Genomic DNA, 72,089 nt, shown 5'->3' on the forward strand with positions numbered 1-72,089 from the left:
TATGAGCACTGTACCCATGTAAACTGCAGTGATTAATGTTGCGTTACCTGTGAACTGTACGCTCTGTTTTTTTGCATGGATGGACAAAGATAGTTTTCGTGTGGCCAATGGATCCAAATCAGTAGGTTATTGGTGAAACAAAACGTGTTCCCGAATCAAGACTGCAAATTTGAGAACTCTGCTTCGATGTCAGTAAGACTTGATCTACGCTGTATCAACTGTATCAGTCGTTGAGCTGAATCTCTTATGTGGGTACGTTGGAGTATGTCATTGTGTAGATGTGTCTACACACCTATCCCAGGCAAATTAGGTGGTCGTTTCATGTGTATTGGAGACAGGCATAAGTTTGATCCTGTCCGACCCTAATTTTCGGGGGTCGAAGCCTTTCCCCAGCTATAGCGTTTTGGAGAGCATCATCAAAGTTTGTATCGTGAGGTGGATTAGTTTTTGAGTAGAGGAGGGATTCGACACTAATTTAACATAGCAATCTTGATGATAATGCTCTTCTCCATCTACTAAACACAGAACACTGTTGGTGCGTTTGGAAACCTTTCTATCGAAATCATCATCCCATATCTGCGCATTCTCAAGCAGTGTGTGTTCCAGAATTTAAGAACGAACTTTAAACATTCCATGACGTTTTCAGCACATACCAAACAGTCTTTTATGAAACTGAATGTATAAGATGAAGCTGATCTTAAGCTTCTGTCATCCACTCTGAAACTTCTTAATATAATGAGTTTTCACTTGGACTGAAATAACTGGGAAGGTGAAACTTCTTAATTTAATGTTGAAACTTCTGAATGAAATTGAATGCAATTGAACCTGCTTAAACTTCTGAGTGAAATTAAACGTACTGTCTCTTTCTTTGCCTTTATCGTTTCGTTTCTGGCCTGCAGAATTATCTCTGACAAATACAGCTCAAAGCTATTCTATTCATTTATCACCCATAATATGCAAGCGCAACACAATCTGACTGCAAATAGTTAACACACAAGAATGGCCCTGAATTAGAAGAAATCCTAACAACAAACCATACATTTCATAAGTCACTCACCTCACAGAAAATCTTCATGACACGAACTACTACAGATACAGCATGTATACAGCCAGCTAAATAAAAGGATTCTAACTACTGTAGGCTCTAACTACTAATAGTCATGTGGTTAGCAAAGGAAAAATTTTGTTGTAGAGCAAACAACGTATTTAGCAAATTTTAAATTAATAATGTTATATCCAGTTCAAAAAATTATATAATCGTCCGTGACATCCAGTTCCAAAAATTATATAATCATCAACAAAATTAAATTTCCATGAAGGACACACGTCTAGACCGTGCACTCGCGCTAACACTTCAGACCTCTAACCTCCATCACTCCCAACTATTAACATCCAACCTCCATCACTGCAGGCTAGTCCCTTCTAACTGACGTCACTGCTGACTGTTCACTTCCAATGCGAGTCCGACCAGCCACAGAATCTCTTACAGAGGGCGCACTGAGCTGTCAGGGTTATTAATGCAGTCTATCGTGCTGCCAACATACACACATGTAAACAGGTTACTTAAACTTGTGCAGCTTTCTGCTTAATTAGTTTCTTTACATTACGTTTCTTAATACATTCACGTTGACGTACGTTACACGCATCAGTCATTCCAACGATTTTCTAGAAGAGTATGAGCCTCATACTTCCGTTCCATGCTGACAAGTACCAATGTTTCCAACCCTTTCAATACTTTTGGTGTCTCTCCTTCCGAATTAGACTTACCGTCAAAAAGCCTGTGGCAGGATCCAGCATTATTCTTCTCTCAATCCAGAGAAAAGTGAAGAGGGCGAGAAGGAACATTACCTAACACAGCAAACTGTATTACCCCGCATCACTTTAATACGTTCACGACATATACTCAGCTAAAATCGAGACGTGTATGAGGGAAACGACAGCGACAGTGATAGGGGAATGGTGAATGAATGCGGAGGAGAACTCGCTATTTTTATTTTTGGCACCTAATCCTGATTTAATAAATACTGAAAACACAAGAAATTTCATCAAATTGAAAATATATGAAATGTTACCACATGCTTCACTACTCTTTTCATTTACATAACTAACTAACTAACGAAAAATGCAAAACTTTTGTATTAACTGACTTCTGTTCGAGCTCCTATCTCCCTAACTCTACTCATCTGATTTAAAATATGTGCAAGACCACTTTTTGTACAGAATTTTACGAGGAACATTTCTCCTCTGAAAATGAAGAATTTTGTGCAAAAATTTAAGAATGGAAGAACTTTACTTTTGGTTTGGGTAAAGGGGGGGATTCACACACCCTATGGGTTACTTCTCTGTTTCCTGTTTCTTACTACCACACTCCATATGAGAATTTTCATGAAATTTTAGAACTTAATAAATTTGTGAATTATAGATTGCAGCGATCAGTCGTCCTTTTTAAATTTTATAGTGCAGCTCTAGATTTCGGCTAGAAGCAAGCCATTCTCAATGCTGAGAATACAAGAAGTACATAGTAAGATGATGGCATAAAAACCTACAAGTAATGGCGTAACTCATATGGTTTGTATATGACATACAACTATTATTTTCGCTCAATCCACGTAATGCCTGTTGGTCGGGCTTAATCCACAGTTCATTGAGCACTACTGTTTGCGGAAAGCAGGTTGTATGGAGAACTCATCGGTTGGTTACATGGCGCCATCTACATGAACTACGTATATAAACTTCAAGGGAAGTAAACCACTTCAGATTTGCATGAGAATTGAATAAAATGATGCATAAGTACAAATCTTACATTGTCGTCCGACTTTATCATATTTGCCAGCAAGTGATTAAATTTCCAGGTACACTCCTAGTGAGTCCGTTATTATTATTAAAATTATTAACTAAACTAATTATTATTAACTAAACTATTTCCCCTACTTAATTTTTTTACTAATTCGCGTGAGATAACTGTAAATATGTCAGTATCGCTTACTTAAAATTATGCACCCTCTCGCTCGAGGGCCCGACACCATGGCGACAGGAGTAACACCATTGTGGCTTTCCAAAACAACGGAAGAGTCTGAGCTATCTTCAAGTCGCCACAACACTCACTCACGAAGATCAGATAGCATAGTGTATAACCACGATACGTCACTGAACACAGTTCGACAATATTCATCAGGAATTCATGCTTGCCGGCCGTTGTGGCGGAGCGGTTCTAGGCGCTAGTCTGGAACCGCGCGACTGGCAGTGCTCGGAGCCATTTGACCCATGAACGTTACACACTTGCAAGATGCCAAATGCCGCAAGCGTTTCTACAAAATGCGGCGGGAATACGAAAGTAAGTTCACATCCAATAATTCTGCTTTGATCTGGTGCCTAAAACGCGCGAAACCAGAATTTAAAAAAAATGCTAATCTACTATTGGTGGGAAAATTGTTTGGTATAGGAAAACAGACAAATTTTATTTCCAGTGCTTATGAGATTACTACAAAGTGGACGCGTGCGTCACTGAAAACTATGCTGCTATCAAGAGAATCGAATCCAAAATTTTGGAACTGAGACGGAAAAAAAGGTCCCATAATCTACGCCAGGACGCATGGTGCTGTTTTCGGTGAAGAAATTTCGATACTTCATGTAATTCACAAAAGGAAGAGACAACAAGGAAAAATAATCACAGTAATTACAAGAATTGACGGCACTGTTCTCGCCGCAAAGAACGCCGCTAAAAAGAAAATCTGAGCCTTATTACCGACTTTATGCCCAGTAGTGCTGTTCATTAAGAAGCACAGGAAGACCAGTTGCAAAATCTGCAGCGCGGGCGCAGCACTGCGGCATCTCGGAGTCTTGCAGCAGAGACTGACGGTGATGACGTGGTGACCGCCACTGCTCAGAGTTCCATAAACAAATCGCAAGTGGCTGAAGACCTTCAAGCAGAGTTTTACCAGGTTTTCCAGGCTCAAATCAAATCTAAACTTCCCCTCCTATGTGACGAATTAATGAACGCTGACAAAGAGGTCTCAGAGGAATTGTAGTGCTAATTCCTAAACACCCACACAGCGTGTCAGTAAAATATCTAAGATGAATGAATTCTCCTGAGTAGTGATTAAAAAATTAAGCCGCGAATTCTTGCTCGATGAATAAAAACAATAATCTGTGAGGTGCTCGGCCAATATCATACCAGTGCATGTAAACAAATATCAATTACCCAAACAGCATGCAAATGTCATAGCGACAGCAGTTGTTCTTAGAATTCAATGCGCTATAATAAAGCTCAATTTCGAGATGGCTTTTGATGGGATTAGCCACCAGAACCTTCCCAAAACAACCTCAGCAACGAACTATCCTCAATATTTGGTCAACGCCATTGGTAGAATTCTGAAAAACGGCATATTGAAAATGAGGATTAATAGTCAGCTAACCAGGCAACTTGCGATCATGAATTTTGTGAGACAAGATTGTCCTTTGCCGGTGGCCTTCTTTGCCATTTCCACTTAGCCTTGAGCTAAGAAACATCTACGAGTGCAGTGCATACACTCCAAAGGCATGATTTACAGGGCACACTTAGATGATGTGGGTCTTTTGATCACAACTGAAAGTGACGTGGAGAGGGCACTGTAGCTTGCAACCTCACAACTTACTTACCGCGTTTAGTGCGGTAATACGACCATGATCGCGTATGCCTAATGAACTTGAATTTGGATGAGGCTATCGTCTCCGAAGGTAATATGACCGTTAATGGATAGAAGCGTACAAGTCGTCCTAAAGAAAAAGCTACTATAGCACTTTCTAATGACATGCATTTTGTATGGTACTCAAAACAGTGACATCACTCACGTAATATATGAAACTAATAGAGTTACCACATGAATCAAAGAGTCCACAACAAAAATACCTGAAATAATTCCGAAAGTAGTTGATGTGGTCGCCAGCCCAATAGGTCACTGTCTGTCCACTATCTGATCAATAATGCGGACAGCAATGAATACACAACCACTTGGCTGTGCATGAGGAGACAGAAGGTTGACAACATAACGCATTACAAAATAGAAATGAAAAAGAAGAAATTGTCTGATAGCGTTAAAACTCATATATGTTAAATTGGAAAAATTTATTTACACTCGTTATTAAAAAAGAAAGTGATTGACTTGAGGCAGCTCTTTTGCTACGAAAATAATCTACGTTTCTTCAGACAGACATTTAATTACGTGCCCTTTATTCCTGGCTATGGCAAGCTATGTTCTTGAAGTAGATTGTACTTACTACGAAAATTTACTGGATCAGAAAAACAACTGCTGGCTTTCAAAAGATTGACAACGCCAAAACACGAACCATGCCAGTACACAATAATATTATTACAATACGCACATACATGAAATATGTGATCTTAATTTATTTTCCTTGATTTTCAGTTGCCAGATTTATTTTGAATTTTAAGTTTACTTTACTTAGTCTTCACTCAATTACCAGGAATGACTTCGCCTCTAAACTTTACTGAACAACACTGATGTCTTATTGAAGATTTCAGCTATAATTTTAGCAAACTAGCAAAAGAGGAAATGATTTTTATGCTTTTATTTTTACTGTTTGAACAACGACACTCAGCTGTTCTGTAAATGGAAAGGAACAAGACCCTACATAAGTGACAATGATCGAGGGTAATGACGAGTTCAGGCACGTACAGTTTTTGCGTACAACATTTATTACTGAAATAAATTCACCGAGAATTTCACTGGGCAATATCTCAAATGTGAACGAAAATAAAACACCCTTACAAGACGTTGGAGATATTGAGCCGTCGTCTTCGTTGTCGTCTACAGTGGGCTACACCTTGATTCGCAATTTCCGATTGCGGGACAGTATCTTCATGGTATTGGAGCCTCTTACATATGCCCACAGTCGTCATGTTCTTGTCCCCTCGATAATAAAAAAAAATGCTTTACATAGGCCATACAATGGACGCCGCTTGCGTGTGTTCATTCTCGCGTTTCACAACTACGTAAATCTCCTGGTCGTTCTGTTCTGACGTCACACGCACGTCCAGAGAGAGCGCTCATACAATAGTCTTTATTCTCTGTCAACAATATTGCTTTTTCTAACTTTCCCTAACAGCATTGACTCAGAAAAGGTACACCATAATCCGAAACAATTTACACAGATCACAGCACATATTACACCTGTAACTAATACATAGTATTTAAAGATATACAGAATAAATTTATTTACAATAAACATAAAAGGCAAAAAAATTTATTTGCACTCTGTATTAGTGTCAGAAGCTCATCAAAAAACATGAACTTGCACCAGATGCGAAGCCAAACAAAACTAAATCCAGCATCACGAATGTCGGGCATGGGATATGTTTGGAAAAGACGGAAGAAATAAATGTGGTCCGGCATGTGCAAATTCTAGCTATCGACCTACAAGGCATTCTACAGCTGCAAATTCTAGGAAAACTCTCGGAGAGTGCGAACCAGAGTCAAAGAACACAGCGTGAGGAATCTTGGCGACATCCAAGAGGCAGCCTTGGCATATACTTACATGGTCTCTAAAGTCAACTATGTGGCATAGGTTTTATACATACCACGTAAAAAAACAGCAAGAATTCTCTTATCTTGGGTCATTTCGTAAGTTTGGTGATATTTTCTAATTCAGGTTTTACACGTTGACGCTCTCAGCCGGAAAAGAGGGACTGAATCTCATTGACACCGTAGTCGACATAATCGTCTTGCGAGTATTCAGCAAATGCATAACATTTAATGACACTTCATGCAGTTCTAGGTCATGTACAAACTTCCACTTCTATAATTTTACGAACTTTGCGCCTTTCACTACCTATAAAACTATTGTTCTAGTCCCACATTATCAATAAAAAGTGGCTCTGAGCACTATGGGACTCAACTGCTGTGGTCATTAGTCCCCGAGATCTTAGAACTAGTTAAACCTAACTAACCTAAGGACATCACAAACATCTACGCCCGAGGCAGGATTCGAACCTGCGACCGTAGCGGTCTTGCGGTTCCACACTTTAACCGCACGGCCACTTCGGCCGGCCATTTTCAATATTTTAGCGACAAAAATATTTAACCAATTTTATGTTTTATAGTTTCAGAGTAAGATATATTATGACTTTATACTTCCAAAGGTTCACAGTTTAAATATCTTCAGATACTAATTCAGTTTTCCCTTCTTTATTTCTACTTTTATAATATCCTATTTTATCCAATTTGCCGCCCGAAGTGGCTCAGCGGTTCTAGGTGCTACAGTCTGGAACCGCGCGACCGCTACGGTCGCAGGTTCGAATCCTGGCTTGGGCATGGATGTGTTTGATCTCCTTAGGTTAGTAAGGTTTAAGTAGTTCTAAGTTCTAGGGGACTGATGACCTCAGAAGTTAAATCCCATAGTGCTCAGAGCCATTTGAACCATTTTTTGTGAACCCATTTAAAGACTTCACTTTCGTTTTTCTATGTTACTGAATCTTTGCAATTCTATTGTAAGATACTGTCGTCGTCCCCCCCCCCCCCCCCCCCCCCCCGCCAACCTTGCCTTCTTTTTGCCCGCTCTGAATCTCCCTTCGATCCATTTTTACAATTTCGCAATTGTACTCCATTTAAATTTTACACGCCCATTACTTTACACTATTAATGTTTCAACGAGAAATGCTATACAACTATGGGTTCTCTAATTTTTACACAACCTCTCTTTTTAAACCTCATGACATCCACACACCCACTGCCTGCTTCCTTTCCTCTCCCCCAATCAGCTTCACTCCATTTCTCCTTCCACCCCTGCTCATCCCTATCTCCAACATATACCTGTTTAAAACACTGACCGCAGTTGCAAAATAATGTACTCATATGTTGCTCCAAGCAGACAAGACGGGTTGCTGATGCAATTATTTACGTAAATTCTGCATTTATGGCTGGCTCTGAGCACTATGGGACTTAACATCTGAGGTCATCAGCCCCATAGAACTTAGAACTATTTAAACCTAACTAGCCTAAGGACATCACACACATCCATGCCCGAGGCAGGATTCGAACCTGCGACCGTAGCAGTCACGCGGTTCCAGACTGAAGCGCCTAGAACCGCGGCCGGCCTACATTTATGTACAATTCTTTTCTTTCCTACTATTGTAATATATTAGATGGTACATACTGAGTTTCACGTTGGTTTAGATGTGAAGATAATCCAGATTGATCGAAACATGTGATCTAATTAAAAATGTGCAACTGATACTGAACAATAAATGAGAATTATCTAAAATACTTAAACCTCACTCATGCTGGAAGAAAGTCAGCAGTTGTATTCGTGTGTACTATACAAGAGTAAGCAGGGCCTTTTTGTCCTTGACAATAATCGCTCTGCATCTGACGCTATTCTTCCTACTAGATCTGCTAACAACCCTGACATTAATAACACTACTGTGCTCTGGTGGCCGTTTAACCTGTTACGAACTACAGAAAATCTAATTATGTACATAAAGAGCAATGGTGTGTGGTTGTACTAATTTTTCATTATCATCCGTCATATGCTCCGGAAGCTTCACTTTCTTTTATCAGTCAGCGTATTTTGGAAAAATCGTAAGATGACATCAGCTGTTATTTACTGAAGACCACGTTACGTCAGAAGATCGGTGCACATCTCTTAGTTCGGGGCAAAAAGCGACTTCTTCACCATGCGCGTGGCGGTGCGTCTTTTGTGGCGACTACCTCACCACGCTGCTCTTCATTTGCGACGCGGCTTTCCCGAAAGGAGACACACACACACACACACTTGGCAGCGGGCCACTTTCGCTCGCCGTCTTCCCTTCCCCAGATACCTCCGTGCAACCGACCGTTTAAACCGAACCTCGCCGTTCTGGCCCCGCTGGCAACGGTGGCGGCTGTGAGGTAAGAGGAGGGTCTGGCGGGGAGAGGGGGGGAATTTTAATATTCCATGTCTCTTCGCGCAGCTGAGTGGAGATCAAAGGCCGTAACAAGTATTACATTTCACGAGTTATGAAGTCAAAGTCCCCTTTCTCCGGCTTTCATCCTCTCGCGGGCGTTTCTTAACGTCTGTGTCTATCCACTTCTCCGTCTGGCGGCCGCCCGCGGCGCCTCGGGGTCGGCGCATTCCGCCGCTCTGGGGGCCGCGTTCCGGCCGCCCGCCTCCTCTTCGCTCGCCGCCGGCGCGCGGACGGTTACTTTAGAAGACAAAGTGCTAGGAATAGGGAGGGATAGGGACCGGGACAGGGATAGGGCCTGCCGGGAGCGGCACGGCCGCCAGCCCGCAGACGTGCAGAGGTGCGCTCGCGGCAGGCAATATCGCGGGGTGCCGTCTGCCACCTGGCGGAACCGCCGTCTGTGTACCCTCAAAGAGCTCTTGCCTCCCGTCTGCCGGAGGAGTCGGTACACACAGTGATCGCTACTGCGTGCGTTCTCCACTCGCAGAGAAAGGAGAGCTTCGTACAAATGTTGGATAAGGTAAAAGACAACAACTGCTCCAGTCTATGAACAGTGAAACTAACGGGACAGGTGTTTTCCTCAATCGTGACAAGGTCTGCCTTACTACTTGAAACTTTTGCAAGTTACATACCACATGCCTATTTACGAACATGTTGGAGTGCCTAGCAGAATATTAAAGTACTATGCTGCACCAGTTTCCCCTGTATTTAGCAATATTTGTAATTTTTCCTTTAGGAACGGTCAGTTTGCTGAAAGTACTCGGAGGTAAAGCCGCTTCATAAAAAGTGAGAAATGGAAAATTAGATAATTTTAGACCTATTTCTGTGCCATTAGTGTTTGCTAAAGTTATTGAGAAGGCTGTATATGAAAGCCTTATTGATCATTTTATATCACACGATTTGCTATCAAATGTACAGTTCGGTTTTGGAACTCGTTTAACAACTGATAATGCTATTCTCCTCTCTCTGTGGGGTACTGGATGGGTTAAACGTGAAACGTTCCCTCAGAAAAATTATAAATTACTGTGCTGGTAACCCTCTTACGTTATGTAATTTACAAACAGCTGAGCAAAACACAACATACTCCGACAGTTTTCCCTTTACTTATTCTGATCATCACTAAACTGACACACAATATTTTAGCGCTACGCAATCTGACTTTTAATAATCCCTACAAACGAATGGCCCTGACTAACAATAAACTTTACCTTTCATGAACCACTTACCTCACAAAAATCTTCGTTACTCGAACTCCTGCAATACAGCGAGCGCCAATACTGCCAGCTAAATAAAAGGTTCTAACTACTGAAGGCACTAAGTACTATAGGCATAGTTAGCAAATAAAAGTTTTTGATAGATAACAATCAATGTATTTATCTTAATAATGCTCAGAAGTAATTATATATATATATATATATATATATATATATATATATATATATATATAAGTTCATGACATCTAGTCTTGCAAATTTCTTTATTCTGACGGACACACGTCCAGGTCGTCTGCTCTCAAAACTCTAGAATCTCTCCCCCCACATCCACCACTGCTGGCGGCTCACCTCCAACTGCACAACGCTACGCGCTGTTCACATCCAGCTGTCCAACTCTACAATAGCAAATACTACAACAATGCAAACCAGCCACAGACTTCACACAGCACAGCCAGCGATTTTGATATAGAGCGCTACTTGGCGTTACCAACATAAAAACCTAAACAGCCTACTTACAAACGAAAGGCTTCGAACGCTAGGCATACTTTTTCATTCAGCTGAAGCATTTAATTGTTTTGATAACAAGGTATTGGTCCTGAAGTTGGACCATTACAGAATACAGGGAGTACATCAAATTGCTTCACCTCTTTCTTTATCAACAGGCAGCAAAAGGTCATTACTCACAGAGTTAAGAATGGCGGTGATGTGGAGTCTGAGTTCGGTACAGTCAAGTGGGGGGGGGGGGGCTGCCCCAGGGATCAGTGTTGGGGCCACTCCTGTTCAGCCACTCCTGTTCCTTATTTATATAAATGATATTACAGTTACTGTAGTGGGACGTGAAATATAAGCGTCACCCCTCCACCAGTGTCAGCCCAGTTTGCAGGTGAATATAGGTTTAATTTAGTTTTTGTTTATGTATTTTTTGTAATATTTGTAATGCTTGTGAATTGTCTAAAGTTTGTATTTATTTTTTATGTTTCATGTACGGAGAGGGCGGCGCAACGAACGGAGACAGCATCTTCGTTGCCGGGACCACAGAGAAAATTGCTGGCCACTATATGTCGCGGGTCGACAGCCAAAGAGCAACAGAAGATCCTGAGACCGAGTTGTTACATCGTGCTTCTAAAAATTGAAAAATTGTGATTTTTTAATGTTTTGTACAACAATGACATCATAGAAAGTTTAATCATGTGTAAATGTTCAGTCCTATCTTGTCAAGGCTCAGGTTCACGTCTATATGTATGACGATAATAAAGTAGTGTATACCACAAAAGTTTAAATACGTGTTCCGAGAATTTATTTATGAAGAATTATGTGAATGAATTAATAATCTATTTGACAAGATCATTAATTTTGACAACGTTCATCACGAGTTTGAGTCTTGAAAGTTTGTTCAATGTGGTTCTAATATTTGTTAAATCAGGTAACCTGCATTAATATAACTTCTGAGAAGAAACAAAACGACATCTAAATTGCAAAATGTTTGCGCAGACCAATAGGACTGAGTGACGTAATTCTGCCCATACGACTCAAATGATGATGGTTTAATTACGGTTTCGTTCAAGTACCATTCAGAGACAATTTAAAAAGAGTTTAAATAATTTTGAAGTGTGTTGTAACTGACATAGGTGACGAAGTCCGCACATGGTCATATGTCCAAAGAAAATCATTTATACAAAACTTACGTCGTTACACTACACTACCTTTAAAATATTTCTGTTTACTGATGATACTAGCTTGGTAGTAAAAGATGTTATGTGCAACACTGGCTCGGTTTCAAATAGTGAAGTTCATGGTGTAAGTTCATGCCTTGTAGATAATAAACTAACGGTAAATCACAGTCAGACTCAATTTTTACAGTTTATAACACACAATTCAACTATTCCCGATGTTTTAATTTCACAGAAGGGGCATATGATTAGTGAAACTGAACAGTTCCAATTTCTAGGTGTTCAGATAGATAGTAAACTGTTGTGGAAAGACCACATTCAGAATCTTGTTTAAAGACTTAATGCTACCATTTCTACTGTTCGAACAGTATCTGAAGTGAGTGATCATTCCACACGAAAATTTGTCTACTTTGCTTATTTTCATTCGCTTATGTCGTATGGTATTATATTTACGGCTAACTCTTCCCATTCTAAAAGGATATTTTTGGCTCAGGAATGGGCGTTTGGGCAATAAGTGGTGTAAGTTCGCGAATCTCTTGTCGACCCCTCTTCATGAGTCTGGGTATTTTTACATTGCCTTCTCAATATATATATATCCCTTACTGTCATTCCTTGTTAACAATATTAGCTTATTCCCAAGAGTGAGCAGCTTTCAGTCAGTTAATACCCATGAACCATGGACCTTGCCATTGGTGGGGAAGCTTGCATGCCTCAGCGATACAGATAACCGTACCATAGGTGCAACCACAACAGAAGGGTATCTGTTGAGAGGCCAGACAAACGTGTTGTTCCTGAAGAGGGGCAGCAGCCTTTTCAGTAGTTGTAGGGGCAACAGTCTGGATGACTGACTGACCTGACCTTGTAACACTAACCAAAACGGCCTTGCTGTGCTGGTACTGCGAACGGCTGAAAACAAGGGGCAACTACAGCCATAATTTTTCCCAAGGGCATGCAACTTTACTGTATGGTTAAAGATGATGGCGTCCTCTTGGGTAAAATATTCCGGAGGTAATTCGGATCTCCGGGTGGACGTCGTTATCAGGAGAAAGAAAACTGGCGTTTTATGGATTCGAGTGTGGAATGTCAGATCCCTTAATTGGGCAGGTAGGTTAGAAAATTTAGAAAGGGAAATGGATAGGATAAAGTTAGATATAGTGGAAATTAGCGAAGTTCGGTGGCAGGAGGAACAAGACTTTTGGTCAGGCGAATACAGGGTTATAAATACAAAATCAAAATGGGGGAATGCAGGAGCAGGTTTAATAATGAATAAAAAAATAGGAGTGCAGGTAAGCTAGTACAAACAGCATAGTGAACGCATTATTGTGGCCAAGATAAATACGAATCCCACACCTACTACAATAGTACAAGTTTATATGCCAATTAGGTCTGCAGATGACGAAGAAATTGAAGAGATGTATGATGAAAAAAAAGAAATTATTCAGATAGTGAAGGGAGACGAAAATTTAATAGTCATGGGTGACTGGAATTCGGTAGTAGGAAAAGGAAGAGAAGGAAACATAGTAGGTGAATATGGATTGGGGGGAAGAAATGAAAGAGGAAGCCGTCTGGTAGAATTTTGCACAGAGCACAACATAATGATAGCTAACACTTGGTTCAAGAATCATAAAAGAAGGTTGTATACATGGAAGAATCCTGGAGATACTAAAAGGTATCAGATAGATTATATAATGGTAAGACAGAGATTCAGGAACCAGGTTTTAAACTGTAAGACATTTCCAGGGGCAGATGTGGACTCTGACCACAATCTATTGGTTAGGAACTGTAGATTAAAACTGAAGAAATTGCAAAAAGGTGGGAATTTAAGGAGTTGGGAACTGGATAAACTGAAAGAACCAGAGGTTGTACAGAGTTTCAAGGAGAGCATAAGGGAACAATTGACAGGAATGGGGGAAAGAAATACAGTAGAAGAAGAATGGGTAGCTTTGAGGGATGAAGTAGTGAAGGCTGCAGAGGATAAAGTAGGTAAAAAGACGAGGGCTAGTAGAAATCGTTGGGTAATAGAAGAAATATTGAACTTAATTGATCAAAGGAGAAAATTTAAAAATGCAGTAAATGAAGCAGGCAAAAAGGAATACAAACGTCTCAAAAATGAGATCGACAGGAAGTGCAAAATGGCTAAGCAGGGATGGCTAGAGGACAAATGTAAGGATGTAGAGGCTTGTCTCACCAGGGGTAAGATAGATACTGGCTACAGGAAAATTAAAGAGACCTTTGGAGAAAAGAGAACCACTTGTATGAATATCAAGAGCTCAGATGGAAACCCAATTCTAAGCAAAGAAGGGAAAGCAGAAAGGTGGAAGGAGTATATAGAGGTTCTATACAAGGGCGATGTACTTGAGGACAATATTATGGAAATGGAAGAGGATGTAGATGAAGATGAAATGGGAGATATCATACTCCATGAAGAGTTTGACAGAGCACTGAGAGACCTGAGTCGAAACAAAGCCCCGGGAGTAGACAACATTCCATTAAAACTACTGACAGCCTTGGGAGAGCCAGTCCTGACAAAACTCTACCATCTGGTGAGCAAGATATCTGAGACAGGCGAAATACCCTCAGACTTCAAGAAGAATATAATAATTCCAATCCCAAAGTAAGCAGGTGTTGACAGATGTGAAAATTACCAAACTATCAGTTTAATGAGTCACGGCTGCGAAATACTAACACGAATTCTTTACAGACGAATGGAAAAACTAGTAGAAGCCAACCTCGGGGAAGATAAGTTTGGATTCCATAGAAATATAGTAACACGTGAGGCAATATTGACCCTACAACTTATCTTAAAAAATAGATTAAGGAAAGGCAAACCTACGGTTCTAGCATTTGTAGACTTAGAGAAAGCTTTTGACAATGTTGACTGGAATACTCTCTTTCAAATTCTCAAGGTGGCAGGGGTAAAATACAGGAAGCGAAAGGCTATTTACAACTTGTACAGAAACCAGATGGTAGTTATAAGAGTCGAGGGACACGAAAGGGAAGCAGTGATTGGGAAGGGAGTGAGACAGCGTTGTAGCCTCTCCCCGATGTTATTCAATCTGTATATTGAGCAAGCAGTGAAGGGAACAAGAGAAAAATTCGGAGTCGGTATTAAAATCCATGGAGATGATATAAAAACTTTGAGGTTTGCCGATGACATTGTAATTCTGTCAGAGACAGCAAAGGACTTGGAAGAGCAGTTGAACGGAATGGACAGTGTCTTGAAAGGAGGGTATAAGACGAACATCAACAAAAGCAAAACGAGCATAATGGAAGTAGTCGGATTAAGTCGGGTGATGCTGCGGGAATTAGATTAGGAAATGAGACACTTAAAGTAGTAAAGGAGTTTTGCTATTTGGGGAGCAAAATAACTGATGATGGTCGGAGTAGTGAGGATATAAAACGTAGACTGGCAATGGGAAGGAAAGCGTTTCTGAAGAAGAGAAATTTGTTAACATCGAGTATACATTTAAATGTCAGGATGTCGTTTCTGAAAGTATTTGTTTGGAGTGTAGCCATCTATAGAAGTGAAACATGGACGATAAATAGTTTGGACAAGAAGAGAATAGAAGCTTTTGAAACGTGGTGCTACAGAAGAATGCTGAAGGTTAGATGGGTAGATCACATAACTAATGAGGAGGTATAGAATAGGATTGGGGAGAAGAAAAATTTGTGGCACAACTTGTCTAGTAGAAGGGATCGGTTGGTAGGACATGTTCTGAGGCATCAAGGGATCACCAATTTAGTATTGGAGGGCAGTGTGGAGGGTAAAAATCGTAGAGGGAGACCAAGAGATGAAGACACTAAGCAGATTCAGAAGGATTTAGGTTGCAGTAGTTACTGGGAGATGAAGGAGCTTGCACAGGATATAGTAGCATGGAGAGCTGCATCAAACCAGTCACAGGACTGAAGACCAGAACAACAACAACAACAATATTCAGCAGAAATCAAACCTTCATTTGGATTGGACTTATTTTACTCTTGTGCAGAAAGGTGTGCAGTATACAACTGCATCCATTTTCAATACGCTAAGATTAAAAAATCTTAGCAGTAATCCAAGGACTTTCAGATCGAAACAGAAACTGAAGAGTTTCTTCATGGGTCACTGCTTCTGTTCTGTCAAGGAGTTCCTCCTTAAAAAATGAAGCTGATCCTTATGTATTGTTGATTGTGTTTATTTCAACTTATGGCTTGAGATATTTTGGGTTCATAACCTTTTTTGTCTTTTATTACTTGCATGTTGTAGTTTCATGTACTGACACGTTTCATGACCCTGGACATTTTCTCCTTTATTTGGTCCTGTGGAGCTTGATGTGTAAACAAAAGAAAATGTTGACACACCCATTTCTTTTTTAACATAAACGTACTGATTTATTTATGCAATAACGTAATCTCTGTCAAATTTCACTGGGTTAATTATCCCTTACACTCTGGTGACAAAAGACATGTAATAGTGATAACACATATGCAGATGGCGGTAGTATCATGTATAAATAATATAAAAGGACACTGCATTGGTAGAGGTGTCATTTGTACTCTCGTGATTGGGGCCATGCAATGTGGAAGGCACAGACTTAGAATGTGGAATTGTAAATAGAGCCAAAAGTGTGGTACATTCCATTCGGAAATCGTTAGGGAAATCAATATTTCGAGATCCACAGTGTCAAGAGTGTGCCAAGATTGCCACATCCCTGGGACTGTCTCTCACCACGGACAGCACAATGATGGATGGCCTTTACATGATGACCAAGAGCAGCAGCGTTTGTGTACAGTTGTCAGTGGGGATAAGCAACACAGCATAAATAAGCACAGATATCAATGTGGGACCTACTACGAATGTATCAGTTGGGACAGTACGACGAAATCTGGCGTTAATGGCCTGTGACAGCAATCGACTGACCCGAGTGCCTAGGTTTTCAGCACATCACCTACAGCGCCTCTCCAGGGTTGTGAGCATATTTTTTTGACCATAGACAATTGGAAAACCGTAGCCTCGTGAGGTTAGCTCCAATTGCTGCTAATGACAGCTGATTGTAGGGCTCTACTGTGGTGCATAACCCAGGAAGTCATCGACTCAAGTTGTTAACAAGGCACAGTGGAAGCTGGTGTTCATTCCATAATGGTATGCACTGCATCCTATGGTCTAACTGAACCGATTGTTGACGGGAAATGGTAATCTTTGGCTACTTCCAGGACATTTTCAGCCATTCACAAACATAGTGTACCCATACAATGATGCGCCATGTCACTGGGCCAGTATTACTATCAAGCAACATAACTTAAAATTTCTCCAGGGGCTGCAAGTGACTTGTTGAGTCCAAGCCACATCCTGTTGCTGCACTAAAATGGAAAAAGAAAATCTGACATGATTTTAGGAGGTTATCCCAATGTACGTCCGGTCACTAACTGTATTGCATCCACATGGTAGTCGATTCCTCCGCAACGAAGTCAGGCTGCACAAGTAGATACTTTTGTAGGTTCTGGCACACTAACACAATGTTAAAATAAATTCTTTATTTTAGAAGTAGACGAACTGATTTTTAAAAATTTAATTAAAAACTCAGTATATTTAATTAAATCAGCTATTTTATGTTGCTAACTAACTGCCTAATTTTTACAATAATAAAACTAATTAAAGTAACTAACTGATTTCTTACTTCAATACTTTATTTACAAAATGATTGTAGCAAACTAACATGTATTACTTACAACATGTATGTTATTTTTAAAAATTCATGTTGCAGATGTAAGCAAACTTAATTAAAATGTATTAGTTAATAAAAGTATATTATTTAAAAAATCACATTGTGGATATAATTAAATAAATTTTATGTATTATTTAACAAAAACATCCTTTTAAAAAATCACATTGTGAACACTATATCATGAAATTCATTGTTTCTATTTTTAAGTTTTTTCATTGCTTTATATTTCAGTTTCATTTGTCAATTTTTAATTATTTCGAAATCAAAATCATCAATTAATATAGAAGAGCTATTTGGTAAAATAACTTTAAAACCATTATTGAGTTCTAGACGAAGTTGTTCTCCAAATCTAGTATTTAAATATTCACAGTTTGTAACATTATATAAAAATTTAACATTAGCTCATATACCATTTTAAATTCCTTAGCAGTACTTCTATTGTTGAGCTTCTTGATTTACGTAGTTTCCATATTTATAGAAAAAATTTTATTACTTCTCAAAAATAAATTTGTAGCTTTTCTTTAACATAATTTTTAAATACTGTTTTGCAACAAATAGTTGTGAACTTTTAACCAAACGATTAACTGAAAATTATTCTTTTTTCATTTTTTATAAGTCTCATTAAATTATTTCTTATAAATGCATAACTCATATGAAATGCAAACTAAACTAAAAGAAACTTATGAACTGCTTGAAGTATCTGAAAAGGATATTGACTGTTTAGATGATAAAAATAATAATAAATTTGAAAACATGTTGCAATCATATTTTTCATAAAGCATGAATTGATAAATGGTGAAAGGAAAACACAATTGTTCACTTTGAAGAACTGTTATTAAGACCAAAGTACCCAACAAATTGAAATAATTGATATTAGTTCTCTATGTAATCCGCTGGCTGAAACAACTTATATTTATGATATATTTGGTGATCAAAATTATGCAGCAACACATTATGGCAGTTATAATAAAGCAGCATTGTGTGTCTATAATAGTGTATGTGAAAACAGTGTTGATAAACAATATTTCAAAGAACATTTACGACGAAATCCAAGTGAAGAACATACAAAAATACTACTAACAATAAAGAAAGAAGAAAAATCACCATCTACAATGAATAATGAAGAAGTTGTAACTGAAGAAACAACTTGTTTTTACATAAATCCTTCACATAAAGATAAATATAATAATGAATGTAACAAATGTACTTTAAAATATTTTAAGAATAAGAAAGCCTGAACTTAATCATTTATTATTTATTAAATTATAATCCTTTATGAATAATTAAATGAATTAAAGAAACTAATTGAATGTTACACTAAATAGAAAACTAGTAGATTGTTAAATTAAATAGTAAACAATTTTTTTTAAAAGTTATTCCATTTATATAATTATAATCAACCAATGTTTAAAAAAAATTGTTATACTGAGTCATAAATTAATTCTCTTTTTGAGTGATTATCTATTAAATAGTAAATCTTATCAGTTTATTAAATAACTACAATTAAACTAAACATTTTTTTACAAATTAATGAATTTTCTTTTGTAATAAATAATAGAGCAAAATGGAAAGTTACATTGTTGATCAACAGCTACAATAATTTACTCTTTCTAAACTAACTGAATTTTGTAAAATAAATAAATTATCAAAATTTTCAAATCATGTAAATCTATAATTACATTTATTATTAGTAATCGTTAAATTATTGTTAGAAATTTCCCAAATATTGTGGGAAATTTTTCAACTGAAGTAAGTCAAAATAATAGAAATATTGTACAAAATTATACACCTGAGCACAGTCCTAAGACTGCTACAGCTCTGACTGAAGTAAGTGAGAATAATGCAAATATTGCTAATAATTATACACCTGAAGTAAGTGAAAATAAAGAAAAATATACAACTAAGGAAAAATATATATAACTATTGTTAAAATTTATATAATGGAAGTAAGTGAAAATAATACTCATATTGTTTAAAATATACAGCAGAGCATGTAAATATCATTCGCAGAATTACAATGTTATAATATTTATGTTGTTTTTCTAACTAAAGAAGATCAACCATTAAAAAGAATATTTCCATGTTCTAGAAATATAATTGTAAATCCGAAACAAAGAGATAGAATGAAACAATGAAGGATTATTTCGTTGAAAAAGCATTTTAAAACTGTATAAAAATATAAATTTTGTATATAGTAAAGATATACTTGATCCTAACCATTTTGTAACTGTAGTAAAAACAAAAAATGTTAAAAGTGTTTAAGACTTATTGAATGTACATCATGGTTCAAAGATAAATTTGAATTTATGTTGTGTATATAACCCACAAAAATGAAATTAATGAAAAATATCAAAATTTTGGACAACAAACTCCAAACTACACTACTTTGACAAAAGAAGATCATTTAAACAAGGTGAAAGAGATATTGTAGAAAAAACATCTAATTTTCAAGCACAAGGATCAGGTTGGTTATTTAATAGAATTATTGGTTTACAACTAGCAATTAACAAATATATTCCAATAAAAAGAGCATATTATATTGATTTACCTAAAGTAATAAAAAACTAAAATGTTGTATTAATGTCAAAAATTATGATGAAAGATGTTTTCTAAGGTCTATAAAAGCAGCTTTGTTTCCTGTAGATAAAAACGCTTAAACAATACCAAAATATAAAAATGTTGGCCCTGAACTCAATAAAAAAATTGAAAATATAATTGCCTCAATTAGGTGAACATATTCCAAAAATAGAAATTGTAATTGATGTATCTATTAATGTTTATTCATTTGATGATGAAATGAAAAATATTAAGTGTATCCATTAAAAATTACAGAAAAGGTAAAATGGAAAAACATGTAAATCTACTTTATTTCGCAAATGATAATAATTCACACTAATGACACATACTATATTTGTCTACTCTTTTATCATGTAAATTTACCTAATGTGAAAGAGTAAAATTTATTTTCGATATATGTGTTCTTCATTTCAATAGTAAAGAAAATTTAGATCATCATACACCAAACTGTTTAACTAAAAAACCATTGAAAGGTGGATTGCCAAATAAACGAGAATGTATATATTTTAAAAATTATCAAACTACACAAAAGGTTCAATTTGTTACTTATGCTGATTTTGAAAGTTTACCTTAAATATGGATAATTGTTAACCAAATCTGAAAAACTATACACAATAAAATATCAAGAACATGAAAGAAGTGGATTTTGTTATTAAATTATATACATATATGGAAATTATAAAGACCCTGTTGTTCATAGTGAACCAAGTTGTCATAAAAACTATATTGAATGTATAAAACAATAAGTTGAAGAAACTGTGAAAATTTATTCTGATATTAAAGAAATGAGATTGTTTACATATGAAGAAAACAAAATACATAATAATTCTGAAGTTTGTACATTGTGTAAATGTAATTATCAAAAAGTAATAAGAAAGTTCATCATCATGATCATCAAACTGCAAAATTTATTGCTCCATTATTAAAAAATTGTAATTTAAAAGTAATACAACCTAATTTTGTACCTACTCACTTTCATAATTTGTCCTTTTTACAAAGGAACTTGGTTATGATAATAAAGAAGTATAATACCAAATAGTGAAAATAAATAATTTCGTTTTGGTAAATATATGAAAAAATTAAAAATGAAATTTATTGAAACATTTAAATTTATCGTTTCTTCACTTCATAAACTTTCAACAAATTTAAGGAAAATCAACCAAAATATATTAAAAAGTATTATTCTATAGAATTATTAAATTTAGTAATTAGAAAAGGTGTTTTTCCATATAAATTATATGGATTCTTGGACAAATTTTGAAAAAACACATTCTTGGTATTTTGCAGCACCAGGTTTATCTTGGGATGCAATGTTAAAAATTACTGATTAAGAACTTGTGTTATTATATGATTATGATGTGCTTTAATGGTTGAGAAAGAAACAAGAAGAGGTATTTCACAATTTATATCGTTATGCTATTAAACATTTTTACCATATAGTGGATTTCAATGGGATGAATCAGATTTTTTGATTGTACAAAAATAAATGAAATTTCAAACAATTGTGGAAGTGGTTATATATTTGAAGTACATTTAGAACGTCTAAATAAAATTACTTCATTTACTCAATGATCTACCATTACCACCTGAATCAAAACTTGTTCCAGATACAAACGATAATACATTAGTAACAACTTTAGATAACAAAATAATTATGCAGTACATTGCAGAAATCTAAAATATATTTGCCTTTGGGAATGCAACTTACAAAAAAATATGAAGTTCTAAAAATGAGAGAAGTATATAGATTTAAACACAAAGTTAAGGACTAGAACTACAAATAATTTTGAAAGATATTTCTATAAATTAATGAATAACTCTTTATTTGCTAAAACAATGGAGAATATAAGAAATAGACAAGATATAAAATTAGATTCAAATAGTAAAGTGTGTGATAAATTTGTAGCTGAACCAAACTGTAAATGCAGAACTATTTATAATCAAAACCTTGCTGCTGTTCATATGTTGAAGACTAAAACTACATTTGTTAAACCTTTCTGTTTTGGACTAAGTATATTTGATTTATCTAAAGATTTAATGTATAATTTTCACTATAGAGTTATGAAACATGAATGGGGAGAAAATATTGAGATATGATACAGATAGTAATATTTACCATATTAAAACTGAAAATTTCTAACAATATATAAAACCACTGACTGATTATTTTTATGCAAGTGATTATCCAACAGATAATGTATATAGTACTTGACAAGGAAACAAAAAAGGTATTGGTAAAATGAAAGACGAATGTAGTGGAAACGTAATTAAAGAACTTTGTGGTTCGAGAGCAGAAATGTATGCTTAAAAAGTTGTTGACAAAAAATGTTCAGAAGTGCGTGATATCTTATGGGACCTCCCAAATTGGTGACAAAAAAAATCTGAAGGAATTAGGACATATGTTGAAAAACAAAATAAGTTTAGAAGATTACAAACAATATAGAACAATACAGAAAAAATAATTTAATTAAATGTGAAAAACATGAATCATATACAATTCAATTAAATAAAGATTTTATTGAAAAAAATAGATACATTTTCATACAGTAGTTATAAGTTATTATAAATGTAATAAAATTATTTCTATTTAAAGTAATAAAATGTTTTTATATATAATATATTACTATATAAATGGAAACATTTCTCAAAGATCAAATAAGACACAAATATCTTTGTATAAAAAAACTTGAAACATTAAATAATTAAACAAAGAAACAATTAAAATAAAAGAAAATAGGATTAAAATGAAAGATGAAAGTATTAGTCTTAAAGATGAAAGAATTAGCTGGAAGATGAAATAATTGTGTACAAGTCATCGAATTAAAAAATTTGATAGAAATATTTGATACTTATTTAAAAACAAACTGATTGTTAAACTTGAAAGTGAAGTAATTCTTTTAAAAACTAATTGTCCAGAACTGATTGTAAAACTAAATTTTAAACTAATTCGTTTCAAAACTAATTGATTGTTAAGTTAACCAGTAAACTAATTCTTTTAATTACTAATTGTTTCAAAACTAATTGATTCTTAAACTAAATAGTAAACTCATTCTTTTAAAAACTGTTTGATTGATAAACTAACTAGTACACTAATTCTTTATAAAAATTATTTTAATTTTATATATCCAACCGTTATGTCACTTATCAAAACCTAACCATTTAAGCTAAATTTGTTACATTTCGTTTTTTAAATCTTTTTCAACTAATTATGCATCTGGGTATTTTGTTTTCAGTAGTTCTTGTTCATAAATGTTTCCTTTTATATCTTTTAATTTATATGTAACTGACTTTGAATATATAATACCTTCAATTTGAAATATTTCTGTTGACAGTTGGTTATATATTCTTTTTGAAACAGACCTTTAAGTATATTAATTCTAACTTTATCACCATTATTACATTCAGTATTAACATTAGATACAACGTTACTTATTTTTAATTTTTTCTTTAACTTCAACTGGTTTCATTTTTATTATATATTGTTTTGTACTATTGTAATCACCAATTGATTATTAAATAAATACTTCTGTATTACGGTTTTGTAACAACATTTCATAGTCCACTATCAAAATAATTAATGTTACTTTATCTTTTGTATGAATTGGATTATTTAATTAACAATCTTTCTATTTTTAAAACCGATACAAAATTTTGTAACTTTAAAAATATCCTTCCTTAAATTGTTTAGATACATTTGGATCTATTGATTGTTGAAGTTGTTAAATAAAATTATCAAACTGATTAATTGCAATAGTTATCTTTGGATCTCTTGATGATTGTAGTTCTTTAATACTATTTTTAATTTTTTTATATATTGAATGTAGATGTAGTAAGTACTTGTTCATTTTGTTTAGTTAAGACGCATCTTATTTCCAAGAATGTCCATTTATTAAGTCTAAAATTCCATTACAATTATAAATGTCACATAGAAATTTTAAAACAAGTAAACATAAATGGCCACATAGTATTTCATCAAATCTTTGTTTTCATATTGCATTGTTGAAAAGTTTCTTTTTTCCTAAATAGGTAACAAATTGTTTTGGTGTATTACCACCAAATGAATCAGATACAAATTTTTTATCATTATCATATAATAACAAAATCAATGAGAACCAGAATTATCAGATGTGTCTAAATTTACTATGTCCCATACAATTTTCAATGGTTTATTTACTAATGTACCACGAAAGTTTTTAATTTCTAATTGTTTAGTAGGTTTTTCTATATCAAAAATCCTTAATGCATTAGAATATTTATCAAATACTTTTTGAAATTTTTGTTTTCTTTATTAATTAACGCACATTCACCTTTTCCTAAGTTAAGTCATTTTGTTCCTCTAATTCTTTATCATTTTTCGTTCTGTTTAGTACAGCATTTGCAATTGCTGCAGATCCTCCAGCTAATGAGCAAAATGTTAGTGAATATGGTAATGCAGTCAATAATAATGGTAAAAGTCGACCTTCATATTGTGTTAATCAGTTGCCATCTTCCTAGTTTGTTAAATATTTAATAATTTTGTTAACAATAGGAGTAGCTAATATAACAATGAAATTTCCTGCAGTTTTATATTTTTCTTACGTTTTTGTTATTCACTTAAATTGGTTTAATTGCATTCAATTGTTCAGTATTTAACTTTAATTTAAATGATTTTCGTTTAGTTTTAGTAATGTGTAATGCACAATCAATTTAAAATTCATCATTTATTTTGATAAAATTTAGTAATTTTTTTATATATTTGAAAATGTATATAGTTTAAAATTTATAAATTTAAAAAGTTATAAAGATTGTTTTATATAGTTTAAAAATTTATAAAAATTTTCATAATCCCACGATTTTCATCAATATTAACATTAATTCCAATACCTAATTTTCCTCTTCCATACATTTTTCCTCTAACAGGTGTTGTTGCATCTTCTTCAGTAATGAAGCATCATTTGTATACATTCTCTCTATTGCAGCTAATTGAAGTTCTGTATCAATTATATGTGTTTTTCTAAATCTTTGTTATCTCTATAAGCAATACCATGTTTTTACAAGCTGCAGCTAATGGATTTATGCATTTATCACCTTTAGCTAGTCATCCTTCTAGTTTTGTACACGGACCACAGTAATTATAACCTGAAAGATGCATTTCAAATGGTAATTTGTTAATTAATCTAATTTCTAGTCCTTTTCCACATATATATAACTTTTGGAAAAATGTATGTGGTAAATTAATTACAAATCTAATCAAATATGAAATTCTTTTTGGATTATCCATAATAAAATCAACAAATTTATTTGTCAACATATGAGCAACACTAACTTATTCATTACGAAAATCTTTATTTCCAGCCAGTTCTTCACCATGATTGTTGCTGATCTATCATTTAATTGTATAAATAATTTCACCAAACATATTGACTGTATATTTTTGTAAACCTCCTCAATTTAATAATATATCTGTATAATTTGATAAATTTCCACCATTAAACATTACATTTAAGTCATCTTTAGTAATTTGTTTTTCAGTTAATAGTGTCATTAATCTATCTGTACCTTCACGTGTTTTCTCAACAGTTTTTAATTTATCAACATTAAATTGTACAGGTAAATTACCAACATATTTAAAAATACTGACAGGTTTTAAACGAAGTACTTTATCTTCGCTGTTACTAATAGACTGTAACATTCTTTCACTAATTTTTTTTGTTTCGTTTATCTTTTTAGTTTCATTTTGATAAATACTTGATTCTTTTTCTACTTCATACTTATTAAATTGATATTTAATTTCTGATTCACTTAATGTATAATCATATTTTCCAGGATATCATCAGACCAATCTGTTCATTTTTAATGGGTTATCAGTCTTCAAATTATTCTATATGATGATATGGTATCATTGTTTTTTCAATTTCTCTGTTACCTTCAATAGCTTTTAAAAATTGTCAACTAAACCCTCAATAGCTTGTTTTACTTTTTCAATAACATCAACAACAGCGTTATCTTCCTCTCTATATTTCTCAAATTCTGTTCTTGGATGGTTTTTCCAAGGTTTAAAATTATCTGTTAGTTCTGCAGCTTTCTTTATATCTTGTTTAGCTTGTTTAACAACATTTTTCATCAGACTTCGCAAACATTTATTAATGACAAAAAACACTCATTATGTTTATTTTATTATTTATGTTAATATTTATGTCAATGTTTTTGTTTATGTTTAAGTTTCTGTTTCTCATTATGTTTATTGTTAATGTTAATGTTAGTGTTAATGCTTTTATTTAATGCTTTAGTTGTTAAGGAATATTGTATTTTATTTCTAAATTTACCTTCATTTGGTTTTCTAGACATATCTATTGTTAGGAAACCGTATTTATCATCCCAACATTTACTATACAATTCTTTAATATCACTAAATTTAAGTGTCTATCAACAAATTACTGATAAATACGATAAAAATTTTTATGGGCTTGTCTAAAAATATTTCAAAAATATAAATTGTCTCTAAGTAAGAGTTTTGGAATTTTTGAAAATGATTGAGCTAAATAAAAGCAATCTATATCAATGTGACTAACCTGTAGTAAAATATTCTCATAAAGTATCTTCATTTTCCAATTTAAAATCGTCAAATACAACAACTGAATTATCATCACACTCATCTAAAGGAATAATTTAATCATTATGCTCAATAAAACTAATAATGTTTTCATTAACTTTATCTTCAATTTTCTTACATTGTTACATAAGTTCTTGATGTTTGGGTATTCTAAACTTTTTGAATAAACATACAAATATTTAATTTTATTCCCATTTAACCATCCTGGAAACTAAATTGTAATTATCAATCATTAGTGTTGTTTTTCCACAAATACTTGATCCAATATTCCACAACTTATAGAATTTCTAAAAGTTTACCATGATTGTTCTTTAAATTATTTTCTGGAGTTCATACTTTAGGTTCCCAATCTGTTTCGTTCATTTATTAATAATTTTTTCATTTATTTATATTTTTATATTTATTTATCATTAATTTATATTTTTTTCATTTACTAATTATTTTTCAGAAGTAAATGAGTAGATTATTTCAACTTAGTGATAAATCTTCTATACTTAGGAAGAGATTAACTGTTCCAGTGCATGATAATTATACTAATGTTTCATTAGTTCATTTTTGAACTTCAAATATTACAACAAGAAATAGTAAACTTTATTGTGATGGAGAGACAACAGAAGTCCTGTACATCAATACAGTTTTAAAAATTTAAAAAAATTATACATTTGAAAAAACCTAAGTTACACCCCAAAGGCAAATTAAATTTTAAACAGAAATGTTATTGAAGGTGATGTAAGATTGTATATGGATACAGCAGTTGGTCTTGGATGTTCACTTGGTTTTAATAATTAAGATGTTCAAACTAATGAAAAAGTTTTGAATTACTAATTATAAATTCTAATTTTGCTGATGGAATGTATGTAAAACATAATGATCATTTTCATAAAGACAGTAATATTATTGCTTCATTTAAACATAATGCAGAGTTTAATAGACCAATAATTTATGAACAAAATTGTCCCATAAATGTTCCTATTTCAAATACAATTCAGGATTTAGGAGTTACTATAACTGATGAAAATGATTATTTAATTGACTTTAATGATGCCACTGTAAAAGTTATTATAAAAATTTCTTAATAATTTATTCCATATTAAACCATGATTAAAACTGAAAGTTATCAATTTTGTTCATTTTCTGTTATTGAAAAACTTTAAAAAATTAAATTTTACTAACGAAGATACAGAAATTGAAATAAGTATTGGTGATGGTTAGTATTTATGATGCACAATCATACATGAAGAGTTAGGTGGAGAGCCTGTGACCATTGTCCATTGGCTGGGGTGAGGCAGCACACACAGGGTTGAGATAGGTAACATGGACTTGGTACATATGTACTGTGTATTTGAAAATTTTTTTATGATGAAACTTCCTGGCAGATTAAAACTGTGTGCCCAACCAAGACTCGAACTTGGGACCTTTGCCTTTCACGGGCAAGTGCTCTACCATCTGAGCTACCAAAGCACGACTCACGCCCGGTACTCACAACTTTACTTCTGCCAGTACCTCGTCTTTCCAATATAGGTGTTGATTTTCACCTTTGACTATGCCTAATTAGGCATGGTGTTTTATATTTTTTCTGGAGAAGGTGTAATTATCCACACTGAAACCTAGGTAAACACCAGGTAGTCAATGCAATCGAGGCGGATATTTCATAATTATTTCGATACTTACGATTGATGATGCACTGCAGTCTGAAAGTATGTAAATACTGCCTAGGTTGCAATTACAATACGATCCTTTAGTTTATCATCTACGGAAAATTCCTTTTCAAGTTTTTTTCAATCCAATATCGAGCCAGTACTTCTTTCTTTTTAAGCTATAAGTCATTAAGGATTTATCTTGTGAAACAGTTGGGACACTGTAGAAGGTATTCCATGCCCTGGAGTTCACCTTAGACAAGTTTGATGATAGCTTTGTACTGGCGACCCTATTTAATTGGATTTATTTTGACTGATATGACATCCATTCTGATGCAATGAAGTGGTTTCCAAGTCTTGCTGCTGGGCAGGTAGACCACCAAGTAGCTCTTCAGGGCAGTGTAGCCTTTCAGCGGTTAATTTAGTCCAATACTAAGAAATCTCTTGTGGGATTCAAGACTGCCAGGTCCATATGAAGCACTATGGGGGCGACAGTAATTGAATACCTGTTAAATTTTTCTGCATGATCTGTAAGACTACACTGGATTTGCGATATTTTTTGGAAGGGGACAGGAAAAACTGTGTTACTTCACTGACAGCTGTCACTTTAACTAGTAAACCTGTTCATTGTTGATAGCCTGCATTAGAGGTTATTGGTTAGCAGACTTTAAATAAATTTTACTACTGAAATGGTATTAACTAAAAGATGGCCCTGTCATTATTTTTGTCCATTGTTGTTGGGTGATTGGTATAACAACATGGGTATGATATTTTATAAAAGTTATGGCACAAGGTTTTGGATTTAAAGTTGGACAAAAATGATATCAGTAGTAAAATATCATCTGATGGCAGCACAAAATGCAACGAACAGTTAATAATGGTTTGTGGTGGCTGGTTGGCAAGGTCTCAGGTTTTTACTTTGGCTCAAAACATGAATATTATCTATCAAAATAAGGAAATTATGTAACAGTGAACTGATCTTGATGGATTTATTCTACACAGAAGCTGTACGACGTTGGTACGGCTGAGAACAAGAATCGAATTGTGATCTTGTTCCCCTTCCAAGCCGAGCAGTAATACAGTAAGCTATTTCTAGATGTGCGATGACATGTCAGGTGACTTCAAGCGTCAGCAGAGTAGTGATGTGTGGCGCCTGGCATTCCCTAGCGTGGGCGGAAAATGCAAAAAGGTCGCGGTTGGCGATCTATTAGATGGAATACAATTACTCTCTAATGGAGGCCTGAAATCTCAGCAGAGTACAGCGTGGGACACTTCCGTTTGCGTGTCATACCATGGACCAGTTTGACTCACTTAATGTCACTTATACGTCGGTGCACACAAGGAGATCAATCGTCAGAGCGGCAGATCTGTCACAAATAAGGCTGCCCTCTGCACAGCGAGATTTCCGAGATGACTGAGGTCTAAACTGTTGATATAGCTAAATCCTCACCAAATGCTCCAAGTCCAGTGCTAGTTCAAAGTCACGCCCAGGGCAAGTGTCCCTAGTGCAACGTACTCATAACAAAAGAACAGAATCCTCTCTCAGAGCGAAATCTGAATCAGAAGAGTCTCTCCAGCTCGGATTCTGAATCGGAAGACAGCGTTTCTCCTCCCATCATTTCCCAACAAAACTCGGTAAACTCCACAAAAGCACTCTCACAACTGCCCTCACCAAGTTTTCGTGTCAATCACAAGACCCCACAAGCGCCATGTCTCCCCTCTAACTTGTTTGTTCTATTCATTGGCTCTGAGCACTATGCGACTTAACTTCTGAGGTCATCAGTCGCCTAGAACTTAGAACTAATTAAACCTAACTAACCTAAGAACATCACACACATCCATGCCCGAGGCAGGATTCGAACCTGCGACCGTAGCAGTCGCTCGGCTCCAAACTGTAGCGCCTAGAACCGCACGGCCACTCCGGCCGGCTGTTCTATTCATTGGCCATTTCTAATCTAACAATATTCGTCTCTTCTAACAGGAGAAGTGACCAATCCCTGACCTGCAAATTGCCACACAGATAGAAGGAGATATTGTGCTCCCGACTTGTTTTTTTTCCCACTGCCACTTCAGACAGCATATTATTTTGAGTTTCCTTGTAGCTCTAAAGTGAACAACACAGATTTATAATGGAGATCATTATCTGGATGGCCTGAATTTTACCACCTGTTCAAATATCGGACCCAGCTAAAATAAGAAGAATGCTTTTGTGTCACAACATATGTACATCTACATCTATGTGATTACTCTGCTGTTCACAATAAAGTGCTTGGCAAAGGGTTCAATGAACCACCTTCAAACTGTTTCTACACCATTCCACTCTCAAAAGGCGCGCGGGAAAAACGAGCACTTAAATCTTTCTGTGCGAGTTATGATTTCTCTAACTTTATCGTGACAACCATTTTTCCCTCTGTAGGTGGGTGCCAACAGAATGTTTTCGCAATCGGAGTAGAAAATTGGTGATTGAAATTTCATTAGAAGATCCCGTCGCAACGAAAAACGCCTTTGTTTTAATGATTCCCACTCCAATTCACGCATCATGTCTGTGGCACTATCTCCCTTATTTCGCGATAGTAAAAAACGAGCTGCCCCTCTTTGAACATTTTCGATGTCATCCGTCAGTCCCGCCTGATGCGGATCCCAGAATAGGGCACACAAGCGTGGTGTAAGCTAACTCTTCAGTAGACCTGTTGCACCTTCTAAATGATCTGCCATTAAATCGCAGTCATTGGTTTGCTCTACCCACAACATTATCATTATGATCGTTCGCATTTAGGTCATTTGTAATTGTAATCCCTAAGTATTTAGTTGAATTTACTGCCTTCAGGTTTATGTGACTTATCGCATAATCTAAATTTAGCGAGCTGATTTCTTTTTGTACTCAGGTGAATAACTTCACACTTTTCCTTACTCAGGGTCAACTGCTGCTTTTCGCACCATACAGATATCTTATCTAAATCATTCTGCAATTAGTTGGTCATCTCATGACTTTACAAGCCGGTAAATGACAGCATCATCTGCAAATAATCTAAGACGGCTACACAGATTGTCTTATATGTCGTTAATACAGATCAGGAACAATAGAGGGTCTATAACACTTTCTTCGGTAACACCGGATAAAACTTCTGTTTTACTCGATGACTTTCCATCTCTTACTACGAACTGTGACGTTTCTGACAGGAAATCACTAATCCAGTCACGAAACTGAGGCGATATTCCATACGCAAGCAGTTTTATTACAGGACTCTTGTGAGATCATTTCTGAGGTCCCGCATATATTGCGCTCCCTCTAAAATTGTTCTGAAGACCGGAGGCTCGCCAGGAAACTCTGATGACCGAGACATGACACCGTGTGATGGCTCCCTCGATAGCGTCTGGCCCACATGTAAGCTCGGGAATTTTTATGCTGCTATATACAATGCGAATTTATGACGTTGTCATAGCCACTGGCTAGGTGATCTAGATTTCTGTCGCATCCCAGCCCCTACCGTGGCAAGGCAGGTGCATATAGGCCGTTTTTCCGCCTGTTCAACTGAATGCATTGTCTGCACACAGTGTGAGAAATACTTTCACCCAGAATTCTCTCCCCAGTAAGCCCTTTGAGATGTGCCTCTCCCCAACAGCTCCATGTGACGTGATCAGCGCTTAAATGATAAAACTGCCTGCTTGTTTCCAACACCAGAAAAGTATTGTTTGAGGGATAGCCACCATAAATATCCCGCATGCATTAACAGTGGACATACTTCCATCAATGGCTCTTCATGCTGATGACTTACTGTTGTCTCACAAACATGACCTCTTGTGTAAAAGTCAACACTAAATCGTACCCTTGAATATAGAGAACAGAGAGTGACTCGTCCACCCCACTGTCCTCCATCATTGTTAATTACTGCATGCGCCTCACTTCATAATATCATAGTGTGACATGGAACGGAGGAAATTATAAAATAGTATTGAGATCTCACAATGGTGCCATAAGTGTTGGAGGGGGGGGGGAGGTCTTCGTCAGCGTGGAGAATACATTAAAAAAAAATTCTAATTTCACCTCATCCACCTCCTCTGCCACCACTAATTCACACAAAGCAGCATGCAAGTAAGATGCATAGACGAACATTTCTCAGTGTAGTATGATTCATGTGGACCCAAGGGTCGTTGCTACACCCCAGCTTTCAGATAGACAATAACTATGCAGTTAAAAGGCATTGCCGCATTCGTTTTTTTTCTGACTCACACATGCCATTTCTAAGGTCAGAGACAAGTAACTCATTAATCATATCACAGTTCGGTGGATGTTGGACCATTCTCCACCTTTGTGATTTACCCTGGCTCAATCATAGACCAGATTTCTGTCACTCTTGATACATAAACGAACAATAATTATAAGTTAAAACACACTTATTCGTGATAGCCAAACAAATAAATAACATGTACTGTCTTTTTTTTTAGAGATGGGGCCCCTCCACGCCCGCACCAACGTGGTGACCAAACCAAAAGTTCTACTGTCACCTCCGTAAAAAAGTTAGTTATCTAGTAAGTGGATCACAGGATGCTGGGTTGTGATGTTATCCGCGCGTCTGGGTAAGACTACGCCTTAACACGGTCCATCAGGTGATAGATAGTGGACAAAATGCGAGTGAGGGTATCGATTTGAAGAGCAGAGGGATAAAAGTGCCATGGCTCGTGCCGTGGGAAGAAAAACCTCTGCGACAGTGGGATGGGTAGTAAGAGCAGTAGTGGCTTACTGGCTGCGGTAGTTCATGCAAGGTTGGATTTGTTAGTATAGGTATCATGCATCATTACCGTGACAAGCGATGGTGATGTATCCCAGTTGCTGCAGCTGCTACATTCCTGGAACAATCAAGATCGTTATACAGTAGTGGGAGATCGGACTTAGATCATCTCTGTGTGGGGGATGTGTGGAGCTTGTCCGCATGCAGTGTACGGTACGGCTTCCCTCTGTGGTGCAGTAATTCGGCAGTGTATTTCAGCTGGATATCCAGTAATGGCGTCTGATTAACAGGGGCTCGCCTGTACGGTTATGTTTGCGTATGCTTGGCCATAGATGTTATGTCCTTACAAGTATGTCTTTTGGTCTTTTATGTTTCCATCTATGGTTGTGGTCGTAGTTCCCCAGATTCAGAATAAACAGGTTTTGCGAATGTCTGGAGTTTCTGTATAATCTTGTGGTGAGTTTTTGGATTACCTCCGTGAGAGTCTCAAGTCGGTATTCCTGGTGAAGGTCCGCGATGCGTGTGTATCGTGGAGCATTGCTTATGATTTTGAGTACTCTGTTTTGTATGAGCTACAGACGGCGCAGGCGTGTAGGCGCAGCCTATCCCCAGACAAGAGCTGCGTACGTCATCAGGGGTCGGGTAAGTGTCATGTACATGGACCTCGACACCCTTCTGTTCAGTGTGTTACGCCTGTTGAGCATAGGATAGAGCTGTTTGAGCCTCGCGCTAGCTCGGTTGGTCATGTGTTGTGTGTGGTCCCCCCAGAGTAATTTCCGGTCCAGCCAGACACCGAGGTATTTGACTTTCCCGCGGAAACGTATTGGGCGTGCGTGTAGAGTTATTGGTCTGCAGTATCGGTGTTTGCGCAGTTGCTTCGGTCTTCTAGTGAACAGAACGGCTTCGCACTTGTCGACGTTTACTCTTACACGACATTTCTCCAACCAAGGCTCACACACTCTGAGTGCAGTCTGTAGGCGTGACGTAATGCTTGATGGTTTCCAATCTTGCGCAAGGATGGCTGTGTCATCCGCATAGATTGCCATCGTTGTGTTGTGTGTGGTTGGGAGATCGTTTATTCAGAGGTTAAACAGTAGGGGCCCTAGGATGCTTCCCTGGGGTACTCCAGCGTGTATACCTTGTCGTGTTGATTGTTTTCCCTGCACGTCGGTGTTGAAACTCCTGTCTGTGAGGTATGAGTGTATTATACGCAGCAGCCCGTCGGGGAATCCCGCGTCGCTGAGTTTACGGATGACGCCGTTGTGCCATAGACGGTCGAAAGCCTTTTCGATGTCCAGGAACACCGCCCCTGTAGCTTTGTTTACGTTGAAGCCATATGTTATATGTTCAACGACCCGTAGGAGTTTTTGTGTTGTGGAGTGGTGATTCCTGAAGCTGAATTGCTCCGATCTCAGGATGTCATTTGTTATGCAGTGCCTAGTGATGCGTTTGAGAATCACCTTCTCAACAATCTTACTGAACGGGCTCAGAAGGCTGATGGGTCGGTAATTTTGTGGGACGCTGTGGTCTTTCCCCGGCTTCCCGAACATCAGGACCTTGGCCGTCTTCCATAAGGCGGGGCAGTGTTGGTGATTTAGTATGGCATTCGTTATGTGTGTTACGTACTCAGTTGCTTTATCCGTGAACTCCTGGAGGACACGGTTTTGAATGCCATCATGACCAGGGGCTTTCCTAGCAGCGGAATGCATTATAGCCCAGGAGACTTCGGCTGTGCTAGCATGTCGAATGTCGTCGCCCGATGGTTGGGCTAGAATCCGTGTAACCTCTTGGTCAGTAGCAAGTGTGAACACTGGATCTGATGGTGCCAGGTTCGGTGTGAATGACGCTGCGAGTGTGCGGTCCAATAGTTCTGCTTTCTCTTCCGCTGAGTATGCAGGTCCGTCAGGCCCTTGAAGCGTTGGGGTGTATATTTTCTCCCTGGTGAAGTGTCCGGCTAGTTGCCACACGCCAGGTCGTGCGGTGTCCAGCCCTTCGAGAATTTGGTTCCACTGTTGTGTTCTATGTGTTTGTATTTTATCGTGTATGATGCCCTGTAGCCTGTTAATGTGCCGTTTGAAGTACGGACGCCTGGTGCGCTGCCATTGTCTCCTGAGACGATTCCTCATTGAGATTAGGCCCAGGATTTCCTGGGGCAGGGCCGCACTGCGTTGTTGTGAGGTGCGATCAGGTATGGTGCCTGCCATTGCGTCCTGGACGGCGTTAGTGAGGGTTTCTACTGCCTCGTCAATTTGTGCTGTTTCATTAATTTCGTGTATAGGTGGGATGTGGCTATCGAGCGTTTGCTTGAACAATGTCCAATTCGCACGCCCGTAGTCCAACATCTTGCGTTGTTCCATGTGCTGCAGTGTTTCCTCAATGTATAGTATTACAGGTTGGTGGTTTGAGGGCAGATCGTTTTCAACGGCAACGTTGAGTGTCGATGTAATGCCCTTGATGAGGGCCATGTCTATCACGTCTGGCCTGTGTCCCCTCTGATAGGGAATGTGCGTCGGTTCAGTCGGCGCTAGTATAATGTAGTTTCTGCCTAGTGAATGTTCGTACAGTTTTTTGCCGTTGGGATTTCGTATGCGTGAATTCCATTCTAGGTGTTTTGAGTTCAGATCTCCAGCGACTATTACTTGCGGTGAAATGTTGACTAATGTGCTGATATCGCGTGTTGAAATGCCTACAGGGCTGTTGTATATCGATATCAGTGTTGAACTTGACTCTGACGGCCGTAGCCTCGATTTTTTCCAGTTCAAGGAGCTCTATGTTTGTGTGCTCAATGTCTTTGTGTATGACGATTGCAGTTCCACCTGCCACGGCGTCGCCCGGTCGGTCGGTACGATAGACACAGTAGCCAGGAAAGTTTAATTGTTTGTGCGGTTTAAGCTTAGTCTCGCTCAGTAGCGCGACAAGGATTCCCTTGCGCTCCATGAACGCGGCAAATTCTGTCCTTTTGTTGTGGATCGAGTCTGCATTCCAGAACAGGATCTGTGATAGTGTGTGCGGGTTTGCGTTATGGGCAGGGTGTGGTATATTATTCATGTAAGAGTGTGAAAGAGTGTTGTGATGGTAGTGTGTATGACAGCCCAGTATTGCCCGCGTTCGGCGCTCATGAGCTGGGTGATGAGTGTAGTGACGGCCGTCAGTACCTTGGTAAGGATTTGAACGGTCGTGTGTCACCATATGCTGTCTGTTGCGCTTACTTCGCAGGGCACTGTAATATTGTTTCCTCTACTTCCAAGACCTTTGAAAATAATTTCACTAAGTTACGTCACAAACCAAGAAAATTTTTCTGGGTTTGTGACCACATTGTCAGAACGAGAAGCTACCGAAGTTTTGATAACTATCGCAAGTGACCTTCTTCCTTGTGTTTTTGAGAATAAAAACGAAACTTCGGTAGTTTTATGGATTTACAATGCGGTCACAGACCTACAAATTTTATTGACTATGACAATGGTCATGGAAGCCTACGTTTATATTTACTTAATCAATGCTTGATAAATTATCCACCGTAAATTAGCAGTAAAAATTAGTTTCAAAAGAATGTCTGAAACTCTGAAAAATGAGTCATCCTGTCACTCCCTCCCCAAGGGTTCCTGGACAGATATTTTACATTTACAAAGACACACAGACAGAACATGCCACTGAACACACACAAACGGTCGCTTGTCTGTCTGAAGCATCGAAGTGCAGCGAGGTCGTGACACAGTGAGCGTCGACTTCGACTCAATGTTTGATGTAGTAACGGCTGTGGATGGCTCTGGTCCCCATCTGGTCCGTGGCAGTATCGATGAGGCAGCTGAACTGTTGGCATCATCTCCACCTGGCAACAACTAGCAGTCTAGTGCGGTGTTGGGCGTGACCGACAGCACATCTGGTGGGAGGGAATGACACGCCTGTGTCGTTGCATGGTACCCGACACCTCCAAATTGGGTAGTGACATTTCAGCACCTGTCTCATCTTTCGGTCCAGTAACTGAAAGAGTGCCGTCTCCCACTAGATTAGATTAGAGATTAGATTAGTACTTGTTCCATAGATCTTGAATACGACACTTCGTAATGATGTGGAACGTGTCAGGTTAATAAAAGGTGTCAATACAAGATATTACGTTACACAAAATATTACATGACACTTAATACTTCTTTTGTGGGGGTTGGGGAAAGTACCCACTTACTATATCCAAAAATTCATCTAATGAGTAGAAGGAGTTACCATTAATAAATTCTTTGAATTTCCTTTTAAATGCTACATGGGTATCTGTCAGACTTTTGATGTTATTAGGTAAGTGACCAAAGACTTTAGTGGCAGCATATTTTACCCCTTCTGAGCCAAAGTTAGATTTAACGTTGAGTAGTGAAGATCATTCTTTCTCCTAGTGTTGTAGCCATGTACACTGCTATTACTTTTGAATTCGTTCGAATTGCTAATAACAAATTTCATAAGTGAATATATATATTGTGAGGCTACAGTGAAGGTCTCTAGCTCTTTAAATGAGTGTCTGCAGGATGATCTTGGATGAGCTCCAGCAATTATTCCCATTACACGCTTTTGTGCAATGAACACTCTTTTACTCAATGATGAGTTGCCCCAGAATATGATGCCATACGAAAGCAGAGAATGAAAATAGGCGTGGTAAGCTAATTTACTGAGATGTATATCGCCAAAATTTGCAATGACCCTAATAGCATAAGTAACTGAACTCATACGTTTCAGCAGATCCTCACTTTGTTTTTTCCAGTTGAACCTCTCCATCAATGCATACACCTAGAAATTTTGCATATTCTACCTTAGCTACCGAATTCTGATCGAAGTCTATATTTATTAATCGTGTCATTCCATGTACTGTGTAGAACTGTATATACTGTGTTCTGAAAGTTTAATGAGAGCCCATTTGCAGAGAACAACTTAATGATTTTCTGAAAAACATCGTTTACAATGTCACCAGTTAATTTTTGTCTGTTGGGTGTGATAGCTATACTTGTATCATCGGCAAAATGTAGCAGCTTTGAATCTTCGTGAATACAGAATGGCAAGTCATACGTGGTGAGACAGTAATGCATTTCGCGTGCAACCCATCTCCTAGTGAGGGTTCTCTTTTTTACACTGTGCCAGTGGATAACGCATGGTCCCTCCACCATTGTCGACGCACACCTCCATTATGGTAAATGGCTGCAGGAGCGACTCGGCCCGTCTTTGGCCACTTGGTCCTGCACGTCATCTGTAGAGGTGGTTTAGCCATCTGGGAAGTTGTTCTGGGCCTTGTCGTGGCGTCAGGTCACCCGCTGGTCCTTTGAAACCGCGCAGTAGGTGGTTGCTGTTGGCTGTCATTTACTTGGCGCCCATCCCGTCACTAGGCCACTGAACCAGCTGCTTTACGGCAGCCACGGCGTGTGGCGTACTTCCCCCTCTGCTTTGACTTACGCAGGGCCGCCAAGGCGGCAGGCAAACCCCTAGCAGTCTCAGCACTCGTCCAGCACTGATGACCAGCCCTCCACTCTGCACTGACCCGGGTGTTCTCCTTCAGGTTGCCACGTGGTCGTTGACGCTGGCCTCCGGGTATTGCCGCGTGATGCCCCACAGGGTGCAGTTGGTTTAACAGCTCGCAAAATCTGCACAGTCCTCATAGTGCGTTTTTGTGCCAATGGTTTTACAAAGTTCTACATACATAGTATCTTACGTCTAAGATAACGACCCAATTAATACATTAAGAGTGCCTATACAATAAATTGTTTGATCTGGATAAAAAATTGAAAAGAAGAAGTGTGTGTTCTCGTAGAGAATAAAAAAGATACCCTTAACATTTATACTTGTCCTACATTTATCGTGTAAAGTGTCTCTGGTGTACGTGTGAGGGTTGTATTCGTACCATTCCTCATCACGCGTGACCCCTGTGACAGGCTGGCACTGAGTCCACTTCTCACCCAACATGCTCTTTCCACACAACAGTTATCATTAACCTGTCGACTTCACCTCTAAAGCCTCTCTACTTTTAGATTATGACTACACTATGTATACTCCTCCTGTTCTTGTTACTTCCAGCACTGTTGTCACACAATACTGAAGTGGTCTGAAACCGTGCTCCCATTCGTCTGTGTAAAGCGTCTGTCTTTTGACACCTGCTCCAGCATTCGCACATCTGAAACTTACAAATGTCATTAGTTCCCACTTACTTGTTTCTGTACATGTTACAAAACCCCTTCAAATTTCCTCTTGTTGAATCGCTGCTGCAACAAAATACAAGAAGGTAAATTTCGTTCTCCACTGTACGTCGGTCCTCATCCTGACCAATGGTCCCCTTCCTACTGCTGCCCTCCGTTTCCTGAACCTAAGGTACACCACACCAACGTGATTCCTACTGTACGTCCTCATTCCTCATGGTTTGCTTTGCCTACGGCGCTCTCAAGGCACCAGAAAAACAGAAATACTTCGAAAAAAGTTTCATCGCACGACTGTCGACGGCCAGAATCCCAGAAAATTTAGCGTCTCCACGCACCTAATGTGTGGGCAGCTAACACAACATACAACACATTCGAAAATCGGGACACATATGCGCAGTGGCACTGCCACAAATTCGTCATCGCTAAGTAGCGGAAAGCAACGTACGTCCGCCTCCTGGACAGTGTAGATGATACAGCGGGAAAGGGACAAAAATAATGTCACAGGCCATAGTGATATTATGGAAGACACTACTACGAGAACGATACAGCTGAATTTGATGTTATAGTGCAGTCGTTTTTTGGCCGTTATTCTTATACGCCTAGGAGTGCGATAGTGGACAACAATACTGCGGTCTGAAGACAGAATAGCCATTTACCAAGGTAAATGCCGGTTGGGCCCTGGCCTCAGTTTAGTCAACGGGCAGAGACTATCATGCCGCAGAAAGGTGTCAGTTAACACGTACAGCAGTCACTTATGACGATTTCTGCAAAAGCCTGACTGATTTTCAAGCAGGCAGTGAGCGCGCTCATACGATGATGTAAGAAACACGTTCTTCAAGGAGTCATACCATAAGCCAATAAGTGACTGCTACAAATATATCAATTTTAGAATAATGTAGACCACGCTACACTATATGACAGAATATGCTAATCCCTGCATATGTACAAACTGATTGTAACCTAACTGAACTATATAAACTCGAACTCGGGACCTTTGGCTTTCGCGGGCAAGTGCTCTACCATCTGAGCTGCCCAAGCACGACTCACGCCCCGTCCTCATAGCTTTACTTCCACCAGGACCTCGTCTCCTACCTTCCAAACTTCACAAAAGCTCTCCTGCGAACCAGGAGCACTAGCCCGCGAAAGTCAAATGTCCGGAGTTCGAGTCTCGGTCCGGCACACAGTTGTAATCTGCCAGGAAGTTTCATATCAGCACACACTCCGCTGCAGCGTGAAAATCTCATTCTGGGAACATTCCCTTCCACAATATAGCACTGCCTGAGTGTAGTTCCCGTCCTGCCCTTTAACCTTTTCTCAGGAGCAAGCAGAGCAGGGTCCTTGTCTTGTTCCCTGCTGATAGCGTCTAGGCCCGTGGTGACGTAATCCTCAAACACCACCTTTTTTAACGTAATTCAAGCTGTGATGTTCTTCTTGTAGTGGGTTTGCGCCTGCACATTTCTCTACGATGGTCATCAGGAGTCTCGCTACCACAGTGCTCGGTTTGTGCGTAATAGACGCCTACAGGCTAATCTTACTTGTGGAGACGAAAAAACATACGGTTGATTCAATTCTCTTCCTGATGCTTATGAGCACAACGTGTGTGTATTAGTAGTCAGGGGGTGCTACTGACGGCGGCTGACTACTGCGAATAAGATCCTTCAGGTTTTGTGTCTCAAAATAGTGGCTGAATGCCAGAATGACATCACACAAGTGTTCACCGATTTGGTGGACAACTTCCTGCGCTGACAACCTTCGTTACTCTGATATAGTAATACCCACACGACCTAAGTTTGAAATGGCCTTTTGAGGCACGCTGACAAACTGAACATCTCCACGTACATCTGCATGACTGCTCTGCAGTTCATACTTAAGTGCTTGACAAAGGGTTCTTTGAATCACCTTCGGACTGTCACTCTTCAGTTCCACTCTGAAATAGCACGTGGGAATAATCAAGGCTTAAATCTTTCTGTGCGAGCTCCCATTTTTCTTATTTTATTACGATGACTATTTTTTCCTATGTATGTTGGTGACGGTAAAAGACATTCAAAAGCAGAGAAGAAAGTTGGTGATTGAAATTTCGTGAGAAGATCTCACCACAGTGAAAAACGCCTTTACGATTTTCATAGGGTCTGCAGCTGCGATGAATTTTTTGAGAGATTTCATGATGCCGTCAACTGCCATTCTCTTTATTTTATCTACGATTGCACAATTTCGGCCTTAGGCCATTTTCAGTATTTTTGAATGGTTTCTAGAAGTAAACTATGCCTTGTATGTCGTTGCTCATATGACTCCATATTATGCTCACACTTAAGGTGCTCCTAAAATAGCGTAAAACATCTAGGAGATATTTTATGAGCATAAAATGGAGACATTGGAGGAAGCGCATACAAGACATAATTTACCATTAAAAATCATCCATAAAATAATTGAAAATGGCCTAAGGCCGAAATAGTACAATCGTACATAAAGAAAAACGCCTTTGTTTTAATGGTTGCCATCCCAACTCGCTTATCATATCCGTGATACTTTCTCCCCTTTTTCGCGATAATACAATACGAGTTTCCCTTTTTTTTAATTTTTCCAGTGTCCTCCGTCAAACGCATCTGGCACCGATCCATTACAGCACAGACATGTCCTAGCAGAGGGCGAACAAGCGTAGTGTAGGCAGTCTAGTAGACCTCGCGCATCTTCTGCGTGTTCTGCCGCTAAAACTCAGTCCTGGGTTTGCATTACTCACAAAATTATCTATGCGATCTTTCCACTTAAAATTTTCCTAATTGTAATTCCTAGGTATTTAGTCCTAATTGTCAGCCTTAAATTTGTGTCACTTATCGTGGAATCTAAATTTAACGGTTTTCTTTTGGTTCTCATTTGGATGACCTCACGACTTTCCTTACTGAGGGACAACAGCCAATTTTCCTACCATAGAGATGTCGTGGCTATATCATTTTGCAATTGATTTTGGAGTTCTGATGACTTTACTAGACGGTAAATGGCAGTATCATCTGCAAACGATCTAAGAGGACTGCTAAGATTCTCTGCTAAGTCATTTGTGTAAATCAGGAACAACAAGGGGCCTGTCACATATCCTTGGGGAACGATAGATAACATTTTTGTTTTACTCGACGATTTTCAGTCGATTACCATGTACCGTGTCATTTCTGACAGGCACACAATTTGATTAGAATTGTCTTGTGAGAAACGGTGTACAAAGCCTTCTGGAAGACTAGAAATATGGAATCAGTTTGAATCCGTTGCCGATAGTACTCATTACTACTTGCGAATAAAGAGTTAGTTCCGTTTCATAAGAACGATATTTTCAGAATCCGTGCTGTGCGTCAACATACCGCACACAAGGCTCAGTGTGTGGTACTGGATTCGATTGAACACCGTACACAAACCTTATTGGGTTATATTGGATACAAACAGCGCTCTGGTGAATTCCACTGACGATGGTTTACTTCCAGCTCCGTTATACGTTTTGCTCTTCGCAATAGTTTTCTACAGCCAAAAGAGTTTTGAGGAAGGGGTGTCCGAAAAAAGGTACAACCGATACTAAGTCAAGCATTTGATGCAAACGTTTTTTCTATACTTTAATTTTCTCGAACAGCATGTTACGAGTTGCCATATCTCGTTGTCTGGCCTGCCCGTAAGATGCTGGTTAACATGCTGAAACAGGAGCAGCTTTACGCAACGCATAGAAACTATTTAGTATACACTGCCTGATATTGTAATTGGACACCAAATAGAGATGCAGTAACGTAGAAATTACTATTAGGTGGCACTAGAATCGGGCGCAGCGAGAATGAACGTACAGGTCAGGAAAGCTGAATAACTTAGCAAGTGGAACAGCCATTGGATGTCACCTAACAAATTGGTCAGGGACTTTTCAACGCTTCTAAAGCTGTCCAAGCCGATTGTTGGTGATTTCATTGACAAGTGTAAACGCGAAGGAACAACAGTAGTTCAACCCAGACAAGTCTGGCATTATGTACTCACGGACAAGGACCGTCGAGAGGTGCGGAAGGTGATTGTAGAAAACCATATGAGTCAGCAGAAGGAATACGTATTGGCTTCCAAAGTGCTTGAGCAGTCCACCTAACTCAATGAATGTGCGTAGGCACATAAAAAGGATGGAGTACAATGGTCGTTTAGTGTGGCTTCATCCAGCACCAGTCCAGTGGAAGGGTCTGGATTTGTCGGATGGGTGGACAACGTTTCCTGCCATCATATGTCGTGTAAAAAATGTAGTAAGGTGAAGGTGGTGTTCCAATATGGGTAGTGTGTTATCGCCTTGGTGCGCTTCAGACTACAATATGTGGGGGAATGTACTAACATATTTTACAGCTTTGTTTACTAGTACAGTAGAGGAGCACTTTGAAGTCGATCATTGTTGGTATGGGCATCACAGTACAGCCAGATATAAAGCAACATCTACAAAGCATTAGCCTCGCCGGGTACCCGCACTGTTTAGGACGCCTTGCCACAGTTCACGCCGCTCACCCCGTCGGAGATTCAAGTACTCCCTCGAGCATGGGTGTGTGTGTTGTCCTTAGTGCAAGTTAGCTGAAGTTAGATTAAATGGTGTGTAAGCCTAGGGACTGATGACCCCAGCAGCTTGCTCACATAGAAACTTACCACAACCAACGCAAAGTAATTCCTTGCGGAGAATCTGAAATGAACTGGCCTGCTCACAGTCCTGACCTGAAACTGTGCACCACAATTTGGAAGAATTATAACATCCATCCAGATCCTAGCTTTCAACATAGCTGATTTTTCTGGTTACGGCTCTTGAGAAACAATGGCGTACTATTCCTCCACGAACATTCTGACACCTTGTAAGATGTATGCTTTGCCGGCGATGGGCGAGGAATGACAGAATCTCTTACCAGAGAGTAGTTTATCGTTAGTTGTTGCTTGTCGCTAGTCTGCGCTTGACTGCGCGAGTCGACAGTAGTAGTCGGTCGGCTTTAGTAGCGAGTCGGTAGTAGTCTGGAGTAGTCTGCGTGAGTCGGCGGGAGTCGGCATGCGTCGGCTGTGTGCTCTGGTCGCGACTCTGGTCAGGACTCTGGAGGATGAGTATTGTTGTAGAAGGTAAAGAAGCAGCCTTGCGCATATTTAATAATGTATGTTAATTGCAATTTAATTTGTTCAAAGAAATGCCCCAATAATAATTTTTATTATATAAAGCAACTCTTTTAAAGAAAAGCATTCATTTCAATTTAAAGAATTTTTCCAATGCATTATTATTGCTTCCAAGAATAAAAATAAATATACGCCAGCATTGCACCAAGCTGTGTCGAAAAATGACTAATTAAGAGCAGATATAATTGCAGTTTTATTGAGGTAAGAATTTTTGCTTTTTTTTATTCAGAATACAGGGCCGAAGGTCAGCGCTGCTGTCCTCATAAAATTCATCAGGTTACAAAACTTTTTTATTACTTTGGTGTTTAGGAATTTTTGTGTCTCGAAGTTGACATTAAATGAGAAAAGAATTTTGTGGGGATATTAAATGTGAATGCATTTTTGCACACAGACTATAAATCGGAGCCAATTTTGTTCAGAGGTTACAATATTAGAAAAATTCATTTAATTATTAATTTTTGTGGGGAGTTTACGCTTGGCTCCATTTTCATTAATATTTAAGATTTTTCGTGTGGAGAGGTTACACTTGGCTCCATTTTTGCGCTATCATATTATTGTGGGGCGGTTACACTTGGCTCCATTTTTCATTTGTCATATATCTGCGGGGAGGTTACAACCTCATTGTAAGCGTCGCCAGTGGAGATCAACTTATCATAAACGTTCCATATGGACAGCAGATTGTGTATTCCCATTCTCACATGCAGATGTGTATCTATGTGAATAATCAGCAACAGTGAGAGCATATTAACAGCGCGAGTAATATATATCTTTGGCCTTATAGCAGCGGCAGCCAAGAGTTCAGCTCAAGAGCCATGCCCTGGCCCGGGAGCCATAACGCTCAGCCTCGCTGCACTCTCACACACCGCTACGCCATGCTGTCGGAGCTTCGAGAAGGGGAAGAGGGGGAAACTGCGAACTCGCTGCATTTAATAGCATTGCAGATGCACTGCATACAACGTGGTTTTATATTTCACATTTCTCAACAACACACACAAAAAAAATAACAAATTTTCGTTATTATTTTATTACTTTTTGCGCGCTTAAGACATCTAATACTTTTTATCTGCTACAACCGGTCGATATATGGAGACACGCGGAAAATTTCACAGATTTTGGCACTGAGGTTGCCAAGTAATCTTGACTTATTTAGTTCTGTAATGAAAAAAGCTCTATCACAAACATACGTTGAATGAAATATTGTAGCATTTGTAACCTCGTTATGGAGACGTGGAGACTGTACTTGAGGGAAATAATACAGATGTCCAGGACAGTTTTAACGGAAAAGAATGTGTCTTTAAAAGAGGAAACACGCTGCAGATCTAGCAGTCATATCTGCACATGTACAGAGGAGCTTTAGTCTGAAACCGTAGACAAACGTAGGATTGGAAGTGTCCTCAAAACGTTTAGAAAATTATCCCTGTAATTCTTTCAAAGCCACACCAATTTCTTGATACCTCGCTTTTTCATAAACGTCATTAAGTTTAGGGAAATGAATGGTGTTTTTTTGACAGATTTTGTCCCTTCCACAATACGATTTTCTTTGTAAATGCATCCCAATCAGATCAGAAATTAGTTGTTTCTTACATTGCAGTGTCTTACAGAGGGCAGTGTGCTGTCACGTCCACTTAAAATGCGAGTTCTGCTGTCCATCCCAGATATTTTAATTTTCGATCCAGCAGTATTTAACAAATGAAAGACACAAATTCAGAAACAATATTATAAACATGAAATATGAAGTGAAAGAAAGGGAGACAACAGGCAAAATATGGACAGAGCAAAGGAAAGAGGAACACAGTCAAACAATGAGGAGGTTCTTGGAACAGAAAATGAAGAGGGGAGAAAGGGAACAATGAATAACCATGTACCATTCAAGTTAATCGCTGAGGCAAAAATGTGTAAAAAGATATGCAACGGACCGCGAATAATGCATGCAAATCCGAAATTTCACCGTTTGTACTACCAGTTTCTTCTGGTTCTCGATGCCTGCAAACTTAGCACAAAGAGCTTCTGGATGTGCGTAACAATCGATCCCGTCTAGCCATCACTGTAATTTTTTGCTCTTTCGTTGACAACTAAAATTTAGAATTATTTCTGTGTTTTGTTACAATGTCATTTCATAACAAATTCGCTGTAACTTCAATTATACGACTGCGTAACAGATATTGAGAATTGTTATGCCTCTCTTTTGTCATTCCCATTCACTCTTAAAGACTTATGACGATAGCTCACTAGATTACATCTTTTTGTGGAGACAGCTACTGGATCTGTGACCATTCTTGATACCATGAACGAACAGAAAAGGGCAAACAATGCTGATATCACGAGTTTGCAGAACTGGAGAGAGTTTTGTGCCACACCGGAAAACTGTCGCGCTGTATCGAGTACTTCCGAGAAGGACCGAACAAATCCGAGACACGTCCGACTTCCGCCTGCACATGGCCCGCATACCTGGCACGCTAACCGTGATCCGTATGTCTTTAACTTCCGGTTTCCTTCTGGGCTGTTACTACGGCATCGTTGTTAAGACAGTGCTGTATTATTCTGCTTACCAACTTGGATATTACTTCGTTCTATTGACATTGTCTCTCTCTATCTCTACCCCATCCTCCCTCCCTCCCTCCCTCCCTCTCTCTCTCTCTCTCTCTCTCTATCTATCTATCTACATACGTATCTATCTATCTCTACAGCTGATAGAATCCCAATTTGATATGCTCTTATAATTTTCGCTTGTTATTTTCTTTGTACGATTGCTGGAAGATCAACAGTAGTAACGGTAACAAAAGGGAACTTCTTAAGCCAAGAGATTACTCGCATATCTATAATCCTGTACCGTGTCATCAGAGTGTGAAAAATGTATGAACCGCTACAAATTGAGCCCTGCCATGTGGAACTACGATAATTGCAGTAGTATATAATGTCATATTGGACGAATCAGCATGGCATATCACGACGTCATAAGGGAAAGGACACAAATCTAACAACGGTTACTCGTCGACACAGATGGTATTTTACTAGTAAGGGTCGTTTTCAAAGTAGAGTCCATTGGGTCAAATGCACCGGCAGCAACGTACGATGCACCGATGGGAGAGATTTTATGTATCGGAATGCGAGTCTTCTCAGAAAATTTATTAGATCAAACATTTTCAACTGATATCCCAAGAATGGTTCATTACATTTGTAATTCTCTAAAAGTGCTCCGTGTAGTTACAGAACCGGCCGCGTTGTGGGAGCGGTTCTAGCCGCTCCAGTCCGGAACCGCGCGACTGCTACGGTCACAAGTTCAAATCCTGCCTCGGACATGGATGTGTGTGATGTCCTTAGGTTAGTTAGCTTTAAGTAGTTCTAAGTTCTAGGGGACTGATGACCTTAGAAGTTAAGTCCCATAGTGCTCAGAGCCATTTTTTTTATTGACTGTTCACATCGCAGTCAGAACATAACGTTTGTAACATTGGTTCTAGTAATCATCAGCTATATGTAGGAACTGTGTGCAAACGGGTGATCGTCTGCGATGCAGAGAACGAAAGTTTCGTACAATTTTGATATTACTAGATACGTAACATAATTAAGTAGCCCGTATTTTTATTTATTTTGTATTGAGTTCAGTCGTGAATCAGCGTAAAGTATTTTTACATAGAGAGAATGCCAACAGTGAGTTCAGTGGAATTTTCGACAAAAGGACGGGAAATTCGGTAACTACATCCTCTTTGAGCGACAATGAAGTTTAATGATGAACTAAATGTAAAATGTATGTATGGATAGATGCGACCAGTGATTTATATCCACCCCAGGAATTAGTGTGCTGTTGAAGGCACTGCTATGTTTACAAGAAGCTGGAAGAAAAGGCAGAAAACCTTTGCGACACGTACAATTTTGGAGTCTCATGGATAAAGTGTCGCCTGCATTGTTTTATCTCATGGACAAAGTGGGCCAGCAGATGAAGGTTAACTGGAATGATTACGGTTGTAAGAGTTGCACAGCCTTACTGTTATGCAACGTGTCGGCTTTCACAGCAAATTTAAACTACACTGAAAGTTGCCATTGAACAGCTATTGATATTCTTTACGTCTGTGTGCCTCATAGAAGTGTTGTCTCCTAAATAAAGTTAATTATTAAAAGTTCAAGTGGTTATCCACGATGAAACTATGGGAATTAAATGTTTCCTGTCAGTAAGTGGTGCGGTCTGAAAATTGTCAACCATATTCTCACTACACGCAATTCTCCACCAACATGTAATGTATAAGACTGCTGTACACTACGTCACAACCCTACAAATTTAACGTTTTAGATGCTTCGAAAATATATCGGCAATTTCATTAAGTTTAAATGCGGTTTAGAGACCTTTATTACGCAGCCATCTAGGTACCCAGACTATTCTTTGCACTGATAGTACAGTTTCTATATTGATGCAGTAATGTTCTTAGAACAATTTCGTTTCCTTGGAGGGACTGTGACTTTCTGGTACAGTTTTCTCCGGAAAGAAACAGTTTTATAACCTGAGAGTCTCACCTATAATCACCTCCTGTTCACCGCACATCAAATAGAGTACACAGCCAGCGCCTGTGCGAAAGTGAGAACAATCTACAAAGGTTTTACAAAAACCGTGAAAGGAAAATATATTTTTGATACATGTAGTTTTACTGTTATATTCACCTTTAAACTTTATAATTCCTTTCTTGTTTTCGTACCAATTACTCACAATTTTTTCTCAATCTGATGCTGTGATGCTGTTACATCAAACTACCCTCAGCGGTTTTTCTGTTTTTTTTTTCTTACGTAAACAAAGAGAGAGAGCTTAATTCAGTTAATCAGATTAATCTGGATAAAAGACACAAATGTGATGTTTTTATCCGTGAGAGAACCAACTGTCTCGCATGCAGAGTGACACCAGCACCTTCATGATTAAGGATGATGCTAAGTTCGCGGTTATTTTTTTCTGATTACGGCGACTTGTGACAGAGAAATTGCTCCCTGCCATTCAAGAATAACTGCTCTCCGATTTTCTTAAGTAATGCTCGCGAAATGTCGAGTGGAACAAAAGAAATATGCGGCAATTTTCTTCAAAGTGCTTCGTGAACCAATCATATTTATCGGTTTCGATTCCTCTTGAAAAAGCCAAGCAACTGACTTCCGTTAATTTTCCGGCTCGTAAGAATACAGACAAGTCTGATTTCCTGTTACTATGGCGTATAGCTATTTTGCAGTTCCTCGGTGGAATAGTTTGAGTGTTCTCTTACAACAGTTGATATGAGCGAGGTTTTCAGCTCCTCTAAAATTTCGTTCATTCCATTAGGAAAACATCAGTTTGACACTTCATGCAAAATCAGTTATACTCCTGTCCATAATACACCGACTGACAAAAAATGTGAAGGACCCGGAGGAGATGGACGGATGTCAACATAACTTCGTACACGCAACGCCATTGGTAGACATCTAAATGATTAGAGTTACAAATCCCTGCGACTGGTGGAATGCCCCCCAGAGTGCGTTAGTATGGTTTGTTTTCTGTTTTATTGGCAGAGGGCGCAATCAGCATCAGATGTTTGCTGATCACTGCGAAGGAGCTGCTATGTACTCACGGGATACAGCGTTATCAGCACTTGACAGAGTTTGGCAGTGGCCTTACTGCTGGTCTCCATTTGGCCGGATGGTCGAATGGTGCAGTATCCAGATTTACGAGGCATTCATACGTGACGATGGTCCGATGCTGCTCTACGAGGTGCGGCTAGAAAAAAACCGGACTGATGCTGGAAAAAACATTTATTTACAATTATTTACAATTTCATGTTATCTCCTTCAATGTACTCTCCTCCTCGGTCTCTACACCGCCCCATACGAATTTTCCACTGTTCATAGCAATGCTGCAGATCATTTTCGGTAAGTCCATACATTACTTCCGTCGCTTTTTCTTTTACTGCTTCAACAGTCTCAAATCTAGTTCCTTTCAAAGCTGACTTGACTTTAGGGAAAAGAAAAAAGTCACAGGGGGCCAAATCAGGTGAGTAGGGTGGATGATCTAAGATGGGAATGTTGTGTTTTGCCAAAAACGTCTTCACTGACAACGCACTGTGAGCTGGGGCATTGTCTTGGTGAAGGATCCATGACTTTTTTCTCCACAAATCGTTCCGTTTTCTCCGTACTCGCTCACGTAGGGTAGCCAGGACGCGAATGTAGTAATGCTGATTCACTGTTTGTCCCTCTGGTACCCAATCAATCTGCACAATCCCTTTGATGTCAAAAAAAACAATCATCATTGCCTTGAATTTCGATTTTGACATTCGTGCTTTTTTTTGTCGTGGAGAACCAGGAGTTTTCCAATGCATCGATTGGCGTTTAGTTTCGGGATCGTAAGTAAAAAACCACGATTCATCGCAAGTAATAACATTTTGTAAGAAGGTGGGATCACTTTCAATGTTTTCCAGGATGTCAGAACAAATCATTCTTCGACGTTCCTTCTGATCATTTGTGAGACACTTTGGAACCATTTTTGAACACACTTTGTTCATGTTGAAACTTTCATGAAGAATCTGCCTAACACTTTCCTTGTCAACTCCTGTTAACTCAGACACTGCTCTGATTGTTAAACGGCGATCTTGTCGAACAAGTTTACCGATTTTTTCAATTTTTGCATCAGTTTTTGCTGACAATGGTCTGCCAGTGCGAGTGTCATCACTGGTGTCTTCGTGGCCATCTTTAAATCGTTTAAACCACTCAAACACTTGTGTTCGCGATAAACAAACATCGCCGTACACTTGTTGTAACATTACAAACGTTTCATTTGCAGATTTTCCTAGTTTGAAACAAAATTCGATGTTAACACGCTGTTCTTTCTGTACACTCAACATTTTCCGACGCACAGACAAAACGTCAACTACTTAAAAGAGATGCCACGGGCAGACTGAGTGCAGGAGGCAGATGAAACTCGAGCAGTAGGCGGAGCGAGAGTCACGTGACAGGCCACGCGACTTTCAGCCTTATTGCATTCGTTTTATTGTTTCACCAGTACTAGTCCGGTTTTTCTCTAGCCACACCTCGTATGTGAGAACTTCATTACAGGCATACTTGTCATAAGCGTTATGGTGGACTACGTCTGATCATCTCAATGTAGCACTGTCGCACTGTGTGTCAAGCACATCGAAACCCCTTGACATCCAAGCCCGCCGACTGAGAACAAGTGTTGGATTCTATGCAACGCCCAGTGTCACCCTGCGCCATGGGTTGGAGGTTAGTAGCAGTCAACCTAGATAATTACCATCCCATGCACAGCCTACCGTTAACACCGCAACACAAATGGCTGCGTTTCGAGCGGTGCCGTTACCGAGACGCACAAATTCGTGATGAATGACGTCGCACAGTGACCGGTGATAAATCACGGTTCTGCACTACCCGGGTCGACCATCATCGGTGAATATGACGACGGTCTGGATAGCGGTCCCACTCTTCCAATTTTTTGAGGAGCCACAGCGGTTTGACTCCTGGCGTAATAGCGTGGGTATTCGGGTATGACTTCATGTCACCGCTGCTACTGATTGAGGGATTACTGACGCCATAGCAATACGGCATGGACATCCTACGTCATCATGGTTTTTTTTCGTGCAGCAGTATTGGTGTTATTTTTCAACAGAACGCCGCTCATCTGCACAGGGTACGTCTGTCTATGAACTCTCTACTTTTTGTTGAGGTATTGTTGTGCGCAGTAAAATTCTCAGCTCTGTCTCAAGCAGGATATTGATGAACTGTCTGTATGATGTTGGGGTAGTCCATGGCCAACAAGAGCTCCAGATCTGACCTCGATACAGCATGTGCACGAAGAGCTCGGGCGTGAAGTCTATCATAGTATCAATATCCAGGATATAAAGAGCCAGTTGCAACAGTTTTGGGCCAGTTTGCTTCAGGGGAGGATGTAATGTATGACTTAACGAGCATTGCGCTCTCATTTAAATATATGGCCGAAAGAGTCAGCTTACAGGAAATGTGAAACGAACCCTGTCGTCCAGGACCACGAGCCACAAAGGGCGCAGATTCACCACGAGATGGGGAAACTCACAGGCGTCTATTGTCTATTGAAGACTAAGCGCTGTAGTGCGCGAGTGAGACAGACGAGGACCTACGTCATAGGGAAACATAGGGAAGCATAGTAGTGTTAAATATGGCGGACCTAAGGTCAGCCGTAAAGGTAAACATTTTTGAAAACTATTTAAGGGGCTCCGGAAAGGCTCAAAATCATGAAAATTTCAATTTTTACTTTTTTGCGTTTTCTGAATCTGCAGACTATTACCTTTTAATAGATCTATAATTTATTCAATTCCGAAGACTACAACTATTTTTAAATTTTTTTTGAAATGTGTTCTACATGGGCGTGACCCACTGTGGCGCTGTTAAACTGCTGTCAAATGGTGTTATTATTAACGTCCGTGTTCATCAGGTACATTTTAGTGATGTGAGATAAAGTATGTGTTGTGGCTAACCTGTGATGGTTCAATATATATCGCTGGTGTGATTGTCGATTGTTTCGTGTTTATTTACTCTGTCGTTATCTCGAAAATATTCGTAATTAATTCTGTTTCTTGAGTCTCTGTTTTGTTGAAGTATAATAATGAGTAAAAGTAAAGTTATTAGAAATCCTCTGAAGGCTTTTAAGAAAAGGAGAAATGTTGGAAAGCCAAAGGTATGTGTTATTACTGTAAACAATAAAGACGATAACCAAGTGAGTGAACCTAACCTCTCAAGTACACCTGCCCATAGCAGTCAAAGTGGGAAAGAAAATACTTCACAGAAGAAGCTTGGTTCAATGAGTGAAAACTATGAATGTTTTATGGGCGAATCGGATGTGAATGAAATATATGATATGTCGGTTCTCAAAGGAATTTTTTCAAACTGTGTAATATGTATTCATTGTAGTGAAGTTGGTCTGGAACTCTCCATAATAAAGCACGTAGGACTTGCTAGTGAAATACAACTGAAATGTGATAAGTGTTCATACATGACCACCTTTTGGAACAGTGTTGCAGTAACTGCAACTGATGAAAATGGTAGCAAAATCTACGAACACAACAACGGGCGATGCTTGCTTTAGACAAGGAACGCCTTCGGGCTGCAGACAGGGCTGTAAAGAGTCTAGAAATACAAGCAAGAGTAAACAGGAGGAGGAACAAGAGGAAGCTGGAGGAGGAGTTTGCAGAGGATGAAGATAATGCATCCTATGGACCTGGAATGCACTAAAAAGTTAATCCAATCGTTGTCGCTCGATTCCCAAAACTTTTATTTTCTCATACTAATTACATGTTTTACTAAGGATCTTCCAAACATATTTGTTTCAAACTTTCAGTAAATGTTACACAGTACCTTCTGCATAATTTAACACAACCTTTTTCCAAAAAACTGTATATTTTTGAATATATAAATAAAAAATTGCAAAAAAATGTTGTGAATTTTCATTACAATTAAAAAAAAAACATCTTTAATAACTGAACTAAAATTTTGTAAAATCCCTGTGTTAAGTTTAGCCCATATTCCAATAAATAATCTGTAAAAAGTTCAACTTCCTACCTCAAATACTTTGTGAGGAAAGATGTAATTTATAAGCGTTATTTTAACATTGCAAGTATAGGGCGTGCCGGAGCCCCTTAATTCTATAGTAATGCAGGGAATCAAGCTACAATAATTTTAATCTTCCATCCTCCATAAAGTTTTATGGTGATCCCAATGAAACTTGAATATTGATCATATCTATAATAGTTTAGGATTTACTGTTAAAATGAAATTAACAATTTTTGTAACAAAGACCTGAATGCTAAAATCTATGCGCTTTAGTCGATCTTAACGATCGACATTTTGAATGGAAGCGCATCATTGAAAGATATAGTAAATTTAAATTATCAGTATTTTCAGTTAAGCATCGTATCATCTTTTGCTCTACACAAAACACACGGAACGATGATAGCATGACGCCTTATTGAATCATTAGGTAATAGAATATTTGTTGTAAAGTTTAGTCATAATACTTATTTTTGTTCTCCATTTATTCATCAGAAAGCACATTGGTGCAAAGCTACTGTCTGTGGCATTCAAAGTTAAGAAGGAAATTGTATTGGTTTTATGTAAGAGCATTTAACGTTCATTATGTAATGGATATTATTGTTACTCTATTTAGAACGTGAAAGTGGTCAAGCTTTGATTATTTAAATATGTTAAAATGAAAAATAATGTAGTATAAGCTGCAGCCAATCAGATGGGCTGCTTCAGGGAAGGGAACTGCCCTAGTCAGTTGAGCGACGATGTTCGGCGCGCGGGAAAAAGCGGCCGGAGACGGGCAGAGAGGGACAGTTCTGGTGGAGACACCAATGGGTACAGTTCGGATGCAGACGCGAAAGCGAACGGTCGGTCGTTAGGCAGCTAGGAAGCGAAACGACTTAGAAAATTTCGCGGTGTGGTATCGCGGGACAAAGTCTCTGAGCGATGAGCAGCCGCGCGCCGGGTGTGAATTCTTTATTTTCGCACAGTTAACGAGGTGGAGTAGTGGACATGTAATCCGCTATGAGATTGTGAATGATCGAACTCCGTCAAATGTACATGCAGTCGAGTGTAACTCTAAATACTACCATGTTCGCCATTAATTTGCTTTCTGAATAAACATTATTCTAAGCAAATCGTTGCTGTGCGGCCTACATCATTTATGGGTCGTTAATTTAGTTCCCGATATTATAATTACTGTTATTATATGTTACGTTAACTTTGTATTTCGCAAACTTGCCATCAGCCAGACAATTTAACCAAAAGGTCTCAAGTGTTTAATTTAGGGCGTGTAATGCGACACGTACGGTACAACGCCTAGACGAGTTTGAACCAAGACATTTCGACGAAGAGGAACCGCATGTGTGTCCGAACATCTATGGGATGTTAGCTGGCAAACGGCTTTATAACTTCTTTCTCAACCGAATCATTACATGCATCCAGGCTACAAGACGTGGAAAGTCTTACTGATAGTTTGGCTCATAGTGCCATCTTCTTTATTAATCTGTGAAACAGCGTCACATACCCTCTCAGTTCGTGTAGTTTCAGTTTCGCTTCCTCCTCCCCTTTTGTGTGCTTTACTAGTTTTGTCAGCTAGTGTATGTCTAATGATGCCTCTATCTCGCGATGTGGCACATGTTGACTCCGTTCAAACATGCCACTCGAAGCATCGAAGATTTTGGGACTAACAGCTGGGTTTTGGTAACCTCGAAATATATCGCTGATGGAAGGATGACCGTGACTAACTTCTGCAAATAAATGTAAACACCATTTCGTGAAAATACTTGAGGCCCAACGGGTTGAAGGTGGCGATCGAAGCATTATTTTTGGGTTGCTCCTTTACAAAAACTGTAAACAGCCATCCGATGGAATCCTTTGCGTCTGGTCTCCTGTTTTTTATAAACGTTCACTGTAAACAAATTACTCGGACAATTTCTGAGCGGCCTTTTCTTAGGAATGAAACATAACAAACTTTTAATACCAACTACGTTAAAAATCATTAGAGGCATTTAGCGGTCGTTTGCTGAGAGAGCTGTTTTGAAAGTTCAATTACTTACCAACGAACAAAGAACATAAATCTGTCAAGGCTAGGAATACGACATGCACTTGAATAAACTGTTTAATGTATTTCTCGAATGAAAATTATGTGACTGATAAATGTACCAAAGATGGTGATTGTGTGGTAGAAATGATCTTGCCTGTTTTGAGATCAAGCATGATAGCCCGCTAGTTATGACAGCAAACTCTGAAGACCAGGAATCGCATTCTGCTCCATATGTAATAATTTCAGCTTTCCATGATGTCCCCAAATCACTTTAGGGGTGTTTACCTCTTTTTTTTCTTTTTACCATCGCCATGGCTAACATTTTCACCTACTATGCTAGAATACAAGACAGTGATCCGTTTGAGATTAACTCGATCTCGAATGAATGTTAAACTCTACCCTTGTGTGTGTATTATGCATTGAGCCAAGGACCTAGAAACGACGGAGAGGCTTCGTCCCACCGTAGCTCTCAGTGGATCACAACCCCCCCCCCCCCCCAACAGGCCACAGCAGTCCACCCAAACCACCGCCGCCCCACACCGGACTCAGGGTTATTGCGCGGTTCGGCCTCCCAGTGGACCCCCGCCTCCCCACCCCTCCGGAACGTCTCATACCGGACTAGTGTAACCCCAAATGTTCACGTGATAGAGTAATTACGGTGTATGCATACGTGGAGACAGTGTTCGTGCAGCAATCGCTGGTGTAGTGTAACTGAGGCGGAATAAAGGGAACCAGCCCGCATTCACCGAGGCAGATGGAAAACCGCCTTAAAAACCATCCACAGGCTGGACAGCACACCGGAACACAACACTAATCTGCTGGGCGGATTCGTGCCACGGACCGGCACGCCTTCCCGCTCGGGAAGCAGCGCTTTAGACCGCACGGCTAGCCGGGTGGGTTAAATTCTATCCTTAACTAGCGTGGGGGTACGATCAATTCCGATATAAATACAGACTGGATACTTGAGCAACAGTATTATGGGGTATCAAACCCTCATCCAGCTACATTTCTTACCTTGGTCTGTAACAAACATGCTGGTTGTGTAATGGATAAAGGTCTTTTGACGAGGTTGAATACATTCAGTCTGCACTTGTGGTGCTCCGTTTTTTTTTTTTTTTTAAATAAACTCTTTTTGGGCGTTAGGCCAAGCCACAATTGAACACCAAAATAACTACAATACCAACATGTCTGTCCTCTTCTTAGCGAGTTCCTCTGGGTGGATAACAGTTGGGTTTGTTCATTGGGCATTGGCCGCACAATAAACCAACCAAAAAATTGACGTTTCCGCCGTCTTTAAAATGGTCTTTTTAACAGCGACTAAACCCAACGGTAGGATCTTCTTGAAGATGACCGCCTCAAAGACAGTCGAAAAATCGGATTGTTTACAGTTATTTTAGTGTTTCAGCATGTCTTGGCCTAGTGCTCAAAAATCAAAATTACAGGCTCGGCGCCGGCCGCAGTGGCCGAGCGGTTCTAGGCGCTTCAGTTTGGAATCGTGCGACCGCTACGGTCGCAGGTTCGAATCCCGCCTCGGGCATGGATGTGTGTGATGTCCTTAGGTTAGTTAGGTTTAAGTAGTTCTAAGTTCTAGGGGACTGATGACCTCAGATGTTAAGTACCATAGTGCTCAGAGCCATTGATTTTACAGGCTTGGCAAAGTGTAGCTGGCTAGAAAATACTTACAAGACTGATTTGGCATCGACCATTGTCAATGAGCAGGAGAACTATCCACCACAGTAAATGCTGAAAACCGCCATTTCGATGCATAAATCGGTTGCTGTCACATGTCTGCGCATGCGGATTTCATGCATGCTCTGTCACGCGTACTACTCCGTGTACTGAATGAGAGGAGCAGACGTGTTTAGTGACGAGCTGAATGCAACACAGAATGGTGCTCACAGTAAAATAGCGTGTGTTCCTTGTGGAACATTAGGCGGAGCGCAATTCGTGGAAAACGTGTGTGGAACTCTTTTCTCAGTAGTGTAAAATTAGAGGCGTTTTATCACAACCTGCAGCAAATTCTGCAACGCAAAAGCTAGCGGCAAAATGGACCGAAACATATCTATAGCGAATAAAAACCGTAACTTTCAGGAAACAGTTCGAACACGAGAGAACATTGCCTGAGAGAAGGAAAGCCTCGAACAAAGTTCGACGACATGCCACCACCATTATCTGTGCAGCTGGAGTTAGGCGACTGTCGTGTCGAAACATTATCAAAATATATTGGCATGCCTATCCTTACAAATTTGCTATTGTGCATGAGTTAAAAGGTCTAGGCGAACATCCACTAGTTGAAACCTGCCGGTGGAGGGAAGTGGAATCAGGACTTTTGGAGCCTCAGTTTTTCATTTCTACAAATGAGGTCTGATTTCACAAGTCAGGGTAAGTGAACTAAGGGAAGATGAGTCGTTACGCCCGACAAAATCCCCTTAAGTGCTCTGAAGAGGCGTCACACAATCTCAAGATAAGTGTTTGGTTTGCAAGCCGGCTGCCGGTATCGTAGCACTATTACTCCAGCAAACAGTTGATGCTAAACGGTATGTCCAGAAACTGTCTAATCCTTATGTTTATCACCTGACTGAATGAGCAACTGTATGGATATTTTCAGCAACAAGGAGCAACAGCACACACCACCTTGACAACCTCGTTGCGAGTGGATGAGGTGGTCCGTTTGGACAGAAGAACCAATAGAGACAGTGCAGTAACCGGGCCTCGTCGATTGCCTAATCTCTGCACCTGCGGCTTTTAACGGCGGAGCAAACTGAAGGCTCAGGTCCACTCAGTCTGCACAGTCAGGTAGAGCTACAGCTGACCATTAAAAACACCATTAGTGCCATCTCTCAAGATGAAAACAAACATAACATAAAGGGAAGTGTGGACTATAGGGCACACAAACTATCAGAGATAATACAAAAAGCACAACAAATAGCCATACGAAGATCACAAACAGCAAACAACAAGAAACACCATGGTCAGACGAACTGACCATAGTTAAACGCGACATGACAAGAAAACGGAAATGTGCCAAAAGACCTGGATACGAAGGCAAAAACTAATAAGACTGGCTGCATGTAGGGAAGCCAAACGCCTTTTGAAAAGGACCCTGCTACAAACGAGAAAACAACAGTGCGAAAGTTATGTGGCCACTTATACACAACAAAACATCTGTGGGGAACAGTAGAAGATACTGACGGACAAAATCAAGACCCCACTGGTACTGGGCATGCTACGGCAGGATGACGGTAAGATGACAACGGGCTGGTGGAACACAGCGCAACATCTGCTGAACAAACTCCTCCTGGAGGATGTCATCGACACAGACACAGAAGAACAGACTGCATTAAGAAACGAACTGCACACACCGTATAACACGAATACTGTTCCTTTGCGCACGAGGAAGCTGCGGTAGCAATACGAGAACCAAAAAACAAGAAAGAACGTAGACTGGATAGGATGCATGCGGAAGTGCTAAAGAGGCTAGCACCACAGTATAAAATAAATAAAATAAAATAAAATATTAATTATTAATTATGTATTATAGTGATTGGATGCAATTAATATTTGCTTATCTGGAACGTGGACGTTTAATTATTCGGTATCAGACGCTTGACAATGGCTTTTTCGTAAAAGTAATGTTATTCGTAGTTGACCGTGAAATAAGACTCAAATAATCGGACTTCGTATTTAAATCGTTTCCAAAGACTGCTGCGGCAGGTGCGGACTCAAATCTAAATCTCAATATTAGAGTAATTTGCCAGCCATGTCAATACGTCGTACAGAGGTGACTGTCTACTAAACATAAAAAGTTTACACAGTTAGTTAAATCAGATATATTCAACGAATAAGCCTACAGTTAAATAATTCTACTTACTTTCATAAATATAAATTCTTTACAGAATCGAGTGCCTAGTAAGATTGCAACTCGCAGTGTTCTTACATAACATCAAATATGGCGGTGTGCCAGTCAATAAAATATACGTGCTTCCCGCACCAGTTGTTGTACAAGACCTCTCTTCTTAATCAAACATAAGAGTGACGTAATTGTATTTTGTTTTATCAGCGACATAGCGCTGCAGTTCTGTGCCATAGGCTTTATTTATTTGTCAGAGATTAATTATTTAATTAAGATTTCGCGTTTCCGAGGAAACTCACGCACGTCATGCAAATGTGCCTTTATATTGCTCCCTGAATTGCGAGGCGAAAGGACACACCTGCAGGCGAGCAATTCACCTAAAGGCACAAGAAAATCTAAGTTATCTACAGCTATTTACATGACATACATTATACAGTATATTATATACAAAATTTGAATGACGCGCGTGCGCCGTAAAAGTTCTTATGTTGGCAAAATAGAGTGCGCGCATGCGCAGAAGCGTCTGAGTGACTCCGGCACTGTCGTTATATCGCAAATTTAGATCACGCGGCACAGTATTGCAGTTCATATTGTTCGTGTGCGCTCGCATTTCTTAGTCGTTGCACAAAGAAAATATTCCACCAAGATTACATATGAGGACTATATTCTATGACAGGTAACTTAGTTTTAAAATTACATTATTTGTTATAATACAATGCAACTTTAGATTGTTGAATGTTCTTAGTTACGTAGTATTGCATTCAAATGCTTCAAAGAAAAATGTCTTTTCGTTTCAGGTGCGTTGACCTATACACATCGTGTCATTATTACAGTTTATATTCATCTGCTGCACAATAATTTTTCACAGGTTAGTGTCGTCGTGGTAAAGTTTTTTGATCACAGTAACATCGCTGTATAACAACATAATTGATACATAAGCATGTCCACTTCCTATTTCCATTATAGTCGTTGTGATGCAGTTCGTTGTGACAAAAAGCATTGTTTACTACAGATCAGACGTGACCCGTCGAGTAATTGGTCCATATGCAGTTCGTTTTTGATATTCCGTGGAAGCTTGGTTGCAGAACCTCGGACGGCACATAGCTGGCGTCGATCCTTGGACAGTCCAGGTAAGTGTGTCCGTCAAATTTCGAGAACATTCCATTCCCTGAAGTTCCAACCAAAATTCTTCCACTCGTCGTGTTGTTTTCTGGACAGGCACGTTGTGACCATTTAACCCAGTTAACATCTTGAAGTTAGATACTGTAGTAATGTCACTAGACGATGCACCAATTACGCAATTCACATTTTCAGTTTTTTGCTAAGTATAGCTCACCTAAATCTTCGTAGTTACTTATCAAAGAAATCGTTCATCGCGTTTACAAAGGTACGATGCATGATGAATGTCATTAACAGTTTCTTTCACATACGTTTCTGCGTAGTTGCAGACTTAGTAATGTACGTTAATGTCCGTGAACAGTGGTTCACTACACAATTTTTTTTTTTATTTTAAGTTTTTCACATTTTGGCACTCGTTATCGTTCAAATTTTCACATAGTAACAGCTACATTATACATCAGTCAAAAAAAAAAAAAGTAATCATGCATATACACGTCACATATTTTCTTAGCATAAACATAATACAGTTACACATAAACATGTTTACATCATCATTACATAGCTATAAATTATTACATTGTGTCACATTTGATTACATGAATTGCAGACATTTACGTCCTCTTTAACGGTTTTGCTCCGATTTTATCGATGTTTTTTGTGATGTCATCTGAAATTAAGATAGGTTAGACACAACATTCATTACATCAGTAGGCAAGACCAGGCGTTTTCACTACTCAATAAATATTCAAAATAATAAGAGACGGAAAGCTGTTAGATTCCTCGCGTTTTGTGCGTGTGTGTATAGTGTCTGTGTGGCCTTGGCTACTGGTAGATGCTTTTCTTGCTGAGAGATGTGCGTCTAATCTATTTCTCGAAGTAAAAAATCGCTTCACAGATGACGTCTGTCGGTTCGTCAGGTGTCATACCAAGTCAGTGGTACCTACAGTCACAAATGTTCCGTGAAAAATTAATATATCATTCACTGCTACGTAATCATAAATTTTACTTTAATATTCAGTCTTCTCGGTGGTGCCGCGACGTTGAAAGAAAAGTTCTTCTGTCTTCAACTGCGTCACTGGAACCGCTGAAATGAAAATTTCTATACTACTTATTATCTGTGTTGTAGCAAACAGAGTTTTTCGAGTTGCTTAGCAATGTTTTCATGGGTATGACTTTGGCATTATTTAGCATGAAATGCTCTAAGATCTCGGTGTGCGTATAGCCCAACAATTTTGTTAGTTCGATGATGTTGTAACAGATACGCGCCAGGATGCGGTATGTTAACAATTATATAAGGTCCTTCATATAGCAGACGCCACTTAGCATTGCGTCGTTTGAGTGCTACAGATTTATGATGAGTACGAAGTAGTACAAGCATTCCTACCTTGAATTTTTGTTTTTCTTTTATTATGTTTGTGTGATGTTTGTTTCGTATCTGTGCGTGATTTGTCAGTGTAGTCAATACTTCTCTTATTTTCTGTTCAGGTGTGATTTCTTTGTCTGACAACTTAGGTAATGGTTCTATGATTTTCCATTCGAACATTTGTTTTAGTTCTTGCCACACAGCAGGTCGTTGAGATAACGGTACCTTATATGTCTTGTGGTAGATCTTGTGAGGCTTAACTTCAATATTGTACACATACGTGTTGATAACACCTAATCGTTTGGTAAAAACTTGTAAATATTTGGATAACACTTCCTGTAGTTTTATACGTTCATGTACACTGAGAGCTGTAGCTTCATTTATCTTATGATCAAGCAATGTTTTCAAGTCCATTAGCTCTGTGTCAGATGAGTGTGTTTGCATGTCTTGAATGTCATTGTCAAGTACTAACTGAACCTTGTACCCTGTACAGTGTTTGTCATGCTTTAGAATTCTCCTGTCCAAATCAATAATAATTACACTGCCTTTATCATTTAAAATACATTTACCTTTGGAGAAGTCTATAATGCAGTCCTTTTCGCTCATAATATCTATTCCTAATATTCAATTTGTCACAAGGTTTTGTACAACCAGGAATGGCCATTGTACGGTTCCATTACCTATTTTAATGTTTACAAAAACTTGCTTCGTAACCCTACATGACTTATTACCTAGAGCAGTAGTTATTTTACAGTTTTGGACAGGAAACTCAGGCACAGGCTCCAATTCACACATCTTTTATAGAAATTAAAAGTCAAAACGCTCACAGCTGCACCTGTATCTAAGATAACAGTAGTTGGAATCCCACCTACTACACCAGTAGTAGAGGCTAAAACAATTTCATTTGTGTTTGAACGACATTGTGTACTGTCTTGCAAAAGTTCATTTGATATATTCTCATTGTGGTTATATCTTATAAATAAATCAGGTAGTTTTTGTTTAGAATTATTAGGTTTATCAATATTTTGTTGTACAATAGTGGTGTCAAATAACTGATTGACATTGAAGTCGCCCTCCCATAATTCTTCAGCCACGACCCGGGGCATAGAAGTGACTGTTTCTAGTTTGTTGGATTAGCATTTGTATTAGGTACTGACACAGATTGAGGCTGTGTATCAGGTGTCATTTCTATTATATTCACATTCGGATATTGCCTGTTGTGATCTCCAAACTTTTGCGGTTGTTGTTGCTGTTGCGCGTTATAACTTACCTGTCGGTCGTAAGGTATGCTCCAATTTTGTCCTGGTGGCTGCTGTGGTAAAGCAGAGTTTGAATGAAAGTATTGATCGCTACGAGTCCAGCCTTGATGCTGTCTTGGGTCGTAGTTATTATTATTTCTATTTCTGTTTGTGTTTTTGTTGTTACATTTGTATCCGTTGTTACCGTTGTTGTTATTACCGCGGTGCCTTTTGTATGGATTGCCGCATGAAGTGTTATTACTGTTGTAACTGTTGTTTGTATTGGAATACGCGTGTTGATTTTGATTTCCGTATTGAGACGGCATGTGAGTTTGCTGTTTTTGCTGTACCGCGTATCCAACTGTGGGCGCGCCAGAATTGAGTTGGCAAGCCTGCATGTTTTGCATGCCACTAGTATAAACATTGTGGCTGCTGTTTTGCCGCGCGAAGCGCTGATCTTCTAGTAACATGTCAACCGAATCTAAAGCCGTTAAAAAATAATCTGGATCGTCATCCGGAATATGTAAGAGTTTTTCTTTAATGTTGACAGGCAATTTGGCCTTCAACGCACGGAGTATATCACATGTTGCGACTGGTTCGTCCAAAAAATGTCCCATGTTCAAGTATTTTTCAAAATATCTGCGTAAGTTACCATTTTTACTGTTAAAAGTTTCAGGTTCTAAAATTTGTCTTCTGAGTCGCTCCTGGACGGATTGCGACCAGAATTTGTTCAGAAAGGCACGCTCAAACTCACTGTACGTGGTACATGCGTCAGCTTGACTGTATGCCCAGACAGCTGCATCGCCTTGGATGTAACCGACAATATATGAAATCTTTTTCCGGTCACTCCAAGTGCGTGGAAATGCGTTACTAAAAGATTTAAGAAAAGTCACCGGATGAATGGTTCGTTTTTCTGGGATAAAAGTCTGAAATTGCCTGTGTTTAATTAAGCTTTCTTCTTCCTTTGCATTATGATATGGATTTGTTCCACTGTAATTACTGTAATGTTCAGATGGCGAGTAATTACGATAATGTTGCTGTGGTTTAGCATGATAATAGCTTGTGTTTGTGTTTGCACGACGTGGTATGTGTTGTTGTCGTGGTGTGTTTTGTTCTTGTGTGTTTGTTGTGTGCGGTATGTGTGCGTCATACTCGTATGTATATTGGTTTCTGAACTGTGCATTTTGACTGATATTTTCGTTACATTCAGACTGTGGTTGATCGGTGAATTGTGTCATTGGTGCAGTGACGGATTGTACTGCGTCACTAATCAGCTGTTTGTTATTAGTGATTTATTCCGTTACGGAGTCGTGCACAATTGTTGGTAAATTTTCACGTGTGCATCTATCAAAATGTTTGTCTTTGCTCTCTACCCAATCATGAAATTCTTTATTAATATTTCGAAAATGAGCTGTGGCATCAGATAGTAATCTGTCAGTCAGTTGTTGTTCAACATCGCCAAATTTATTCTGCACGTCAGTAATTCGTTTTTCAAGGTTGTCATGTACTGAAGGATATGTTTGAATTTGTTCAGTAAGAGCTTCACACGTGACATTAAGGTTTTTTACTTGTGTCTGTAAAACTGCCACGTCATTTGTAGTCTTTTCTTGTCTCGTATTAAGCTTGGAAAATTTCGTACTGAGTTCAGTCATCTGTTTGGTCAGTATGGCGTCTATAAGTTCCACACGTTTACATGAAGTGTCATTACATGCCTTGATTGCTATGAGGTCCGATTTAATTTCGTCATTTTGTGTCTTTAAGGTTGCCAGGTTTTCCGCGTTCTGCATCCTTAAGGTTGCCATATTTTCTGCGTTTTGTTTCATTAGCATTTGTAACATGTTGGCAATGTATACTGTTTGCAAGGTCTCTGCCCCCGCCGCGTCATTAGACGTGACGTCATGTATTAACATAGACTCTGACTGAGACTTTGAAATTTTTGTGGTTGACGGCCTATTGTCAAAATTTCCGTCAACACGTGCGTCAATATTTGATGAATCGTCACTACCGGTTGCTGTCGTAAAGTCATTTTCTAACATTTGTCTCTCGTCCGAGTCGGATTGCGTCTGAATAGTATGTCTTTGCTGTTCCATCTTTGCGTATTGTTTCCTAGTTATGACCATGCCACACGTATGGTATGCTTCAAGAAAATAAAGTTTGACACTGGTTTTAAAATAAAATGCAGTTGAACATGAATCGCTCGTAGCAACAATGGCTGTTTCTTAATTTAAAAATGTAAACTGAATATCGGATTATTCTTAATGGCTGCTGGCCATGTTACAGCGTATCGTACAGAAGTCGGCCATATTGTACACTCGTGTATTGGTATTGTTGCAGAAGTTATTGTTTAAGGAAAAGCACTGAGAACGAAATTTATCACTGAAAAACTGCTACGCGCGAAAGAAATACTACAGAATCTATTGAAGAGCTAATACACTGAATTATGCGCCTGGTCAAGCCTGCCAATGCAAAGATGCTGCGTCTTACATTATTTTGCTGGAAGCTTCATTGCGTCTTCCCGCAAAATTTTAGAATTGGAAAATATCTTCAGATTTTTGTTATTTCTCATACATTCACGTCCAGGTCCAGAAAGTTGATTTTTCACATGAAACAAAGAGAACAATGTAACAAATGACAAAATAACAAGTCGGACACGCAGTCGCCAATATAAAATAAATAAAATAAAATAAAATATTAATTATTAATTATGTATGATAGTGATTGGATGTAATTAATATTTACTTATCTGGAACGTGGGCGTTTAATTATTCGGTATCATACGCTTGACTATGGCTTTTTCGTAAATGCAATGTTATTCGTAGTTGACCGTGAAATAAGACTCAAATAATCGGACTTCGTATTTAAATCGTTTCCAAAGACTGCTGCGGCAGGTGCGGACTCAAAATCTCAATCTCAATACTAGAAATATTTGCCAGCCATGTCAATACGTCGTACAGAGGTGACTGTCTACTAAACATAAAAAGTTTACACAGTTAGTTAAACCAGATATATTCAACGAATAAGCCTACAGTTAAATAATTCTACTTACTTTCATAAATATAAATTCGTTACAGAATCGAGTGCCTAGTAAGATTGCAAATCGCAGTGTTCTTATATAACATCAGATATGGCGGTGTGCCAGTCAATAAAATATACGTGCTTCCCGCACCAGTTGTTGTACAAGACCTCTCTTCTTAATCAAACATAAGAGTGACGTAATTGTATTTTGTTTTATCAGCGACATAGCGCTGCAGTTCTGTGCCATAGGCTTTATTTATTTGTCAGAGATTAATTATTTAATTAAGATTTCGCGTTTCCGAGGAAACTCACGCACGGCATGCAAATGTGCCTTTATAACAGGTCACCCCAAACACAGATACAGAATTACTAAATGATGCTTACGGCTAGGCAGAGTACCTACAATCTGGAAAACCTCAAATGCAGTTATCATACGAAAATCAGCAGACAGAGATGCTTCAGATCCAAAATCCTATAGACACGTATGTCTAAGAAACACCATGTCGAAAATCCAGGAGAGATTTCCGTATGACCGCTTGCAGGCTCACAGAGCCCTACTGGGACTAAGCCCATACCAATTTGGATTTATAAAAGGTAAAAGCATTGATGACGCAATTAACAGAGCTCTTGAAATTACACAAAATACAGACAATACAGTTCCCGGGTTCGATTCCCGGCGGGGTCAGGGATTTTCTCTGCCTCGTGATGGCTGGGTGTTGTGTGCTGTCCTTAGGTTAGTTAGGTTTAAGTAGTTCTAAGTTCTAGGGGACTGATGACCATAGATGTTAAGTCCCATAGTGCTCAGAGCCATTTGAACCATTTGAACCAGACAATACATACTCATTGGCATTTATTAACTTGTGGTGGCCAGCATTCTTTCTGAGGTTATGCCATCTGGCAAGTATCCGCAGCCCTATACATTAGTCTAACTATACTATTGCAGGGACAGAGTAGTGGAATGGCGTGCGGGCAACCGGAAGGTAATCAGGAAAATACCAAGGGTTGCCCCCTGAGTTCGATCTGTGGGGTGGGCCCATCTTCTGGGACATAACACTTGCACCCCTCTTGCAGCTGCTGGATGGGGACGATAAGACAAATGGAGTTGTCGCATATTCAGATGACCTACTTTTGGTCATCACAGCAAATACAAGAGCCCAGATAGAGGAGAAGGCGAGTGGTACACTGCAAACGTAACACAGTGGTGCGATGCACGTAAGGCCAGAAATGCATATCCTCCTATTTCCATCTATTGCACTGCAAATTTTTTTCCTTATTTTGTTACCTGAATATATGACATTTCTGTGCCTTTATATATTGTAATCGTTTTACTATTTGTATATATATATTTGTGCATCTATCTCGATGTACAATTGGTTTGTTTTGTAAATATTATTTGTATTTTACGCTGGGTCTTGCCTAGGGAAAACTATGCTGTCGAACGAATACATCGATAGGTCGCGTGGAGAACCAAAGTGTTTAGGATCTTTGGTAGTGTTAACTCTGCCGCGTGGAGCGCGGGCTGAGCAAAGAGAGTCTGGCTGGAGTAGTGCAGTGGAGCAGGTGTGTTGTGTCACGCTCCCGCCAGTTGCCGCGCGTTCGGGGTTTGGCAGCATGTAATTGCGCTCGACTTGCTATGTTAGTTTCTGACACGGTGTCGCGGACGGGAAGCATTAGCTGGCGCACATCAAGAGCCCGTTTCGCCTGGTGACAGTGTCGAGAAGAAGGCGCACCAACATCCAACTTCTTTAACAGCGACGGCCGACAATGAGTGACTGTCGCCACCTCCTCGATCGACGGCTTCAAACCTTCAATCAACCAACAAGGAAGACTGGAAGCACGTAAAGTTTTAGAACTGTATGGCAGGCCTCAGCTTTTCAAACTCTTCCATTTTCATAACTAAATCACAGCAATGTAGCATGAACCTTTGTTGCTCATTGTCCCAATTGCATTACCATGCAGGGTCCCTTCCTTTTCCAGAATGATTCCGAGTGTCGTTGAAATTCAAACGCCAGCATCATTCGATTTCACTGCTTTAATTTCAAACTTCAGTTAAGGAATTCATAGCTGACTACGATATTTAGATCACACAAGCACAAATTAAGAGTGCGAGTTTTGTTAACGTATTTTAGCTTACCTGTGACTGCAGCTCAGCTTGGTACGTACTAAATTTTACTATTCTTAATTCTTCAGAATCTTTTAATTCAAGCTCAAAGTTAGATCTCTTATTTCTAAATTGCTTAGATTCAAGTAGCTTTTGAAATGATTGTTGAGGTAGCCCAAGACTAACCGTATTTTACTGAATTTCGATGTGCTTCAGAAACAAAGTTCACTATTAATTTCAGTTACTAAATTAACTTTCAGTTTTCCGGTTTTATTAATTCTTTTGCTAAATTAAGTCAGAGTGTAGCGAAATTTATTACTTCTGACAAACTTTCAGTTTTCACACTACACGTGTCAACCTTCAGTTGCCACGCTTCTAGTGCTAATTATATGTGCAAAACCTTTCTTTTTCAGTTACTATAGTAATTGTTCATAGGACTGGCGAACTTAATTTTCCCCAAATCTCAAATATCTAATTACCGCTAGTTAATTGTTAATGTAACGACCGCACATTTTCTTTCTTTATTAACTTTACCCCTTTTCAAAATTAATTTCCACCAATTTCATTTGCATTTTTCCTTTCATTTAGATGCAACTCTCTCCTCCCTCTTTACCGACAGATTAACTTCGCTGACGATTGCTTTTCCCAAATTTCCATTAGGTACACGCGGTTAAATTTTTCACTTTCATTAAGGTCGATAAGTGAGGGGGAGGTTACATGCAAACAACATACACACTTTTGAAGGGCCAACTAAGACGTAACCCATCGATAAAAATTGGAGACAGTAACGTAAGTAGATGTAAAGTCACCAGCTACTTGGACGTACACGTAGACCAAAATTTGAACTTCCATGAACACATCAGAATCACAACGGACAAGTCAGAAAAAATACTACACAAACTGGCAAGGATAACTTCAGGAGAATACAGACTCCCCCCGTCAGTCACACGAACATACCACTGCGCACTCTTAGAAGTGCACAGTTTTGTGGTGAGTACATGGGCGGACAGGCTCAAGCTCTTCACAAACAGAACGGCGGTTAGGCGAGGACGGAGAAGCGTCTTATTGAGACTACTTGAGCCCTTGGCACAACATCAATCGAAGCACTGGTGTTGTGCTCGGGACCTTCCCGATAGATATCCAGTCAGATACCGTGCCGCTTTGTATTGGTTACGGATGGTTAGACTTGACCACATTAGTAAAATAACAGCTTCATTGCTGAATAACAAGCGGGAGCACAGAAAATGGAAAATTGACACATCGCAGGAAGGAAGTCATGAGGGGCGGAGAATACACACATTTCTTCGGGATATAACGGAAAGGTTAAGAATGAAACATGCCGACCCTAGCTGCGGCTTGATAGTGACCGGGCCAAATATCTTACGCGAAATAAGAATCAAACGAAAAAAACTAAAAAGAACGAAACTTATCTAGCTTGAAGGGGGAAACCAGATGGCGTTATGGTTGGCCCGCTACATGGCGCTGCCATAGGTCAAAAGGATATCAACTAGTTTTTTAAAAAAAAGAGGAACCCCCATTTTTTATTACGTATGCGTGTAGTGCGTAAAGAAATATGAATGTTTTAGTTGGATCACATTTTTCGCTTTGTGATAGATGGCGCTGTAACAGACGCAAACATGTAAGTACATGGAATCAGGTAACATCCTGCCAGTGCGGACGGTATTTGCTTCGGGATACATTACCCGTGGTAAAATGGACCGTTTACCAATTGCGGAAGAGATCGATATCGTGTTGATGTATGGCTATTGTGATCAAAATGCCCAACGGGCGTGTGCTATGTTTGCTGCTCGGTATTCTGGACGACATCATCCAAGAGTCCGGACCGTTCGCAGGATAGTTACGTTATGTAAGGAAACAGGAAGTGTTCAGCCACATGTGAAACGTCAACCACGACCTGCAACAAATGGTGATGCATCAGTAACAGACAAATTGCGCGAGAATCGGGAATCTCAAAAACGGCGGTGTTGAGAATGCTACATCAACATCGATTGCACCCGTACCATATTTCTATGCATCAGGAATTGCATGGCGACGACTTTGAACGTCGTGTACAGTTCTACCACTGGACACAAGATAAATTACGGGAAGATGACACATTTTTTGCACTCGTTCTATTTAGCGACGAAGCGTCATTCACCAACAGCCGCAACGTAAACCGGCATAATATGCACTATTGGGCAACGGAAAATCCACGGTGGTTGCGACAAGTGGAACATCAGCGACCTTGGGGGTTTAATGTATGGTGCGGCATTATGGGAGGAAGGACAATTGGCCCCCATTTTATCGATGGCAATCTAAATGATACATTGTATGCTGATTTCCTACGTAATGGTCTACCGATGTTACTACAAGATGTTTCAGTGCATTACAGAATGGCGATATACTTCCCACATGATGAATGTCCGGCACATAGCACGCGTGCGGTTGAAGCGGTATTGAATAGCATATTTCATGACAGGTGGATTGCTCGTCGAAGCAGCATACCATGGCCCGCATGTTCACCGGATCTGACGTCCCCGGATTTCTTTCTGTGGGGAACGTTGAAGTACATTTGCTATCGTGATCCACCGACAACACCTGACAGCATGCGTCAGCGCATTGTCAATGCATTTCCGAACGTTACGGAAGGCGAACTACTTTCTGTTGAGAAGAATGCCGTTACACGTATTGCTTAATGTATTGAGGTTGACGGACATCATTTTGACGATTTATTGCATTAATGTGGTATTTACAGGTAACCACGCTGTAACAGCATGCGTTCTCAGAAATGAGACGTTCATAAAGGTACATGTATCACATTGGAACAACCGAAATAAAATGTTCAAACGTACCTACGTTCTGTATTTTAATTTAAAAAACCCACCTGTTACCAAGTGTTCGTCTAAAATTGTGAGTCATATGTTTGTGACTATTACAGCGCCATCTATCATCAAGCGGAAAAAGTGGTCTAGCTAAAACATTCATATTTCTTTACGTACTACACGCATATGTAATAAAAAATGGAGGTTCCTATTTAAAAAAAAAACGTAGTTGATATCCATTTGACCTATGGCAGCGCCATGTAACGGGCCAACCGTAGCGTCGTCTGGCTTTCCCCTTCGAGCTAGACAAGTTTCGTTCTTTGTAGTTTTTTCGGTTGACGCTTATTTCGTGAGATATTTTGTCCGGTCCCGATCAATGGACTGCGCTGTGTATATATTCCTCAGGCAGAGCTGATACGCGTGTTTCATAGCTTAATAAATCAAGCACAACCGTGCATCGACACCAACGGTGGCCATTCATAGCATCTTGTGATGCCCTGAGTGAGTCTTCCGGTGCTTACGAGGTGCGTGAGGAAAAGTAATGAAATTGCTTTTTTATCTGCCAAAGCTTTTATTATTTCAAACAACAATATTTTTCCCTTCGGCAGCCATACACCGGCAGAGTCGTTGTTTCCAATGTTGGCAGCAGCGGTGA

This window comes from Schistocerca piceifrons, chromosome 4 (assembly GCF_021461385.2).
Source record: "Schistocerca piceifrons isolate TAMUIC-IGC-003096 chromosome 4, iqSchPice1.1, whole genome shotgun sequence".
Classification (NCBI taxonomy): domain Eukaryota; kingdom Metazoa; phylum Arthropoda; class Insecta; order Orthoptera; family Acrididae; genus Schistocerca; species Schistocerca piceifrons.